We start from the raw sequence: 60,948 nt of genomic DNA, 5'->3' as shown, positions 1-60,948 counted from the left end.
GGCTGTGGAAAGAACTAGTTGTTATTCAAAGTGAAAGGATGTTGCAGAAGAGTCCCGGTTTTGGAGCAGCTCTGGTGGGAGTCCCATCACAGCTCTTACAAACCCAGGAGAGATCCAAGGAGACGCTAACAGCACTTCACACTGAACAGGATGGGACAGAATAAAGAGTTTGCAGTACAGCACTGACTGCTTTATTACTATAAGAAGTTCTCAGTTCTGGGGGGCGGGGGGAAGGATGTTGTGCTGGCCATGCTTGATGAACTGCGTGTCGGTCACATCACAGCTCTCCTGCCAGGCTGTGCTGGGGGTAAAGCCGGCCTCTGCCTACTCAAGGCTCTGGAAGTAGTCCGAGTCGCCTAGCTGCACGCCGAAAATCATCTCAATGGACAGGGATCCCTCTCCATTGTGTAGCTGGAGCCTGCAGGAGCGTGTAGCAGGCAGCACCGTCAGCTGCCAGCGGCGGGACCGAGGCATAAGCTTCCATGCGTCTTTCACCAGCGTCTGGAACCAGCAGGCGGTTTTCTCGATGTCTAAGTACGAGTTGGTGCAAAGGGTGTTGAGGAGGCTGGGGCCCTGACGTTTCAGCTCATCCTCGCTGTGGTGGAGGAAGCATAGTACGTCCTGCACCAGTAGCTCCCACATGCACATGCACTGTAGGTGCACGTGGAGGCCGGAGGTGCTGGTCAGCATGTCCTTGGTGGTGCCCAGCTCCAAGCAGAAGGTGTGTCCGGGGGGAGGCTGCAGGGGCACGAGCAGTTGGTAGAGGACATTGCCCTCCTGGGTACTCCACCCTTCGTAGACACAGCCCACCCCAATGGCTGGCTGCAGCCTTGGCTTGAAGCTATTGCCGGGAAGTCTTTGGCAGGCACTAAGAAGCTCGTCTACCAGCTCCTCCACCAACGTGCACGTGTCGGCCATGTATGGCACTGGCCACTGGATGCAAAGGCCCACACACCTGCCCAGATCCCACATGTCCCCAGAGTCGTCGTCATCGTCGTCGTCTTCTACCTTTTCCTCGTCCTCCTCGTCCTCCTCGTCGTCTTCTACCTTTTCGTCATCCACCTCGTCCTCCTCGTTGTGAATTCCGGGGCTGCCCCGCTGGCAGCTGCTTCCCATCTTACGGCTCCTTCTTCTGGTCCTGCAGCAGAGCCACAGGAGCAGGAGCAGGAGCAGGGCTCCTGCCCCAAGAGCAGTGGCCCAGAACCACCATTGCTGGAAGGCGGCCAGGAGCAGGATTTTCACAGCCGCCCCGTTCTGATTCCGGATCCGCTCTAGATCCTGCAGCAGCTGAGTCGTCTTCCAGCTCAGCTGCTGTGCGAGGTGCTGCACGAGCCTGTGCATGGCTGCATGCAGCTCTTCACCCGTCTGCATCGCGTTCTGGACAATGCCCAGCGCAACTCAGGCGAGGGAGACAAAGACAGCCGAGACCTGCAGGAGAGGGAAGAGAAGGGCTCTCAGTGGGGCCTGGCCAGAGGGAGCTGGCGGCAGTTGGGGGGGCTGTGGGTGGGAGCTGCAGGGACCTGGGGCCAGGTAGGAGGGGGGACCAGGGAGCTGGGAGTTCCCCCACCCCAGCGGTGGCAGGGTGCCCTGCCCAAGGTGCTCCCCGGAGCGTCTGGACCCTCACTGCAGGGTGAGACGCCCCCCAGGGTCCGGCGTTCCTTCCCCGGCCCCCGTCCAGCTCAGCCTCCCCCCCGGGCGTGTGCACTCACCGATGGCTCGAGCTGCACTGCCGCAGCCGTGCCCTCTGCTGCCTGATGAAGGCCCAGGCATTGTGACCCGCCCCTGTGATGTCACAGGCAGCAGAGCCGCATCACCGTTGTTGGGTGAGCCACCGAGCGAAGGGGCCCCACTGGGCGTGTCGTTTGCGCACAGCGAAGGACTGTTGGGTGACATGATGGCTGGAGGCCATCTTGGGCCTAGCGATCGTGAAATGAGAGTGTTTTTGATTCTTGGAGAATTAAGGCTTGTTGTTACCAGAATCGCTGCTGCCTTGGACGTTACCGCAGGGCTGACCTTGGCCTGTTTAGGGGCCTGGTTGACAGAGTCCCTTGGGAGGCAGTCCTGAAGGGCCAAGGAGCCCTGGAAGGCTGGGCGTTCCAGGGCCCAGAAATCTTCAACGGCAGGCCATCCCTACGTGCAACAAGATGAGCCGGCAGGGAAGAAGGCCGGCCTGGCTGAACAGAGAGCTTTTGCTGGCGCTCAGGAAAAACCAGAGAGATTATGACCTTTGGAAGAGGGGGGAAGCCTGTCAGGAGGACTACAAAGATGATGTGAAGTTGTGCAGGGAGGGCATTAGAAGGGCCAAAGCCCAGCTAGAACTTAATTTGGCTGCTGCGGTAAAAGACGATACAGAATGTCTCTATAAACACATTAACAACAAAAGGAGGGCGAAGGGGACTCTCCATCCCGTATTGGATGCGGGGGGAAACAGAGCGACAAAGGCTGAGGAAAAGGCTGAGGTACTTAATGCTTTCTTTGCCTCGGTCTTTAGCGGTAAGACCGACTGCCCTCGGGGTACCCAGCCCCCTGAGCTGGAAGATGGGGACAGGGAGCAGAAGGAAGCCCCATAACCCAAGGGGAAATGGTTAGCGACCTGCTACACCACGTACATGCACACGAGTGTTTGGGGCTGGCTGCCATCCACCCAAGCGTACTGAGGGAACTGGCGGGAGTGCTCCCCAAGCCACGTTGCACCATTTCTCAGCAGTCCTGGCAAACCAGGGAGGTCCCGGTTGGCTGGAGGTGAGCAAATGTGACACCCGTCTACAAGAAGTGCTGGAAGGAGGATCCGGGGAACTTCGGGCCTGTCAGTCTGCCCTTCATGCCAGGGAAGGTAATGGAGCAGATCATCCTGAGTGTCACCACGCGGCACATAGAGGGCAACCACGTGATCAGGCCCAGTCGGCATGGGCTTATGAAAGGCAGGTCTTGCTTGACCGACCTGATCTCCTTCTACGACAAAGTGACCCTCTTAGTGGATGAGGCAAAGGCTCTGGATGTTGTTTACCTGGACTTTAGAGAAGCCTTTGACGTTGTTTGCTGGGTAAAAAGCCTTCTGGATGGCTGGGCCCCAGGAGTTGTGTTGAATGGAGTTAAATCCGGTTGGTGGCCGGTCACAAGGGGTGTTTCCCAGGGCCTGGTACTGGGGCCAGTTCTGTTTAATATCTTTAGCAATCATCTGGATGTGGGCATTGAGTGCACCCCGCAGTAATGAACTCCACAGGGAAAAATAGGATCGAAATGCAGAAATCCACAGGTGTTTTATATCCTCTGATACAAAGGTGTCATTAATTACTCAGCAACTGTGACAGTTGAATAGCCGGAGCTATCGCATGCACTTAAGCATGGATCTAGGTTCAATCGTAGAGCTGATTTCTTCACTAACAGCTGTTTTTTTTTTTTTTTTTTCCTTCAGGCCTTCCGTCTTCTAACAATCGGGCACTTAATCAGAAAGGTGAACTGTTGGGAGAGAGTGGGAAAGGCCAGGAAGGCGACTGCTGTGGGACTGAGAGGGCTATAGAGCAGGTCATACTCTGGTGTGGCCAGAGAGCGCGGCCGAGGAGGCTTGGGCAGGGCCAGGAGCAAGGTCAGGAGATAGAAGGGTGGCTCAACAGCCACGAGCAGTCACTCGCTGAGGCGACCGGCTCCGTACGGGCACGTTCTGCAGCAGAGGGGAGGATGGCAGGGTACTGGTGGGGTTTCCTAGACCACCGTGAAGGCTATGGCTGTGAAGAGAGTCACCAGGGCCGGCAGGTGCGTCAGAGCAGCTGAGGAGGCTTGGAAGGGGCCCGGAGCAATGGGGGGAGATTTAAAGGTGGTGCAACTGCCACCAGCGGCTGTGGAAAGAACGAGTTGTTATTGAAAGTGAAACGATGTTGCAGAAGAGTCCCGGTTTTGGAGCAGCTCTGGTGCGAGTCCCATCACAGCTCTTACAAACCCAGGAGAGATCCAAGGAGACGCTAACAGCACTTCACACTGAACAGGATGGGACAGAATAAAGAGTTTGCAGTACAGCACTGACTGCTTTATTACTCTAAGAAGTTCTCAGTTCTGGGGGGCGGGGGGAAGGATGTTGTGCTGGCCATGCTTGATGAACTGCGTGTCGGTCACATCACAGCTCTCCTGCCAGGCTGTGCTGGGGGTAAAGCCGGCCTCTGCCTACTCAAGGCTCTGGAAGTAGTCCGAGTCGCCTAGCTGCACGCCGAAAATCATCTCAATGGACAGGGATCCCTCTCCATTGTGTAGCTGGAGCCTGCAGGAGCGTGTAGCAGGCAGCACCGTCAGCTGCCAGCGGCGGGACCGAGGCATAAGCTTCCATGCGTCTTTCACCAGCGTCTGGAACCAGCAGGCGGTTTTCTCGATGTCTAAGTACGAGTTGGTGCAAAGGGTGTTGAGGAGGCTGGGGCCCTGACGTTTCAGCTCATCCTCGCTGTGGTGGAGGAAGCATAGTACGTCCTGCACCAGTAGCTCCCACATGCACATGCACTGTAGGTGCACGTGGAGGCCGGAGGTGCTGGTCAGCATGTCCTTGGTGGTGCCCAGCTCCAAGCAGAAGGTGTGTCCGGGGGGAGGCTGCAGGGGCACGAGCAGTTGGTAGAGGACATTGCCCTCCTGGGTACTCCACCCTTCGTAGACACAGCCCACCCCAATGGCTGGCTGCAGCCTTGGCTTGAAGCTATTGCCGGGAAGTCTTTGGCAGGCACTAAGAAGCTCGTCTACCAGCTCCTCCACCAACGTGCACGTGTCGGCCATGTATGGCACTGGCCACTGGATGCAAAGGCCCACACACCTGCCCAGATCCCACATGTCCCCAGAGTCGTCGTCATCGTCGTCGTCTTCTACCTTTTCCTCGTCCTCCTCGTCCTCCTCGTCGTCTTCTACCTTTTCGTCATCCACCTCGTCCTCCTCGTTGTGAATTCCGGGGCTGCCCCGCTGGCAGCTGCTTCCCATCTTACGGCTCCTTCTTCTGGTCCTGCAGCAGAGCCACAGGAGCAGGAGCAGGAGCAGGGCTCCTGCCCCAAGAGCAGTGGCCCAGAACCACCATTGCTGGAAGGCGGCCAGGAGCAGGATTTTCACAGCCGCCCCGTTCTGATTCCGGATCCGCTCTAGATCCTGCAGCACCTGAGTCGTCTTCCAGCTCAGCTGCTGTGCGAGGTGCTGCACGAGCCTGTGCATGGCTGCATGCAGCTCTTCACCCGTCTGCATCGCGTTCTGGACAATGCCCAGCGCAACTCAGGCGAGGGAGACAAAGACAGCCGAGACCTGCAGGAGAGGGAAGAGAAGGGCTCTCAGTGGGGCCTGGCCAGAGGGAGCTGGCGGCAGTTGGGGGGGCTGTGGGTGGGAGCTGCAGGGACCTGGGGCCAGGTAGGAGAGGGGGCCAGGGAGCTGGGAGTTCCCCCACCCCAGCGGTGGCAGGGTGCCCTGCCCAAGGTGCTCCCCGGAGCGTCTGGACCCTCACTGCAGGGTGAGACGCCCCCCAGGGTCCGGCGTTCCTTCCCCGGCCCCCGTCCAGCTCAGCCTCCCCCCCGGGCGTGTGCACTCACCGATGGCTCGAGCTGCACTGCCGCAGCCGTGCCCTCTGCTGCCTGATGAAGGCCCAGGCATTGTGACCCGCCCCTGTGATGTCACAGGCAGCAGAGCCGCATCACCGTTGTTGGGTGAGCCACCGAGCGAAGGGGCCCCACTGGGCGTGTCGTTTGTGCACAGCGAAGGACTGTTGGGTGACATGATGGCTGGAGGCCATCTTGGGCCTAGCGATCGTGAAATGAGAGTGTTTTTGATTCTTGGAGAATTAAGGCTTGTTGTTACCAGAATCGCTGCTGCCTTGGACGTTACCGCAGGGCTGACCTTGGCCTGTTTAGGGGCCTGGTTGACAGAGTCCCTTGGGAGGCAGTCCTGAAGGGCCAAGGAGCCCTGGAAGGCTGGGCGTTCCAGGGCCCAGAAATCTTCAACGGCAGGCCATCCCTACGTGCAACAAGATGAGCCGGCAGGGAAGAAGGCCGGCCTGGCTGAACAGAGAGCTTTTGCTGGCGCTCAGGAAAAACCAGAGAGATTATGACCTTTGGAAGAGGGGGGAAGCCTGTCAGGAGGACTACAAAGATGATGTGAAGTTGTGCAGGGAGGGCATTAGAAGGGCCAAAGCCCAGCTAGAACTTAATTTGGCTGCTGCGGTAAAAGACGATACAGAATGTCTCTATAAACACATTAACAACAAAAGGAGGGCGAAGGGGACTCTCCATCCCGTATTGGATGCGGGGGGAAACAGAGCGACAAAGGCTGAGGAAAAGGCTGAGGTACTTAATGCTTTCTTTGCCTCGGTCTTTAGCGGTAAGACCGACTGCCCTCGGGGTACCCAGCCCCCTGAGCTGGAAGATGGGGACAGGGAGCAGAAGGAAGCCCCATAACCCAAGGGGAAATGGTTAGCGACCTGCTACACCACGTACATGCACACGAGTGTTTGGGGCTGGCTGCCATCCACCCAAGCGTACTGAGGGAACTGGCGGGAGTGCTCCCCAAGCCACGTTGCACCATTTCTCAGCAGTCCTGGCAAACCAGGGAGGTCCCGGTTGGCTGGAGGTGAGCAAATGTGACACCCGTCTACAAGAAGTGCTGGAAGGAGGATCCGGGGAACTTCGGGCCTGTCAGTCTGCCCTTCATGCCAGGGAAGGTAATGGAGCAGATCATCCTGAGTGTCACCACGCGGCACATAGAGGGCAACCACGTGATCAGGCCCAGTCGGCATGGGCTTATGAAAGGCAGGTCTTGCTTGACCGACCTGATCTCCTTCTACGACAAAGTGACCCTCTTAGTGGATGAGGCAAAGGCTCTGGATGTTGTTTACCTGGACTTTAGAGAAGCCTTTGACGTTGTTTGCTGGGTAAAAAGCCTTCTGGATGGCTGGGCCCCAGGAGTTGTGTTGAATGGAGTTAAATCCGGTTGGTGGCCGGTCACAAGGGGTGTTTCCCAGGGCCTGGTACTGGGGCCAGTTCTGTTTAATATCTTTAGCAATCATCTGGATGTGGGCATTGAGTGCACCCCGCAGTAATGAACTCCACAGGGAAAAATAGGATCGAAATGCAGAAATCCACAGGTGTTTTATATCCTCTGATACAAAGGTGTCATTAATTACTCAGCAACTGTGACAGTTGAATAGCCGGAGCTATCGCATGCACTTAAGCATGGATCTAGGTTCAATCGTAGAGCTGATTTCTTCACTAACAGCTGTTTTTTTTTTTTTTTTTTTCCTTCAGGCCTTCCGTCTTCTAACAATCGGGCACTTAATCAGAAAGGTGAACTGTTGGGAGAGAGTGGGAAAGGCCAGGAAGGCGACTGCTGTGGGACTGAGAGGGCTATAGAGCAGGTCATACTCTGGTGTGGCCAGAGAGCGCGGCCGAGGAGGCTTGGGCAGGGCCAGGAGCAAGGTCAGGAGATAGAAGGGTGGCTCAACAGCCACGAGCAGTCACTCGCTGAGGCGACCGGCTCCGTACGGGCACGTTCTGCAGCAGAGGGGAGGATGGCAGGGTACTGGTGGGGTTTCCTAGACCACCGTGAAGGCTATGGCTGTGAAGAGAGTCACCAGGGCCGGCAGGTGCGTCAGAGCAGCTGAGGAGGCTTGGAAGGGGCCCGGAGCAATGGGGGGAGATTTAAAGGTGGTGCAACTGCCACCAGCGGCTGTGGAAAGAACGAGTTGTTATTGAAAGTGAAACGATGTTGCAGAAGAGTCCCGGTTTTGGAGCAGCTCTGGTGCGAGTCCCATCACAGCTCTTACAAACCCAGGAGAGATCCAAGGAGACGCTAACAGCACTTCACACTGAACAGGATGGGACAGAATAAAGAGTTTGCAGTACAGCACTGACTGCTTTATTACTATAAGAAGTTCTCAGTTCTGGGGGGCGGGGGGAAGGATGTTGTGCTGGCCATGCTTGATGAACTGCGTGTCGGTCACATCACAGCTCTCCTGCCAGGCTGTGCTGGGGGTAAAGCCGGCCTCTGCCTACTCAAGGCTCTGGAAGTAGTCCGAGTCGCCTAGCTGCACGCCGAAAATCATCTCAATGGACAGGGATCCCTCTCCATTGTGTAGCTGGAGCCTGCAGGAGCGTGTAGCAGGCAGCACCGTCAGCTGCCAGCGGCGGGACCGAGGCATAAGCTTCCATGCGTCTTTCACCAGCGTCTGGAACCAGCAGGCGGTTTTCTCGATGTCTAAGTACGAGTTGGTGCAAAGGGTGTTGAGGAGGCTGGGGCCCTGACGTTTCAGCTCATCCTCGCTGTGGTGGAGGAAGCATAGTACGTCCTGCACCAGTAGCTCCCACATGCACATGCACTGTAGGTGCACGTGGAGGCCGGAGGTGCTGGTCAGCATGTCCTTGGTGGTGCCCAGCTCCAAGCAGAAGGTGTGTCCGGGGGGAGGCTGCAGGGGCACGAGCAGTTGGTAGAGGACATTGCCCTCCTGGGTACTCCACCCTTCGTAGACACAGCCCACCCCAATGGCTGGCTGCAGCCTTGGCTTGAAGCTATTGCCGGGAAGTCTTTGGCAGGCACTAAGAAGCTCGTCTACCAGCTCCTCCACCAACGTGCACGTGTCGGCCATGTATGGCACTGGCCACTGGATGCAAAGGCCCACACACCTGCCCAGATCCCACATGTCCCCAGAGTCGTCGTCATCGTCGTCGTCTTCTACCTTTTCCTCGTCCTCCTCGTCCTCCTCGTCGTCTTCTACCTTTTCGTCATCCACCTCGTCCTCCTCGTTGTGAATTCCGGGGCTGCCCCGCTGGCAGCTGCTTCCCATCTTACGGCTCCTTCTTCTGGTCCTGCAGCAGAGCCACAGGAGCAGGAGCAGGAGCAGGGCTCCTGCCCCAAGAGCAGTGGCCCAGAACCACCATTGCTGGAAGGCGGCCAGGAGCAGGATTTTCACAGCCGCCCCGTTCTGATTCCGGATCCGCTCTAGATCCTGCAGCAGCTGAGTCGTCTTCCAGCTCAGCTGCTGTGCGAGGTGCTGCACGAGCCTGTGCATGGCTGCATGCAGCTCTTCACCCGTCTGCATCGCGTTCTGGACAATGCCCAGCGCAACTCAGGCGAGGGAGACAAAGACAGCCGAGACCTGCAGGAGAGGGAAGAGAAGGGCTCTCAGTGGGGCCTGGCCAGAGGGAGCTGGCGGCAGTTGGGGGGGCTGTGGGTGGGAGCTGCAGGGACCTGGGGCCAGGTAGGAGGGGGGGCCAGGGAGCTGGGAGGCCCCCCACCCCAGCGGTGGCAGGGTGCCCTGCCCAAGGTGCTCCCCGGAGCGTCTGGACCCTCACTGCAGGGTGAGACGCCCCCCAGGGTCCGGCGTTCCTTCCCCGGCCCCCGTCCAGCTCAGCCTCCCCCCCGGGCGTGTGCACTCACCGATGGCTCGAGCTGCACTGCCGCAGCCGTGCCCTCTGCTGCCTGATGAAGGCCCAGGCATTGTGACCCGCCCCTGTGACGTCACAGGCAGCAGAGCCGCATCACCGTTGTTGGGTGAGCCACCGAGCGAAGGGGCCCCACTGGGCGTGTCGTTTGTGCACAGCGAAGGACTGTTGGGTGACATGATGGCTGGAGGCCATCTTGGGCCTAGCGATCGTGAAATGAGAGTGTTTTTGATTCTTGGAGAATTAAGGCTTGTTGTTACCAGAATCGCTGCTGCCTTGGACGTTACCGCAGGGCTGACCTTGGCCTGTTTAGGGGCCTGGTTGACAGAGTCCCTTGGGAGGCAGTCCTGAAGGGCCAAGGAGCCCTGGAAGGCTGGGCGTTCCAGGGCCCAGAAATCTTCAACGGCAGGCCATCCCTACGTGCAACAAGATGAGCCGGCAGGGAAGAAGGCCGGCCTGGCTGAACAGAGAGCTTTTGCTGGCGCTCAGGAAAAACCAGAGAGATTATGACCTTTGGAAGAGGGGGGAAGCCTGTCAGGAGGACTACAAAGATGATGTGAAGTTGTGCAGGGAGGGCATTAGAAGGGCCAAAGCCCAGCTAGAACTTAATTTGGCTGCTGCGGTAAAAGACGATACAGAATGTCTCTATAAACACATTAACAACAAAAGGAGGGCGAAGGGGACTCTCCATCCCGTATTGGATGCGGGGGGAAACAGAGCGACAAAGGCTGAGGAAAAGGCTGAGGTACTTAATGCTTTCTTTGCCTCGGTCTTTAGCGGTAAGACCGACTGCCCTCGGGGTACCCAGCCCCCTGAGCTGGAAGATGGGGACAGGGAGCAGAAGGAAGCCCCATAACCCAAGGGGAAATGGTTAGCGACCTGCTACACCACGTACATGCACACGAGTGTTTGGGGCTGGCTGCCATCCACCCAAGCGTACTGAGGGAACTGGCGGGAGTGCTCCCCAAGCCACGTTGCACCATTTCTCAGCAGTCCTGGCAAACCAGGGAGGTCCCGGTTGGCTGGAGGTGAGCAAATGTGACACCCGTCTACAAGAAGTGCTGGAAGGAGGATCCGGGGAACTTCGGGCCTGTCAGTCTGCCCTTCATGCCAGGGAAGGTAATGGAGCAGATCATCCTGAGTGTCACCACGCGGCACATAGAGGGCAACCACGTGATCAGGCCCAGTCGGCATGGGCTTATGAAAGGCAGGTCTTGCTTGACCGACCTGATCTCCTTCTACGACAAAGTGACCCTCTTAGTGGATGAGGCAAAGGCTCTGGATGTTGTTTACCTGGACTTTAGAGAAGCCTTTGACGTTGTTTGCTGGGTAAAAAGCCTTCTGGATGGCTGGGCCCCAGGAGTTGTGTTGAATGGAGTTAAATCCGGTTGGTGGCCGGTCACAAGGGGTGTTTCCCAGGGCCTGGTACTGGGGCCAGTTCTGTTTAATATCTTTAGCAATCATCTGGATGTGGGCATTGAGTGCACCCCGCAGTAATGAACTCCACAGGGAAAAATAGGATCGAAATGCAGAAATCCACAGGTGTTTTATATCCTCTGATACAAAGGTGTCATTAATTACTCAGCAACTGTGACAGTTGAATAGCCGGAGCTATCGCATGCACTTAAGCATGGATCTAGGTTCAATCGTAGAGCTGATTTCTCCACTAACAGCTGTTTTTTGTGGTTGTATTTTTTTTTTTTTCCTTCAGGCCTTCCGCCTTCTAACAATCGGGCACTTAATCAGAAAGGTGAACTGTTGGGAGAGAGTGGGAAAGGCCAGGAAGGCGACTGCTGTGGGACTGAGAGGGCTAGAGAGCAGGTCATACCCTGGTGTGGCCAGAGAGCGCGGCTGAGGAGGCTTGGGCAGGGCCAGGAGCAAGGTCAGGAGATAGAAGGGTGGCTCAACAGCCACGAGCGGTCACTCGCTGAGGCGACCGGCTCCGTACGGGCACGTTCTGCAGCAGAGGGGAGGATGGCAGGGTACTGGTGGGGTTTCCTAGACCAGGTGAAGGCTATGGCCGTGAAGAGAGTCACCAGGGCCGGCAGGTGCGTCAGAGCAGCTGAGGAGGCTTGGAAGGGGCCCGGAGCAATGGGGGGAGATTTAAAGGTGGTGCAACTGCCACCAGCGGCTGTGGAAAGAACTAGTTGTTATTCAAAGTGAAAGGATGTTGCAGAAGAGTCCCGGTTTTGGAGCAGCTCTGGTGGGAGTCCCATCACAGCTCTTACAAACCCAGGAGAGATCCAAGGAGACGCTAACAGCACTTCACACTGAACAGGATGGGACAGAATAAAGAGTTTGCAGTACAGCACTGACTGCTTTATTACTCTAAGAAGTTCTCAGTTCTGGGGGGCGGGGGGAAGGATGTTGTGCTGGCCATGCTTGATGAACTGCGTGTCGGTCACATCACAGCTCTCCTGCCAGGCTGTGCTGGGGGTAAAGCCGGCCTCTGCCTACTCAAGGCTCTGGAAGTAGTCCGAGTCGCCTAGCTGCACGCCGAAAATCATCTCAATGGACAGGGATCCCTCTCCATTGTGTAGCTGGAGCCTGCAAGAGCGTGTAGCAGGCAGCACCGTCAGCTGCCAGCGGCGGGACCGAGGCATAAGCTTCCATGCGTCTTTCACCAGCGTCTGGAACCAGCAGGCGGTTTTCTCGATGTCTAAGTACGAGTTGGTGCAAAGGGTGTTGAGGAGGCTGGGGCCCTGACGTTTCAGCTCATCCTCGCTGTGGTGGAGGAAGCATAGTACGTCCTGCACCAGTAGCTCCCACATGCACATGCACTGTAGGTGCACGTGGAGGCCGGAGGTGCTGGTCAGTATGTCCTTGGTGGTGCCCAGCTCCAAGCAGAAGGTGTGTCCGGGGGGAGGCTGCAGGGGCACGAGCAGTTGGTAGAGGACATTGCCCTCCTGGGTACTCCACCCTTCGTAGACACAGCCCACCCCAATGGCTGGCTGCAGCCTTGGCTTGAAGCTATTGCCGGGAAGTCTTTGGCAGGCACTAAGAAGCTCGTCTACCAGCTCCTCCACCAACGTGCACGTGTCGGCCATGTATGGCACTGGCCACTGGATGCAAAGGCCCACACACCTGCCCAGATCCCACATGTCCCCGGAGTCGTCGTCATCGTCGTCGTCTTCTACCTTTTCGTCGTCCTCCTCGTCCTCCTCGTCTTCTTCTACCTTTTCGTCATCCACCTCGTCCTCCTCGTTGTGAATTCCGGGGCTGCCCTGCTGGCAGCTGCTTCCCGTCTTACGGCTCCTTCTTCTGGTCCTGCAGCAGAGCCACAGGAGCAGGAGCAGGAGCAGGGCTCCTGCCCCAAGAGCAGTGGCCCAGAACCACCATTGCTGGAAGGCGGCCAGGAGCAGGATTTTCACAGCCGCCCCGTTCTGATTCCGGATCCGCTCTAGATCCTGCAGCAGCTGAGTCGTCTTCCAGCTCAGCTGCTGTGCGAGGTGCTGCACGAGCCTGTGCATGGCTGCATGCAGCTCTTCACCCGTCTGCATCGCGTTCTGGACAATGCCCAGCGCAACTCAGGCGAGGGAGACAAAGACAGCCGAGACCTGCAGGAGAGGGAAGAGAAGGGCTCTCAGTGGGGCCTGGCCAGAGGGAGCTGGCGGCAGTTGGGGGGGCTGTGGGTGGGAGCTGCAGGGACCTGGGGCCAGGTAGGAGAGGGGGCCAGGGAGCTGGGAGTTCCCCCACCCCAGCGGTGGCAGGGTGCCCTGCCCAAGGTGCTCCCCGGAGCGTCTGGACCCTCACTGCAGGGTGAGACGCCCCCCAGGGTCCGGCGTTCCTTCCCCGGCCCCCGTCCAGCTCAGCCTCCCCCCCGGGCGTGTGCACTCACCGATGGCTCGAGCTGCACTGCCGCAGCCGTGCCCTCTGCTGCCTGATGAAGGCCCAGGCATTGTGACCCGCCCCTGTGACGTCACAGGCAGCAGAGCCGCATCACCGTTGTTGGGTGAGCCACCGAGCGAAGGGGCCCCACTGGGCGTGTCGTTTGCGCACAGCGAAGGACTGTTGGGTGACATGATGGCTGGAGGCCATCTTGGGCCTAGCGATCGTGAAATGAGAGTGTTTTTGATTCTTGGAGAATTAAGGCTTGTTGTTACCAGAATCGCTGCTGCCTTGGACGTTACCGCAGGGCTGACCTTGGCCTGTTTAGGGGCCTGGTTGACAGAGTCCCTTGGGAGGCAGTCCTGAAGGGCCAAGGAGCCCTGGAAGGCTGGGCGTTCCAGGGCCCAGAAATCTTCAACGGCAGGCCATCCCTACGTGCAACAAGATGAGCCGGCAGGGAAGAAGGCCGGCCTGGCTGAACAGAGAGCTTTTGCTGGCGCTCAGGAAAAACCAGAGAGATTATGACCTTTGGAAGAGGGGGGAAGCCTGTCAGGAGGACTACAAAGATGATGTGAAGTTGTGCAGGGAGGGCATTAGAAGGGCCAAAGCCCAGCTAGAACTTAATTTGGCTGCTGCGGTAAAAGACGATACAGAATGTCTCTATAAACACATTAACAACAAAAGGAGGGCGAAGGGGACTCTCCATCCCGTATTGGATGCGGGGGGAAACAGAGCGACAAAGGCTGAGGAAAAGGCTGAGGTACTTAATGCTTTCTTTGCCTCGGTCTTTAGCGGTAAGACCGACTGCCCTCGGGGTACCCAGCCCCCTGAGCTGGAAGATGGGGACAGGGAGCAGAAGGAAGCCCCATAACCCAAGGGGAAATGGTTAGCGACCTGCTACACCACGTACATGCACACGAGTGTTTGGGGCTGGCTGCCATCCACCCAAGCGTACTGAGGGAACTGGCGGGAGTGCTCCCCAAGCCACGTTGCACCATTTCTCAGCAGTCCTGGCAAACCAGGGAGGTCCCGGTTGGCTGGAGGTGAGCAAATGTGACACCCGTCTACAAGAAGTGCTGGAAGGAGGATCCGGGGAACTTCGGGCCTGTCAGTCTGCCCTTCATGCCAGGGAAGGTAATGGAGCAGATCATCCTGAGTGTCACCACGCGGCACATAGAGGGCAACCACGTGATCAGGCCCAGTCGGCATGGGCTTATGAAAGGCAGGTCTTGCTTGACCGACCTGATCTCCTTCTACGACAAAGTGACCCTCTTAGTGGATGAGGCAAAGGCTCTGGATGTTGTTTACCTGGACTTTAGAGAAGCCTTTGACGTTGTTTGCTGGGTAAAAAGCCTTCTGGATGGCTGGGCCCCAGGAGTTGTGTTGAATGGAGTTAAATCCGGTTGGTGGCCGGTCACAAGGGGTGTTTCCCAGGGCCTGGTACTGGGGCCAGTTCTGTTTAATATCTTTAGCAATCATCTGGATGTGGGCATTGAGTGCACCCCGCAGTAATGAACTCCACAGGGAAAAATAGGATCGAAATGCAGAAATCCACAGGTGTTTTATATCCTCTGATACAAAGGTGTCATTAATTACTCAGCAACTGTGACAGTTGAATAGCCGGAGCTATCGCATGGATCTAGGTTCAATCGTAGAGCTGATTTCTCCACTAACAGCTGTTTTTTGTGGTTGTATTTTTTTTTTTTTTCCTTCAGGCCTTCCGCCTTCTAACAATCGGGCACTTAATCAGAAAGGTGAACTGTTGGGAGAGAGTGGGAAAGGCCAGGAAGGCGACTGCTGTGGGACTGAGAGGGCTAGAGAGCAGGTCATACCCTGGTGTGGCCAGAGAGCGCGGCTGAGGAGGCTTGGGCAGGGCCAGGAGCAAGGTCAGGAGATAGAAGGGTGGCTCAACAGCCACGAGCGGTCACTCGCTGAGGCGACCGGCTCCGTACGGGCACGTTCTGCAGCAGAGGGGAGGATGGCAGGGTACTGGTGGGGTTTCCTAGACCAGGTGAAGGCTATGGCCGTGAAGAGAGTCACCAGGGCCGGCAGGTGCGTCAGAGCAGCTGAGGAGGCTTGGAAGGGGCCCGGAGCAATGGGGGGAGATTTAAAGGTGGTGCAACTGCCACCAGCGGCTGTGGAAAGAACTAGTTGTTATTCAAAGTGAAAGGATGTTGCAGAAGAGTCCCGGTTTTGGAGCAGCTCTGGTGGGAGTCCCATCACAGCTCTTACAAACCCAGGAGAGATCCAAGGAGACGCTAACAGCACTTCACACTGAACAGGATGGGACAGAATAAAGAGTTTGCAGTACAGCACTGACTGCTTTATTACTCTAAGAAGTTCTCAGTTCTGGGGGGCGGGGGGAAGGATGTTGTGCTGGCCATGCTTGATGAACTGCGTGTCGGTCACATCACAGCTCTCCTGCCAGGCTGTGCTGGGGGTAAAGCCGGCCTCTGCCTACTCAAGGCTCTGGAAGTAGTCCGAGTCGCCTAGCTGCACGCCGAAAATCATCTCAATGGACAGGGATCCCTCTCCATTGTGTAGCTGGAGCCTGCAGGAGCGTGTAGCAGGCAGCACCGTCAGCTGCCAGCGGCGGGACCGAGGCATAAGCTTCCATGCGTCTTTCACCAGCGTCTGGAACCAGCAGGCGGTTTTCTCGATGTCTAAGTACGAGTTGGTGCAAAGGGTGTTGAGGAGGCTGGGGCCCTGACGTTTCAGCTCATCCTCGCTGTGGTGGAGGAAGCATAGTACGTCCTGCCCCAGTAGCTCCCACATGCACATGCACTGTAGGTGCACGTGGAGGCCGGAGGTGCTGGTCAGCATGTCCTTGGTGGTGCCCAGCTCCAAGCAGAAGGTGTGTCCGGGGGGAGGCTGCAGGGGCACGAGCAGTTGGTAGAGGACATTGCCCTCCTGGGTACTCCACCCTTCGTAGACACAGCCCACCCCAATGGCTGGCTGCAGCCTTGGCTTGAAGCTATTGCCGGGAAGTCTTTGGCAGGCACTAAGAAGCTCGTCTACCAGCTCCTCCACCAACGTGCACGTGTCGGCCATGTATGGCACTGGCCACTGGATGCAAAGGCCCACACACCTGCCCAGATCCCACATGTCCCCGGAGTCGTCGTCATCGTCGTCGTCTTCTACCTTTTCGTCGTCCTCCTCGTCCTCCTCGTCTTCTTCTACCTTTTCGTCATCCACCTCGTCCTCCTCGTTGTGAATTCCGGGGCTGCCCTGCTGGCAGCTGCTTCCCGTCTTACGGCTCCTTCTTCTGGTCCTGCAGCAGAGCCACAGGAGCAGGAGCAGGAGCAGGGCTACTGCCCCAAGAGCAGTGGCCCAGAACCACCATTGCTGGAAGGCGGCCAGGAGCAGGATTTTCACAGCCGCCCCGTTCTGATTCCGGATCCGCTCTAGATCCTGCAGCAGCTGAGTCGTCTTCCAGCTCAGCTGCTGTGCGAGGTGCTGCACGAGCCTGTGCATGGCTGCATGCAGCTCTTCACCCGTCTGCATCGCGTTCTGGACAATGCCCAGCGCAACTCAGGCGAGGGAGACAAAGACAGCCGAGACCTGCAGGAGAGGGAAGAGAAGGGCTCTCAGTGGGGCCTGGCCAGAGGGAGCTGGCGGCAGTTGGGGGGGCTGTGGGTGGGAGCTGCAGGGACCTGGGGCCAGGTAGGAGAGGGGGCCAGGGAGCTGGGAGTTCCCCCACCCCAGCGGTGGCAGGGTGCCCTGCCCAAGGTGCTCCCCGGAGCGTCTGGACCCTCACTGCAGGGTGAGACGCCCCCCAGGGTCCGGCGTTCCTTCCCCGGCCCCCGTCCAGCTCAGCCTCCCCCCCGGGCGTGTGCACTCACCGATGGCTCGAGCTGCACTGCCGCAGCCGTGCCCTCTGCTGCCTGATGAAGGCCCAGGCATTGTGACCCGCCCCTGTGACGTCACAGGCAGCAGAGCCGCATCACCGTTGTTGGGTGAGCCACCGAGCGAAGGGGCCCCACTGGGCGTGTCGTTTGCGCACAGCGAAGGACTGTTGGGTGACATGATGGCTGGAGGCCATCTTGGGCCTAGCGATCGTGAAATGAGAGTGTTTTTGATTCTTGGAGAATTAAGGCTTGTTGTTACCAGAATCGCTGCTGCCTTGGACGTTACCGCAGGGCTGACCTTGGCCTGTTTAGGGGCCTGGTTGACAGAGTCCCTTGGGAGGCAGTCCTGAAGGGCCAAGGAGCCCTGGAAGGCTGGGCGTTCCAGGGCCCAGAAATCTTCAACGGCAGGCCATCCCTACGTGCAACAAGATGAGCCGGCAGGGAAGAAGGCCGGCCTGGCTGAACAGAGAGCTTTTGCTGGCGCTCAGGAAAAACCAGAGAGATTATGACCTTTGGAAGAGGGGGGAAGCCTGTCAGGAGGACTACAAAGATGATGTGAAGTTGTGCAGGGAGGGCATTAGAAGGGCCAAAGCCCAGCTAGAACTTAATTTGGCTGCTGCGGTAAAAGACGATACAGAATGTCTCTATAAACACATTAACAACAAAAGGAGGGCGAAGGGGACTCTCCATCCCGTATTGGATGCGGGGGGAAACAGAGCGACAAAGGCTGAGGAAAAGGCTGAGGTACTTAATGCTTTCTTTGCCTCGGTCTTTAGCGGTAAGACCGACTGCCCTCGGGGTACCCAGCCCCCTGAGCTGGAAGATGGGGACAGGGAGCAGAAGGAAGCCCCATAACCCAAGGGGAAATGGTTAGCGACCTGCTACACCACGTACATGCACACGAGTGTTTGGGGCTGGCTGCCATCCACCCAAGCGTACTGAGGGAACTGGCGGGAGTGCTCCCCAAGCCACGTTGCACCATTTCTCAGCAGTCCTGGCAAACCAGGGAGGTCCCGGTTGGCTGGAGGTGAGCAAATGTGACACCCGTCTACAAGAAGTGCTGGAAGGAGGATCCGGGGAACTTCGGGCCTGTCAGTCTGCCCTTCATGCCAGGGAAGGTAATGGAGCAGATCATCCTGAGTGTCACCACGCGGCACATAGAGGGCAACCACGTGATCAGGCCCAGTCGGCATGGGCTTATGAAAGGCAGGTCTTGCTTGACCGACCTGATCTCCTTCTACGACAAAGTGACCCTCTTAGTGGATGAGGCAAAGGCTCTGGATGTTGTTTACCTGGACTTTAGAGAAGCCTTTGACGTTGTTTGCTGGGTAAAAAGCCTTCTGGATGGCTGGGCCCCAGGAGTTGTGTTGAATGGAGTTAAATCCGGTTGGTGGCCGGTCACAAGGGGTGTTTCCCAGGGCCTGGTACTGGGGCCAGTTCTGTTTAATATCTTTAGCAATCATCTGGATGTGGGCATTGAGTGCACCCCGCAGTAATGAACTCCACAGGGAAAAATAGGATCGAAATGCAGAAATCCACAGGTGTTTTATATCCTCTGATACAAAGGTGTCATTAATTACTCAGCAACTGTGACAGTTGAATAGCCGGAGCTATCGCATGCACTTAAGCATGGATCTAGGTTCAATCGTAGAGCTGATTTCTCCACTAACAGCTGTTTTTTGTGGTTGTATTTTTTTTTTTTTCCTTCAGGCCTTCCGCCTTCTAACAATCGGGCACTTAATCAGAAAGGTGAACTGTTGGGAGAGAGTGGGAAAGGCCAGGAAGGCGACTGCTGTGGGACTGAGAGGGCTAGAGAGCAGGTCATACCCTGGTGTGGCCAGAGAGCGCGGCTGAGGAGGCTTGGGCAGGGCCAGGAGCAAGGTCAGGAGATAGAAGGGTGGCTCAACAGCCACGAGCGGTCACTCGCTGAGGCGACCGGCTCCGTACGGGCACGTTCTGCAGCAGAGGGGAGGATGGCAGGGTACTGGTGGGGTTTCCTAGACCAGGTGAAGGCTATGGCCGTGAAGAGAGTCACCAGGGCCGGCAGGTGCGTCAGAGCAGCTGAGGAGGCTTGGAAGGGGCCCGGAGCAATGGGGGGAGATTTAAAGGTGGTGCAACTGCCACCAGCGGCTGTGGAAAGAACTAGTTGTTATTCAAAGTGAAAGGATGTTGCAGAAGAGTCCCGGTTTTGGAGCAGCTCTGGTGGGAGTCCCATCACAGCTCTTACAAACCCAGGAGAGATCCAAGGAGACGCTAACAGCACTTCACACTGAACAGGATGGGACAGAATAAAGAGTTTGCAGTACAGCACTGACTGCTTTATTACTCTAAGAAGTTCTCAGTTCTGGGGGGCGGGGGGAAGGATGTTGTGCTGGCCATGCTTGATGAACTGCGTGTCGGTCACATCACAGCTCTCCTGCCAGGCTGTGCTGGGGGTAAAGCCGGCCTCTGCCTACTCAAGGCTCTGGAAGTAGTCCGAGTCGCCTAGCTGCACGCCGAAAATCATCTCAATGGACAGGGATCCCTCTCCATTGTGTAGCTGGAGCCTGCAAGAGCGTGTAGCAGGCAGCACCGTCAGCTGCCAGCGGCGGGACCGAGGCATAAGCTTCCATGCGTCTTTCACCAGCGTCTGGAACCAGCAGGCGGTTTTCTCGATGTCTAAGTACGAGTTGGTGCAAAGGGTGTTGAGGAGGCTGGGGCCCTGACGTTTCAGCTCATCCTCGCTGTGGTGGAGGAAGCATAGTACGTCCTGCACCAGTAGCTCCCACATGCACATGCACTGTAGGTGCACGTGGAGGCCGGAGGTGCTGGTCAGTATGTCCTTGGTGGTGCCCAGCTCCAAGCAGAAGGTGTGTCCGGGGGGAGGCTGCAGGGGCACGAGCAGTTGGTAGAGGACATTGCCCTCCTGGGTACTCCACCCTTCGTAGACACAGCCCACCCCAATGGCTGGCTGCAGCCTTGGCTTGAAGCTATTGCCGGGAAGTCTTTGGCAGGCACTAAGAAGCTCGTCTACCAGCTCCTCCACCAACGTGCACGTGTCGGCCATGTATGGCACTGGCCACTGGATGCAAAGGCCCACACACCTGCCCAGATCCCACATGTCCCCGGAGTCGTCGTCATCGTCGTCGTCTTCTACCTTTTCGTCGTCCTCCTCGTCCTCCTCGTCTTCTTCTACCTTTTCGTCATCCACCTCGTCCTCCTCGTTGTGAATTCCGGGGCTGCCCTGCTGGCAGCTGCTTCCCGTCTTACGGCTCCTTCTTCTGGTCCTGCAGCAGAGCCACAGGAGCAGGAGCAGGAGCAGGGCTCCTGCCCCAAGAGCAGTGGCCCAGAACCACCATTGCTGGAAGGCGGCCAGGAGCAGGATTTTCACAGCCGCCCCGTTCTGATTCCGGATCCGCTCTAGATCCTGCAGCAGCTGAGTCGTCTTCCAGCTCAGCTGCTGTGCGAGGTGCTGCACGAGCCTGTGCATGGCTGCATGCAGCTCTTCACCCGTCTGCATCGCGTTCTGGACAATGCCCAGCGCAACTCAGGCGAGGGAGACAAAGACAGCCGAGACCTGCAGGAGAGGGAAGAGAAGGGCTCTCAGTGGGGCCTGGCCAGAGGGAGCTGGCGGCAGTTGGGGGGGCTGTGGGTGGGAGCTGCAGGGACCTGGGGCCAGGTAGGAGAGGGGGCCAGGGAGCTGGGAGTTCCCCCACCCCAGCGGTGGCAGGGTGCCCTGCCCAAGGTGCTCCCCGGAGCGTCTGGACCCTCACTGCAGGGTGAGACGCCCCCCAGGGTCCGGCGTTCCTTCCCCGGCCCCCGTCCAGCTCAGCCTCCCCCCCGGGCGTGTGCACTCACCGATGGCTCGAGCTGCACTGCCGCAGCCGTGCCCTCTGCTGCCTGATGAAGGCCCAGGCATTGTGACCCGCCCCTGTGACGTCACAGGCAGCAGAGCCGCATCACCGTTGTTGGGTGAGCCACCGAGCGAAGGGGCCCCACTGGGCGTGTCGTTTGCGCACAGCGAAGGACTGTTGGGTGACATGATGGCTGGAGGCCATCTTGGGCCTAGCGATCGTGAAATGAGAGTGTTTTTGATTCTTGGAGAATTAAGGCTTGTTGTTACCAGAATCGCTGCTGCCTTGGACGTTACCGCAGGGCTGACCTTGGCCTGTTTAGGGGCCTGGTTGACAGAGTCCCTTGGGAGGCAGTCCTGAAGGGCCAAGGAGCCCTGGAAGGCTGGGCGTTCCAGGGCCCAGAAATCTTCAACGGCAGGCCATCCCTACGTGCAACAAGATGAGCCGGCAGGGAAGAAGGCCGGCCTGGCTGAACAGAGAGCTTTTGCTGGCGCTCAGGAAAAACCAGAGAGATTATGACCTTTGGAAGAGGGGGGAAGCCTGTCAGGAGGACTACAAAGATGATGTGAAGTTGTGCAGGGAGGGCATTAGAAGGGCCAAAGCCCAGCTAGAACTTAATTTGGCTGCTGCGGTAAAAGACGATACAGAATGTCTCTATAAACACATTAACAACAAAAGGAGGGCGAAGGGGACTCTCCATCCCGTATTGGATGCGGGGGGAAACAGAGCGACAAAGGCTGAGGAAAAGGCTGAGGTACTTAATGCTTTCTTTGCCTCGGTCTTTAGCGGTAAGACCGACTGCCCTCGGGGTACCCAGCCCCCTGAGCTGGAAGATGGGGACAGGGAGCAGAAGGAAGCCCCATAACCCAAGGGGAAATGGTTAGCGACCTGCTACACCACGTACATGCACACGAGTGTTTGGGGCTGGCTGCCATCCACCCAAGCGTACTGAGGGAACTGGCGGGAGTGCTCCCCAAGCCACGTTGCACCATTTCTCAGCAGTCCTGGCAAACCAGGGAGGTCCCGGTTGGCTGGAGGTGAGCAAATGTGACACCCGTCTACAAGAAGTGCTGGAAGGAGGATCCGGGGAACTTCGGGCCTGTCAGTCTGCCCTTCATGCCAGGGAAGGTAATGGAGCAGATCATCCTGAGTGTCACCACGCGGCACATAGAGGGCAACCACGTGATCAGGCCCAGTCGGCATGGGCTTATGAAAGGCAGGTCTTGCTTGACCGACCTGATCTCCTTCTACGACAAAGTGACCCTCTTAGTGGATGAGGCAAAGGCTCTGGATGTTGTTTACCTGGACTTTAGAGAAGCCTTTGACGTTGTTTGCTGGGTAAAAAGCCTTCTGGATGGCTGGGCCCCAGGAGTTGTGTTGAATGGAGTTAAATCCGGTTGGTGGCCGGTCACAAGGGGTGTTTCCCAGGGCCTGGTACTGGGGCCAGTTCTGTTTAATATCTTTAGCAATCATCTGGATGTGGGCATTGAGTGCACCCCGCAGTAATGAACTCCACAGGGAAAAATAGGATCGAAATGCAGAAATCCACAGGTGTTTTATATCCTCTGATACAAAGGTGTCATTAATTACTCAGCAACTGTGACAGTTGAATAGCCGGAGCTATCGCATGGATCTAGGTTCAATCGTAGAGCTGATTTCTCCACTAACAGCTGTTTTTTGTGGTTGTATTTTTTTTTTTTTCCTTCAGGCCTTCCGCCTTCTAACAATCGGGCACTTAATCAGAAAGGTGAACTGTTGGGAGAGAGTGGGAAAGGCCAGGAAGGCGACTGCTGTGGGACTGAGAGGGCTAGAGAGCAGGTCATACCCTGGTGTGGCCAGAGAGCGCGGCTGAGGAGGCTTGGGCAGGGCCAGGAGCAAGGTCAGGAGATAGAAGGGTGGCTCAACAGCCACGAGCGGTCACTCGCTGAGGCGACCGGCTCCGTACGGGCACGTTCTGCAGCAGAGGGGAGGATGGCAGGGTACTGGTGGGGTTTCCTAGACCAGGTGAAGGCTATGGCCGTGAAGAGAGTCACCAGGGCCGGCAGGTGCGTCAGAGCAGCTGAGGAGGCTTGGAAGGGGCCCGGAGCAATGGGGGGAGATTTAAAGGTGGTGCAACTGCCACCAGCGGCTGTGGAAAGAACTAGTTGTTATTCAAAGTGAAAGGATGTTGCAGAAGAGTCCCGGTTTTGGAGCAGCTCTGGTGGGAGTCCCATCACAGCTCTTACAAACCCAGGAGAGATCCAAGGAGACGCTAACAGCACTTCACACTGAACAGGATGGGACAGAATAAAGAGTTTGCAGTACAGCACTGACTGCTTTATTACTCTAAGAAGTTCTCAGTTCTGGGGGGCGGGGGGAAGGATGTTGTGCTGGCCATGCTTGATGAACTGCGTGTCGGTCACATCACAGCTCTCCTGCCAGGCTGTGCTGGGGGTAAAGCCGGCCTCTGCCTACTCAAGGCTCTGGAAGTAGTCCGAGTCGCCTAGCTGCACGCCGAAAATCATCTCAATGGACAGGGATCCCTCTCCATTGTGTAGCTGGAGCCTGCAGGAGCGTGTAGCAGGCAGCACCGTCAGCTGCCAGCGGCGGGACCGAGGCATAAGCTTCCATGCGTCTTTCACCAGCGTCTGGAACCAGCAGGCGGTTTTCTCGATGTCTAAGTACGAGTTGGTGCAAAGGGTGTTGAGGAGGCTGGGGCCCTGACGTTTCAGCTCATCCTCGCTGTGGTGGAGGAAGCATAGTACGTCCTGCCCCAGTAGCTCCCACATGCACATGCACTGTAGGTGCACGTGGAGGCCGGAGGTGCTGGTCAGCATGTCCTTGGTGGTGCCCAGCTCCAAGCAGAAGGTGTGTCCGGGGGGAGGCTGCAGGGGCACGAGCAGTTGGTAGAGGACATTGCCCTCCTGGGTACTCCACCCTTCGTAGACACAGCCCACCCCAATGGCTGGCTGCAGCCTTGGCTTGAAGCTATTGCCGGGAAGTCTTTGGCAGGCACTAAGAAGCTCGTCTACCAGCTCCTCCACCAACGTGCACGTGTCGGCCATGTATGGCACTGGCCACTGGATGCAAAGGCCCACACACCTGCCCAGATCCCACATGTCCCCGGAGTCGTCGTCATCGTCGTCGTCTTCTACCTTTTCGTCGTCCTCCTCGTCTTCTTCTACCTTTTCGTCATCCACCTCGTCCTCCTCGTTGTGAATTCCGGGGCTGCCCTGCTGGCAGCTGCTTCCCGTCTTACGGCTCCTTCTTCTGGTCCTGCAGCAGAGCCACAGGAGCAGGAGCAGGAGCAGGGCTACTGCCCCAAGAGCAGTGGCCCAGAACCACCATTGCTGGAAGGCGGCCAGGAGCAGGATTTTCACAGCCGCCCCGTTCTGATTCCGGATCCGCTCTAGATCCTGCAGCAGCTGAGTCGTCTTCCAGCTCAGCTGCTGTGCGAGGTGCTGCACGAGCCTGTGCATGGCTGCATGCAGCTCTTCACCCGTCTGCATCGCGTTCTGGACAATGCCCAGCGCAACTCAGGCGAGGGAGACAAAGACAGCCGAGACCTGCAGGAGAGGGAAGAGAAGGGCTCTCAGTGGGGCCTGGCCAGAGGGAGCTGGCGGCAGTTGGGGGGGCTGTGGGTGGGAGCTGCAGGGACCTGGGGCCAGGTAGGAGAGGGGGCCAGGGAGCTGGGAGTTCCCCCACCCCAGCGGTGGCAGGGTGCCCTGCCCAAGGTGCTCCCCGGAGCGTCTGGACCCTCACTGCAGGGTGAGACGCCCCCCAGGGTCCGGCGTTCCTTCCCCGGCCCCCGTCCAGCTCAGCCTCCCCCCCGGGCGTGTGCACTCACCGATGGCTCGAGCTGCACTGCCGCAGCCGTGCCCTCTGCTGCCTGATGAAGGCCCAGGCATTGTGACCCGCCCCTGTGACGTCACAGGCAGCAGAGCCGCATCACCGTTGTTGGGTGAGCCACCGAGCGAAGGGGCCCCACTGGGCGTGTCGTTTGCGCACAGCGAAGGACTGTTGGGTGACATGATGGCTGGAGGCCATCTTGGGCCTAGCGATCGTGAAATGAGAGTGTTTTTGATTCTTGGAGAATTAAGGCTTGTTGTTACCAGAATCGCTGCTGCCTTGGACGTTACCGCAGGGCTGACCTTGGCCTGTTTAGGGGCCTGGTTGACAGAGTCCCTTGGGAGGCAGTCCTGAAGGGCCAAGGAGCCCTGGAAGGCTGGGCGTTCCAGGGCCCAGAAATCTTCAACGGCAGGCCATCCCTACGTGCAACAAGATGAGCCGGCAGGGAAGAAGGCCGGCCTGGCTGAACAGAGAGCTTTTGCTGGCGCTCAGGAAAAACCAGAGAGATTATGACCTTTGGAAGAGGGGGGAAGCCTGTCAGGAGGACTACAAAGATGATGTGAAGTTGTGCAGGGAGGGCATTAGAAGGGCCAAAGCCCAGCTAGAACTTAATTTGGCTGCTGCGGTAAAAGACGATACAGAATGTCTCTATAAACACATTAACAACAAAAGGAGGGCGAAGGGGACTCTCCATCCCGTATTGGATGCGGGGGGAAACAGAGCGACAAAGGCTGAGGAAAAGGCTGAGGTACTTAATGCTTTCTTTGCCTCGGTCTTTAGCGGTAAGACCGACTGCCCTCGGGGTACCCAGCCCCCTGAGCTGGAAGATGGGGACAGGGAGCAGAAGGAAGCCCCATAACCCAAGGGGAAATGGTTAGCGACCTGCTACACCACGTACATGCACACGAGTGTTTGGGGCTGGCTGCCATCCACCCAAGCGTACTGAGGGAACTGGCGGGAGTGCTCCCCAAGCCACGTTGCACCATTTCTCAGCAGTCCTGGCAAACCAGGGAGGTCCCGGTTGGCTGGAGGTGAGCAAATGTGACACCCGTCTACAAGAAGTGCTGGAAGGAGGATCCGGGGAACTTCGGGCCTGTCAGTCTGCCCTTCATGCCAGGGAAGGTAATGGAGCAGATCATCCTGAGTGTCACCACGCGGCACATAGAGGGCAACCACGTGATCAGGCCCAGTCGGCATGGGCTTATGAAAGGCAGGTCTTGCTTGACCGACCTGATCTCCTTCTACGACAAAGTGACCCTCTTAGTGGATGAGGCAAAGGCTCTGGATGTTGTTTACCTGGACTTTAGAGAAGCCTTTGACGTTGTTTGCTGGGTAAAAAGCCTTCTGGATGGCTGGGCCCCAGGAGTTGTGTTGAATGGAGTTAAATCCGGTTGGTGGCCGGTCACAAGGGGTGTTTCCCAGGGCCTGGTACTGGGGCCAGTTCTGTTTAATATCTTTAGCAATCATCTGGATGTGGGCATTGAGTGCACCCCGCAGTAATGAACTCCACAGGGAAAAATAGGATCGAAATGCAGAAATCCACAGGTGTTTTATATCCTCTGATACAAAGGTGTCATTAATTACTCAGCAACTGTGACAGTTGAATAGCCGGAGCTATCGCATGCACTTAAGCATGGATCTAGGTTCAATCGTAGAGCTGATTTCTTCACTAACAGCTGTTTTTTGTGGTTGTATTTTTTTTTTTTTCCTTCAGGCCTTCCGCCTTCTAACAATCGGGCACTTAATCAGAAAGGTGAACTGTTGGGAGAGAGTGGGAAAGGCCAGGAAGGCGACTGCTGTGGGACTGAGAGGGCTAGAGAGCAGGTCATACCCTGGTGTGGCCAGAGAGCGCGGCTGAGGAGGCTTGGGCAGGGCCAGGAGCAAGGTCAGGAGATAGAAGGGTGGCTCAACAGCCATGAGCGGTCACTCGCTGAGGCGACCGGCTCCGTACGGGCACGTTCTGCAGCAGAGGGGAGGATGGCAGGGTACTGGTGGGGTTTCCTAGACCAGGTGAAGGCTATGGCCGTGAAGAGAGTCACCAGGGCCGGCAGGTGCGTCAGAGCAGCTGAGGAGGCTTGGAAGGGGCCCGGAGCAATGGGGGGAGATTTAAAGGTGGTGCAACTGCCACCAGCGGCTGTGGAAAGAACTAGTTGTTATTCAAAGTGAAAGGATGTTGCAGAAGAGTCCCGGTTTTGGAGCAGCTCTGGTGGGAGTCCCATCACAGCTCTTACAAACCCAGGAGAGATCCAAGGAGACGCTAACAGCACTTCACACTGAACAGGATGGGACAGAATAAAGAGTTTGCAGTACAGCACTGACTGCTTTATTACTATAAGAAGTTCTCAGTTCTGGGGGGCGGGGGGAAGGATGTTGTGCTGGCCATGCTTGATGAACTGCGTGTCGGTCACATCACAGCTCTCCTGCCAGGCTGTGCTGGGGGTAAAGCCGGCCTCTGCCTACTCAAGGCTCTGGAAGTAGTCCGAGTCGCCTAGCTGCACGCCGAAAATCATCTCAATGGACAGGGATCCCTCTCCATTGTGTAGCTGGAGCCTGCAGGAGCGTGTAGCAGGCAGCACCGTCAGCTGCCAGCGGCGGGACCGAGGCATAAGCTTCCATGCGTCTTTCACCAGCGTCTGGAACCAGCAGGCGGTTTTCTCGATGTCTAAGTACGAGTTGGTGCAAAGGGTGTTGAGGAGGCTGGGGCCCTGACGTTTCAGCTCATCCTCGCTGTGGTGGAGGAAGCATAGTACGTCCTGCACCAGTAGCTCCCACATGCACATGCACTGTAGGTGCACGTGGAGGCCGGAGGTGCTGGTCAGTATGTCCTTGGTGGTGCCCAGCTCCAAGCAGAAGGTGTGTCCGGGGGGAGGCTGCAGGGGCACGAGCAGTTGGTAGAGGACATTGCCCTCCTGGGTACTCCACCCTTCGTAGACACAGCCCACCCCAATGGCTGGCTGCAGCCTTGGCTTGAAGCTATTGCCGGGAAGTCTTTGGCAGGCACTAAGAAGCTCGTCTACCAGCTCCTCCACCAACGTGCACGTGTCGGCCATGTATGGCACTGGCCACTGGATGCAAAGGCCCACACACCTGCCCAGATCCCACATGTCCCCGGAGTCGTCGTCATCGTCGTCGTCTTCTACCTTTTCGTCGTCCTCCTCGTCCTCCTCGTCTTCTTCTACCTTTTCGTCATCCACCTCGTCCTCCTCGTTGTGAATTCCGGGGCTGCCCTGCTGGCAGCTGCTTCCCGTCTTACGGCTCCTTCTTCTGGTCCTGCAGCAGAGCCACAGGAGCAGGAGCAGGAGCAGGGCTACTGCCCCAAGAGCAGTGGCCCAGAACCACCATTGCTGGAAGGCGGCCAGGAGCAGGATTTTCACAGCCGCCCCGTTCTGATTCCGGATCCGCTCTAGATCCTGCAGCAGCTGAGTCGTCTTCCAGCTCAGCTGCTGTGCGAGGTGCTGCACGAGCCTGTGCATGGCTGCATGCAGCTCTTCACCCGTCTGCATCGCGTTCTGGACAATGCCCAGCGCAACTCAGGCGAGGGAGACAAAGACAGCCGAGACCTGCAGGAGAGGGAAGAGAAGGGCTCTCAGTGGGGCCTGGCCAGAGGGAGCTGGCGGCAGTTGGGGGGGCTGTGGGTGGGAGCTGCAGGGACCTGGGGCCAGGTAGGAGAGGGGGCCAGGGAGCTGGGAGTTCCCCCACCCCAGCGGTGGCAGGGTGCCCTGCCCAAGGTGCTCCCCGGAGCGTCTGGACCCTCACTGCAGGGTGAGACGCCCCCCAGGGTCCGGCGTTCCTTCCCCGGCCCCCGTCCAGCTCAGCCTCCCCCCCGGGCGTGTGCACTCACCGATGGCTCGAGCTGCACTGCCGCAGCCGTGCCCTCTGCTGCCTGATGAAGGCCCAGGCATTGTGACCCGCCCCTGTGACGTCACAGGCAGCAGAGCCGCATCACCGTTGTTGGGTGAGCCACCGAGCGAAGGGGCCCCACTGGGCGTGTCGTTTGCGCACAGCGAAGGACTGTTGGGTGACATGATGGCTGGAGGCCATCTTGGGCCTAGCGATCGTGAAATGAGAGTGTTTTTGATTCTTGGAGAATTAAGGCTTGTTGTTACCAGAATCGCTGCTGCCTTGGACGTTACCGCAGGGCTGACCTTGGCCTGTTTAGGGGCCTGGTTGACAGAGTCCCTTGGGAGGCAGTCCTGAAGGGCCAAGGAGCCCTGGAAGGCTGGGCGTTCCAGGGCCCAGAAATCTTCAACGGCAGGCCATCCCTACGTGCAACAAGATGAGCCGGCAGGGAAGAAGGCCGGCCTGGCTGAACAGAGAGCTTTTGCTGGCGCTCAGGAAAAACCAGAGAGATTATGACCTTTGGAAGAGGGGGGAAGCCTGTCAGGAGGACTACAAAGATGATGTGAAGTTGTGCAGGGAGGGCATTAGAAGGGCCAAAGCCCAGCTAGAACTTAATTTGGCTGCTGCGGTAAAAGACGATACAGAATGTCTCTATAAACACATTAACAACAAAAGGAGGGCGAAGGGGACTCTCCATCCCGTATTGGATGCGGGGGGAAACAGAGCGACAAAGGCTGAGGAAAAGGCTGAGGTACTTAATGCTTTCTTTGCCTCGGTCTTTAGCGGTAAGACCGACTGCCCTCGGGGTACCCAGCCCCCTGAGCTGGAAGATGGGGACAGGGAGCAGAAGGAAGCCCCATAACCCAAGGGGAAATGGTTAGCGACCTGCTACACCACGTACATGCACACGAGTGTTTGGGGCTGGCTGCCATCCACCCAAGCGTACTGAGGGAACTGGCGGGAGTGCTCCCCAAGCCACGTTGCACCATTTCTCAGCAGTCCTGGCAAACCAGGGAGGTCCCGGTTGGCTGGAGGTGAGCAAATGTGACACCCGTCTACAAGAAGTGCTGGAAGGAGGATCCGGGGAACTTCGGGCCTGTCAGTCTGCCCTTCATGCCAGGGAAGGTAATGGAGCAGATCATCCTGAGTGTCACCACGCGGCACATAGAGGGCAACCACGTGATCAGGCCCAGTCGGCATGGGCTTATGAAAGGCAGGTCTTGCTTGACCGACCTGATCTCCTTCTACGACAAAGTGACCCTCTTAGTGGATGAGGCAAAGGCTCTGGATGTTGTTTACCTGGACTTTAGAGAAGCCTTTGACGTTGTTTGCTGGGTAAAAAGCCTTCTGGATGGCTGGGCCCCAGGAGTTGTGTTGAATGGAGTTAAATCCGGTTGGTGGCCGGTCACAAGGGGTGTTTCCCAGGGCCTGGTACTGGGGCCAGTTCTGTTTAATATCTTTAGCAATCATCTGGATGTGGGCATTGAGTGCACCCCGCAGTAATGAACTCCACAGGGAAAAATAGGATCGAAATGCAGAAATCCACAGGTGTTTTATATCCTCTGATACAAAGGTGTCATTAATTACTCAGCAACTGTGACAGTTGAATAGCCGGAGCTATCGCATGCACTTAAGCATGGATCTAGGTTCAATCGTAGAGCTGATTTCTTCACTAACAGCTGTTTTTTGTGGTTGTATTTTTTTTTTTTTCCTTCAGGCCTTCCGCCTTCTAACAATCGGGCACTTAATCAGAAAGGTGAACTGTTGGGAGAGAGTGGGAAAGGCCAGGAAGGCGACTGCTGTGGGACTGAGAGGGCTAGAGAGCAGGTCATACCCTGGTGTGGCCAGAGAGCGCGGCTGAGGAGGCTTGGGCAGGGCCAGGAGCAAGGTCAGGAGATAGAAGGGTGGCTCAACAGCCATGAGCGGTCACTCGCTGAGGCGACCGGCTCTGTACGGGCACGTTCTGCAGCAGAGGGGAGGATGGCAGCGTACTGGTGGGGTTTCCTAGACCAGGTGAAGGCTATGGCCGTGAAGAGAGTCACCAGGGCCGGCAGGTGCGTCAGAGCAGCTGAGGAGGCTTGGAAGGGGCCCGGAGCAATGGGGGGAGATTTAAAGGTGGTGCAACTGCCACCAGCGGCTGTGGAAAGAACTAGTTGTTATTCAAAGTGAAAGGATGTTGCAGAAGAGTCCCGGTTTTGGAGCAGCTCTGGTGGGAGTCCCATCACAGCTCTTACAAACCCAGGAGAGATCCAAGGAGACGCTAACAGCACTTCACACTGAACAGGATGGGACAGAATAAAGAGTTTGCAGTACAGCACTGACTGCTTTATTACTATAAGAAGTTCTCAGTTCTGGGGGGCGGGGGGAAGGATGTTGTGCTGGCCATGCTTGATGAACTGCGTGTCGGTCACATCACAGCTCTCCTGCCAGGCTGTGCTGGGGGTAAAGCCGGCCTCTGCCTACTCAAGGCTCTGGAAGTAGTCCGAGTCGCCTAGCTGCACGCCGAAAATCATCTCAATGGACAGGGATCCCTCTCCATTGTGTAGCTGGAGCCTGCAGGAGCGTGTAGCAGGCAGCACCGTCAGCTGCCAGCGGCGGGACCGAGGCATAAGCTTCCATGCGTCTTTCACCAGCGTCTGGAACCAGCAGGCGGTTTTCTCGATGTCTAAGTACGAGTTGGTGCAAAGGGTGTTGAGGAGGCTGGGGCCCTGACGTTTCAGCTCATCCTCGCTGTGGTGGAGGAAGCATAGTACGTCCTGCCCCAGTAGCTCCCACATGCACATGCACTGTAGGTGCACGTGGAGGCCGGAGGTGCTGGTCAGTATGTCCTTGGTGGTGCCCAGCTCCAAGCAGAAGGTGTGTCCGGGGGGAGGCTGCAGGGGCACGAGCAGTTGGTAGAGGACATTGCCCTCCTGGGTACTCCACCCTTCGTAGACACAGCCCACCCCAATGGCTGGCTGCAGCCTTGGCTTGAAGCTATTGCCGGGAAGTCTTTGGCAGGCACTAAGAAGCTCGTCTACCAGCTCCTCCACCAACGTGCACGTGTCGGCCATGTATGGCACTGGCCACTGGATGCAAAGGCCCACACACCTGCCCAGATCCCACATGTCCCCGGAGTCGTCGTCATCGTCGTCGTCTTCTACCTTTTCGTCGTCCTCCTCGTCCTCCTCGTCTTCTTCTACCTTTTCGTCATCCACCTCGTCCTCCTCGTTGTGAATTCCGGGGCTGCCCTGCTGGCAGCTGCTTCCCGTCTTACGGCTCCTTCTTCTGGTCCTGCAGCAGAGCCACAGGAGCAGGAGCAGGAGCAGGGCTACTGCCCCAAGAGCAGTGGCCCAGAACCACCATTGCTGGAAGGCGGCCAGGAGCAGGATTTTCACAGCCGCCCCGTTCTGATTCCGGATCCGCTCTAGATCCTGCAGCAGCTGAGTCGTCTTCCAGCTCAGCTGCTGTGCGAGGTGCTGCACGAGCCTGTGCATGGCTGCATGCAGCTCTTCACCCGTCTGCATCGCGTTCTGGACAATGCCCAGCGCAACTCAGGCGAGGGAGACAAAGACAGCCGAGACCTGCAGGAGAGGGAAGAGAAGGGCTCTCAGTGGGGCCTGGCCAGAGGGAGCTGGCGGCAGTTGGGGGGGCTGTGGGTGGGAGCTGCAGGGACCTGGGGCCAGGTAGGAGAGGGGGCCAGGGAGCTGGGAGTTCCCCCACCCCAGCGGTGGCAGGGTGCCCTGCCCAAGGTGCTCCCCGGAGCGTCTGGACCCTCACTGCAGGGTGAGACGCCCCCCAGGGTCCGGCGTTCCTTCCCCGGCCCCCGTCCAGCTCAGCCTCCCCCCCGGGCGTGTGCACTCACCGATGGCTCGAGCTGCACTGCCGCAGCCGTGCCCTCTGCTGCCTGATGAAGGCCCAGGCATTGTGACCCGCCCCTGTGACGTCACAGGCAGCAGAGCCGCATCACCGTTGTTGGGTGAGCCACCGAGCGAAGGGGCCCCACTGGGCGTGTCGTTTGCGCACAGCGAAGGACTGTTGGGTGACATGATGGCTGGAGGCCATCTTGGGCCTAGCGATCGTGAAATGAGAGTGTTTTTGATTCTTGGAGAATTAAGGCTTGTTGTTACCAGAATCGCTGCTGCCTTGGACGTTACCGCAGGGCTGACCTTGGCCTGTTTAGGGGCCTGGTTGACAGAGTCCCTTGGGAGGCAGTCCTGAAGGGCCAAGGAGCCCTGGAAGGCTGGGCGTTCCAGGGCCCAGAAATCTTCAACGGCAGGCCATCCCTACGTGCAACAAGATGAGCCGGCAGGGAAGAAGGCCGGCCTGGCTGAACAGAGAGCTTTTGCTGGCGCTCAGGAAAAACCAGAGAGATTATGACCTTTGGAAGAGGGGGGAAGCCTGTCAGGAGGACTACAAAGATGATGTGAAGTTGTGCAGGGAGGGCATTAGAAGGGCCAAAGCCCAGCTAGAACTTAATTTGGCTGCTGCGGTAAAAGACGATACAGAATGTCTCTATAAACACATTAACAACAAAAGGAGGGCGAAGGGGACTCTCCATCCCGTATTGGATGCGGGGGGAAACAGAGCGACAAAGGCTGAGGAAAAGGCTGAGGTACTTAATGCTTTCTTTGCCTCGGTCTTTAGCGGTAAGACCGACTGCCCTCGGGGTACCCAGCCCCCTGAGCTGGAAGATGGGGACAGGGAGCAGAAGGAAGCCCCATAACCCAAGGGGAAATGGTTAGCGACCTGCTACACCACGTACATGCACACGAGTGTTTGGGGCTGGCTGCCATCCACCCAAGCGTACTGAGGGAACTGGCGGGAGTGCTCCCCAAGCCACGTTGCACCATTTCTCAGCAGTCCTGGCAAACCAGGGAGGTCCCGGTTGGCTGGAGGTGAGCAAATGTGACACCCGTCTACAAGAAGTGCTGGAAGGAGGATCCGGGGAACTTCGGGCCTGTCAGTCTGCCCTTCATGCCAGGGAAGGTAATGGAGCAGATCATCCTGAGTGTCACCACGCGGCACATAGAGGGCAACCACGTGATCAGGCCCAGTCGGCATGGGCTTATGAAAGGCAGGTCTTGCTTGACCGACCTGATCTCCTTCTACGACAAAGTGACCCTCTTAGTGGATGAGGCAAAGGCTCTGGATGTTGTTTACCTGGACTTTAGAGAAGCCTTTGACGTTGTTTGCTGGGTAAAAAGCCTTCTGGATGGCTGGGCCCCAGGAGTTGTGTTGAATGGAGTTAAATCCGGTTGGTGGCCGGTCACAAGGGGTGTTTCCCAGGGCCTGGTACTGGGGCCAGTTCTGTTTAATATCTTTAGCAATCATCTGGATGTGGGCATTGAGTGCACCCCGCAGTAATGAACTCCACAGGGAAAAATAGGATCGAAATGCAGAAATCCACAGGTGTTTTATATCCTCTGATACAAAGGTGTCATTAATTACTCAGCAACTGTGACAGTTGAATAGCCGGAGCTATCGCATGCACTTAAGCATGGATCTAGGTTCAATCGTAGAGCTGATTTCTTCACTAACAGCTGTTTTTTGTGGTTGTATTTTTTTTTTTTTCCTTCAGGCCTTCCGCCTTCTAACAATCGGGCACTTAATCAGAAAGGTGAACTGTTGGGAGAGAGTGGGAAAGGCCAGGAAGGCGACTGCTGTGGGACTGAGAGGGCTAGAGAGCAGGTCATACCCTGGTGTGGCCAGAGAGCGCGGCTGAGGAGGCTTGGGCAGGGCCAGGAGCAAGGTCAGGAGATAGAAGGGTGGCTCAACAGCCATGAGCGGTCACTCGCTGAGGCGACCGGCTCCGTACGGGCACGTTCTGCAGCAGAGGGGAGGATGGCAGGGTACTGGTGGGGTTTCCTAGACCAGGTGAAGGCTATGGCCGTGAAGAGAGTCACCAGGGCCGGCAGGTGCGTCAGAGCAGCTGAGGAGGCTTGGAAGGGGCCCGGAGCAATGGGGGGAGATTTAAAGGTGGTGCAACTGCCACCAGCGGCTGTGGAAAGAACTAGTTGTTATTCAAAGTGAAAGGATGTTGCAGAAGAGTCCCGGTTTTGGAGCAGCTCTGGTGGGAGTCCCATCACAGCTCTTACAAACCCAGGAGAGATCCAAGGAGACGCTAACAGCACTTCACACTGAACAGGATGGGACAGAATAAAGAGTTTGCAGTACAGCACTGACTGCTTTATTACTATAAGAAGTTCTCAGTTCTGGGGGGCGGGGGGAAGGATGTTGTGCTGGCCATGCTTGATGAACTGCGTGTCGGTCACATCACAGCTCTCCTGCCAGGCTGTGCTGGGGGTAAAGCCGGCCTCTGCCTACTCAAGGCTCTGGAAGTAGTCCGAGTCGCCTAGCTGCACGCCGAAAATCATCTCAATGGACAGGGATCCCTCTCCATTGTGTAGCTGGAGCCTGCAGGAGCGTGTAGCAGGCAGCACCGTCAGCTGCCAGCGGCGGGACCGAGGCATAAGCTTCCATGCGTCTTTCACCAGCGTCTGGAACCAGCAGGCGGTTTTCTCGATGTCTAAGTACGAGTTGGTGCAAAGGGTGTTGAGGAGGCTGGGGCCCTGACGTTTCAGCTCATCCTCGCTGTGGTGGAGGAAGCATAGTACGTCCTGCCCCAGTAGCTCCCACATGCACATGCACTGTAGGTGCACGTGGAGGCCGGAGGTGCTGGTCAGTATGTCCTTGGTGGTGCCCAGCTCCAAGCAGAAGGTGTGTCCGGGGGGAGGCTGCAGGGGCACGAGCAGTTGGTAGAGGACATTGCCCTCCTGGGTACTCCACCCTTCGTAGACACAGCCCACCCCAATGGCTGGCTGCAGCCTTGGCTTGAAGCTATTGCCGGGAAGTCTTTGGCAGGCACTAAGAAGCTCGTCTACCAGCTCCTCCACCAACGTGCACGTGTCGGCCATGTATGGCACTGGCCACTGGATGCAAAGGCCCACACACCTGCCCAGATCCCACATGTCCCCGGAGTCGTCGTCATCGTCGTCGTCTTCTACCTTTTCGTCGTCCTCCTCGTCCTCCTCGTCTTCTTCTACCTTTTCGTCATCCACCTCGTCCTCCTCGTTGTGAATTCCGGGGCTGCCCTGCTGGCAGCTGCTTCCCGTCTTACGGCTCCTTCTTCTGGTCCTGCAGCAGAGCCACAGGAGCAGGAGCAGGAGCAGGGCTCCTGCCCCAAGAGCAGTGGCCCAGAACCACCATTGCTGGAAGGCGGCCAGGAGCAGGATTTTCACAGCCGCCCCGTTCTGATTCCGGATCCGCTCTAGATCCTGCAGCAGCTGAGTCGTCTTCCAGCTCAGCTGCTGTGCGAGGTGCTGCACGAGCCTGTGCATGGCTGCATGCAGCTCTTCACCCGTCTGCATCGCGTTCTGGACAATGCCCAGCGCAACTCAGGCGAGGGAGACAAAGACAGCCGAGACCTGCAGGAGAGGGAAGAGAAGGGCTCTCAGTGGGGCCTGGCCAGAGGGAGCTGGCGGCAGTTGGGGGGGCTGTGGGTGGGAGCTGCAGGGACCTGGGGCCAGGTAGGAGAGGGGGCCAGGGAGCTGGGAGTTCCCCCACCCCAGCGGTGGCAGGGTGCCCTGCCCAAGGTGCTCCCCGGAGCGTCTGGACCCTCACTGCAGGGTGAGACGCCCCCCAGGGTCCGGCGTTCCTTCCCCGGCCCCCGTCCAGCTCAGCCTCCCCCCCGGGCGTGTGCACTCACCGATGGCTCGAGCTGCACTGCCGCAGCCGTGCCCTCTGCTGCCTGATGAAGGCCCAGGCATTGTGACCCGCCCCTGTGACGTCACAGGCAGCAGAGCCGCATCACCGTTGTTGGGTGAGCCACCGAGCGAAGGGGCCCCACTGGGCGTGTCGTTTGCGCACAGCGAAGGACTGTTGGGTGACATGATGGCTGGAGGCCATCTTGGGCCTAGCGATCGTGAAATGAGAGTGTTTTTGATTCTTGGAGAATTAAGGCTTGTTGTTACCAGAATCGCTGCTGCCTTGGACGTTACCGCAGGGCTGACCTTGGCCTGTTTAGGGGCCTGGTTGACAGAGTCCCTTGGGAGGCAGTCCTGAAGGGCCAAGGAGCCCTGGAAGGCTGGGCGTTCCAGGGCCCAGAAATCTTCAACGGCAGGCCATCCCTACGTGCAACAAGATGAGCCGGCAGGGAAGAAGGCCGGCCTGGCTGAACAGAGAGCTTTTGCTGGCGCTCAGGAAAAACCAGAGAGATTATGACCTTTGGAAGAGGGGGGAAGCCTGTCAGGAGGACTACAAAGATGATGTGAAGTTGTGCAGGGAGGGCATTAGAAGGGCCAAAGCCCAGCTAGAACTTAATTTGGCTGCTGCGGTAAAAGACGATACAGAATGTCTCTATAAACACATTAACAACAAAAGGAGGGCGAAGGGGACTCTCCATCCCGTATTGGATGCGGGGGGAAACAGAGCGACAAAGGCTGAGGAAAAGGCTGAGGTACTTAATGCTTTCTTTGCCTCGGTCTTTAGCGGTAAGACCGACTGCCCTCGGGGTACCCAGCCCCCTGAGCTGGAAGATGGGGACAGGGAGCAGAAGGAAGCCCCGTAACCCAAGGGGAAATGGTTAGCGACCTGCTACACCACGTACATGCACACGAGTGTTTGGGGCTGGCTGCCATCCACCCAAGCGTACTGAGGGAACTGGCGGGAGTGCTCCCCAAGCCACGTTGCACCATTTCTCAGCAGTCCTGGCAAACCAGGGAGGTCCCGGTTGGCTGGAGGTGAGCAAATGTGACACCCGTCTACAAGAAGTGCTGGAAGGAGGATCCGGGGAACTTCGGGCCTGTCAGTCTGCCCTTCATGCCAGGGAAGGTAATGGAGCAGATCATCCTGAGTGTCACCACGCGGCACATAGAGGGCAACCACGTGATCAGGCCCAGTCGGCATGGGCTTATGAAAGGCAGGTCTTGCTTGACCGACCTGATCTCCTTCTACGACAAAGTGACCCTCTTAGTGGATGAGGCAAAGGCTCTGGATGTTGTTTACCTGGACTTTAGAGAAGCCTTTGACGTTGTTTGCTGGGTAAAAAGCCTTCTGGATGGCTGGGCCCCAGGAGTTGTGTTGAATGGAGTTAAATCCGGTTGGTGGCCGGTCACAAGGGGTGTTTCCCAGGGCCTGGTACTGGGGCCAGTTCTGTTTAATATCTTTAGCAATCATCTGGATGTGGGCATTGAGTGCACCCCGCAGTAATGAACTCCACAGGGAAAAATAGGATCGAAATGCAGAAATCCACAGGTGTTTTATATCCTCTGATACAAAGGTGTCATTAATTACTCAGCAACTGTGACAGTTGAATAGCCGGAGCTATCGCATGCACTTAAGCATGGATCTAGGTTCAATCGTAGAGCTGATTTCTTCACTAACAGCTGTTTTTTGTGGTTGTATTTTTTTTTTTTTCCTTCAGGCCTTCCGCCTTCTAACAATCGGGCACTTAATCAGAAAGGTGAACTGTTGGGAGAGAGTGGGAAAGGCCAGGAAGGCGACTGCTGTGGGACTGAGAGGGCTAGAGAGCAGGTCATACCCTGGTGTGGCCAGAGAGCGCGGCTGAGGAGGCTTGGGCAGGGCCAGGAGCAAGGTCAGGAGATAGAAGGGTGGCTCAACAGCCACGAGCGGTCACTCGCTGAGGCGACCGGCTCCGTACGGGCACGTTCTGCAGCAGAGGGGAGGATGGCAGGGTACTGGTGGGGTTTCCTAGACCAGGTGAAGGCTATGGCCGTGAAGAGAGTCACCAGGGCCGGCAGGTGCGTCAGAGCAGCTGAGGAGGCTTGGAAGGGGCCCGGAGCAATGGGGGGAGATTTAAAGGTGGTGCAACTGCCACCAGCGGCTGTGGAAAGAACTAGTTGTTATTCAAAGTGAAAGGATGTTGCAGAAGAGTCCCGGTTTTGGAGCAGCTCTGGTGGGAGTCCCATCACAGCTCTTACAAACCCAGGAGAGATCCAAGGAGACGCTAACAGCACTTCACACTGAACAGGATGGGACAGAATAAAGAGTTTGCAGTACAGCACTGACTGCTTTATTACTATAAGAAGTTCTCAGTTCTGGGGGGCGGGGGGAAGGATGTTGTGCTGGCCATGCTTGATGAACTGCGTGTCGGTCACATCACAGCTCTCCTGCCAGGCTGTGCTGGGGGTAAAGCCGGCCTCTGCCTACTCAAGGCTCTGGAAGTAGTCCGAGTCGCCTAGCTGCACGCCGAAAATCATCTCAATGGACAGGGATCCCTCTCCATTGTGTAGCTGGAGCCTGCAGGAGCGTGTAGCAGGCAGCACCGTCAGCTGCCAGCGGCGGGACCGAGGCATAAGCTTCCATGCGTCTTTCACCAGCGTCTGGAACCAGCAGGCGGTTTTCTCGATGTCTAAGTACGAGTTGGTGCAAAGGGTGTTGAGGAGGCTGGGGCCCTGACGTTTCAGCTCATCCTCGCTGTGGTGGAGGAAGCATAGTACGTCCTGCACCAGTAGCTCCCACATGCACATGCACTGTAGGTGCACGTGGAGGCCGGAGGTGCTGGTCAGTATGTCCTTGGTGGTGCCCAGCTCCAAGCAGAAGGTGTGTCCGGGGGGAGGCTGCAGGGGCACGAGCAGTTGGTAGAGGACATTGCCCTCCTGGGTACTCCACCCTTCGTAGACACAGCCCACCCCAATGGCTGGCTGCAGCCTTGGCTTGAAGCTATTGCCGGGAAGTCTTTGGCAGGCACTAAGAAGCTCGTCTACCAGCTCCTCCACCAACGTGCACGTGTCGGCCATGTATGGCACTGGCCACTGGATGCAAAGGCCCACACACCTGCCCAGATCCCACATGTCCCCGGAGTCGTCGTCATCGTCGTCGTCTTCTACCTTTTCGTCGTCCTCCTCGTCCTCCTCGTCTTCTTCTACCTTTTCGTCATCCACCTCGTCCTCCTCGTTGTGAATTCCGGGGCTGCCCTGCTGGCAGCTGCTTCCCGTCTTACGGCTCCTTCTTCTGGTCCTGCAGCAGAGCCACAGGAGCAGGAGCAGGAGCAGGGCTCCTGCCCCAAGAGCAGTGGCCCAGAACCACCATTGCTGGAAGGCGGCCAGGAGCAGGATTTTCACAGCCGCCCCGTTCTGATTCCGGATCCGCTCTAGATCCTGCAGCAGCTGAGTCGTCTTCCAGCTCAGCTGCTGTGCGAGGTGCTGCACGAGCCTGTGCATGGCTGCATGCAGCTCTTCACCCGTCTGCATCGCGTTCTGGACAATGCCCAGCGCAACTCAGGCGAGGGAGACAAAGACAGCCGAGACCTGCAGGAGAGGGAAGAGAAGGGCTCTCAGTGGGGCCTGGCCAGAGGGAGCTGGCGGCAGTTGGGGGGGCTGTGGGTGGGAGCTGCAGGGACCTGGGGCCAGGTAGGAGAGGGGGCCAGGGAGCTGGGAGTTCCCCCACCCCAGCGGTGGCAGGGTGCCCTGCCCAAGGTGCTCCCCGGAGCGTCTGGACCCTCACTGCAGGGTGAGACGCCCCCCAGGGTCCGGCGTTCCTTCCCCGGCCCCCGTCCAGCTCAGCCTCCCCCCCGGGCGTGTGCACTCACCGATGGCTCGAGCTGCACTGCCGCAGCCGTGCCCTCTGCTGCCTGATGAAGGCCCAGGCATTGTGACCCGCCCCTGTGACGTCACAGGCAGCAGAGCCGCATCACCGTTGTTGGGTGAGCCACCGAGCGAAGGGGCCCCACTGGGCGTGTCGTTTGCGCACAGCGAAGGACTGTTGGGTGACATGATGGCTGGAGGCCATCTTGGGCCTAGCGATCGTGAAATGAGAGTGTTTTTGATTCTTGGAGAATTAAGGCTTGTTGTTACCAGAATCGCTGCTGCCTTGGACGTTACCGCAGGGCTGACCTTGGCCTGTTTAGGGGCCTGGTTGACAGAGTCCCTTGGGAGGCAGTCCTGAAGGGCCAAGGAGCCCTGGAAGGCTGGGCGTTCCAGGGCCCAGAAATCTTCAACGGCAGGCCATCCCTACGTGCAACAAGATGAGCCGGCAGGGAAGAAGGCCGGCCTGGCTGAACAGAGAGCTTTTGCTGGCGCTCAGGAAAAACCAGAGAGATTATGACCTTTGGAAGAGGGGGGAAGCCTGTCAGGAGGACTACAAAGATGATGTGAAGTTGTGCAGGGAGGGCATTAGAAGGGCCAAAGCCCAGCTAGAACTTAATTTGGCTGCTGCGGTAAAAGACGATACAGAATGTCTCTATAAACACATTAACAACAAAAGGAGGGCGAAGGGGACTCTCCATCCCGTATTGGATGCGGGGGGAAACAGAGCGACAAAGGCTGAGGAAAAGGCTGAGGTACTTAATGCTTTCTTTGCCTCGGTCTTTAGCGGTAAGACCGACTGCCCTCGGGGTACCCAGCCCCCTGAGCTGGAAGATGGGGACAGGGAGCAGAAGGAAGCCCCATAACCCAAGGGGAAATGGTTAGCGACCTGCTACACCACGTACATGCACACGAGTGTTTGGGGCTGGCTGCCATCCACCCAAGCGTACTGAGGGAACTGGCGGGAGTGCTCCCCAAGCCACGTTGCACCATTTCTCAGCAGTCCTGGCAAACCAGGGAGGTCCCGGTTGGCTGGAGGTGAGCAAATGTGACACCCGTCTACAAGAAGTGCTGGAAGGAGGATCCGGGGAACTTCGGGCCTGTCAGTCTGCCCTTCATGCCAGGGAAGGTAATGGAGCAGATCATCCTGAGTGTCACCACGCGGCACATAGAGGGCAACCACGTGATCAGGCCCAGTCGGCATGGGCTTATGAAAGGCAGGTCTTGCTTGACCGACCTGATCTCCTTCTACGACAAAGTGACCCTCTTAGTGGATGAGGCAAAGGCTCTGGATGTTGTTTACCTGGACTTTAGAGAAGCCTTTGACGTTGTTTGCTGGGTAAAAAGCCTTCTGGATGGCTGGGCCCCAGGAGTTGTGTTGAATGGAGTTAAATCCGGTTGGTGGCCGGTCACAAGGGGTGTTTCCCAGGGCCTGGTACTGGGGCCAGTTCTGTTTAATATCTTTAGCAATCATCTGGATGTGGGCATTGAGTGCACCCCGCAGTAATGAACTCCACAGGGAAAAATAGGATCGAAATGCAGAAATCCACAGGTGTTTTATATCCTCTGATACAAAGGTGTCATTAATTACTCAGCAACTGTGACAGTTGAATAGCCGGAGCTATCGCATGCACTTAAGCATGGATCTAGGTTCAATCGTAGAGCTGATTTCTTCACTAACAGCTGTTTTTTGTGGTTGTATTTTTTTTTTTTTCCTTCAGGCCTTCCGCCTTCTAACAATCGGGCACTTAATCAGAAAGGTGAACTGTTGGGAGAGAGTGGGAAAGGCCAGGAAGGCGACTGCTGTGGGACTGAGAGGGCTAGAGAGCAGGTCATACCCTGGTGTGGCCAGAGAGCGCGGCTGAGGAGGCTTGGGCAGGGCCAGGAGCAAGGTCAGGAGATAGAAGGGTGGCTCAACAGCCACGAGCGGTCACTCGCTGAGGCGACCGGCTCCGTACGGGCACGTTCTGCAGCAGAGGGGAGGATGGCAGGGTACTGGTGGGGTTTCCTAGACCAGGTGAAGGCTATGGCCGTGAAGAGAGTCACCAGGGCCGGCAGGTGCGTCAGAGCAGCTGAGGAGGCTTGGAAGGGGCCCGGAGCAATGGGGGGAGATTTAAAGGTGGTGCAACTGCCACCAGCGGCTGTGGAAAGAACTAGTTGTTATTCAAAGTGAAAGGATGTTGCAGAAGAGTCCCGGTTTTGGAGCAGCTCTGGTGGGAGTCCCATCACAGCTCTTACAAACCCAGGAGAGATCCAAGGAGACGCTAACAGCACTTCACACTGAACAGGATGGGACAGAATAAAGAGTTTGCAGTACAGCACTGACTGCTTTATTACTATAAGAAGTTCTCAGTTCTGGGGGGCGGGGGGAAGGATGTTGTGCTGGCCATGCTTGATGAACTGCGTGTCGGTCACATCACAGCTCTCCTGCCAGGCTGTGCTGGGGGTAAAGCCGGCCTCTGCCTACTCAAGGCTCTGGAAGTAGTCCGAGTCGCCTAGCTGCACGCCGAAAATCATCTCAATGGACAGGGATCCCTCTCCATTGTGTAGCTGGAGCCTGCAGGAGCGTGTAGCAGGCAGCACCGTCAGCTGCCAGCGGCGGGACCGAGGCATAAGCTTCCATGCGTCTTTCACCAGCGTCTGGAACCAGCAGGCGGTTTTCTCGATGTCTAAGTACGAGTTGGTGCAAAGGGTGTTGAGGAGGCTGGGGCCCTGACGTTTCAGCTCATCCTCGCTGTGGTGGAGGAAGCATAGTACGTCCTGCCCCAGTAGCTCCCACATGCACATGCACTGTAGGTGCACGTGGAGGCCGGAGGTGCTGGTCAGTATGTCCTTGGTGGTGCCCAGCTCCAAGCAGAAGGTGTGTCCGGGGGGAGGCTGCAGGGGCACGAGCAGTTGGTAGAGGACATTGCCCTCCTGGGTACTCCACCCTTCGTAGACACAGCCCACCCCAATGGCTGGCTGCAGCCTTGGCTTGAAGCTATTGCCGGGAAGTCTTTGGCAGGCACTAAGAAGCTCGTCTACCAGCTCCTCCACCAACGTGCACGTGTCGGCCATGTATGGCACTGGCCACTGGATGCAAAGGCCCACACACCTGCCCAGATCCCACATGTCCCCGGAGTCGTCGTCATCGTCGTCGTCTTCTACCTTTTCGTCGTCCTCCTCGTCCTCCTCGTCTTCTTCTACCTTTTCGTCATCCACCTCGTCCTCCTCGTTGTGAATTCCGGGGCTGCCCTGCTGGCAGCTGCTTCCCGTCTTACGGCTCCTTCTTCTGGTCCTGCAGCAGAGCCACAGGAGCAGGAGCAGGAGCAGGGCTCCTGCCCCAAGAGCAGTGGCCCAGAACCACCATTGCTGGAAGGCGGCCAGGAGCAGGATTTTCACAGCCGCCCCGTTCTGATTCCGGATCCGCTCTAGATCCTGCAGCAGCTGAGTCGTCTTCCAGCTCAGCTGCTGTGCGAGGTGCTGCACGAGCCTGTGCATGGCTGCATGCAGCTCTTCACCCGTCTGCATCGCGTTCTGGACAATGCCCAGCGCAACTCAGGCGAGGGAGACAAAGACAGCCGAGACCTGCAGGAGAGGGAAGAGAAGGGCTCTCAGTGGGGCCTGGCCAGAGGGAGCTGGCGGCAGTTGGGGGGGCTGTGGGTGGGAGCTGCAGGGACCTGGGGCCAGGTAGGAGAGGGGGCCAGGGAGCTGGGAGTTCCCCCACCCCAGCGGTGGCAGGGTGCCCTGCCCAAGGTGCTCCCCGGAGCGTCTGGACCCTCACTGCAGGGTGAGACGCCCCCCAGGGTCCGGCGTTCCTTCCCCGGCCCCCGTCCAGCTCAGCCTCCCCCCCGGGCGTGTGCACTCACCGATGGCTCGAGCTGCACTGCCGCAGCCGTGCCCTCTGCTGCCTGATGAAGGCCCAGGCATTGTGACCCGCCCCTGTGACGTCACAGGCAGCAGAGCCGCATCACCGTTGTTGGGTGAGCCACCGAGCGAAGGGGCCCCACTGGGCGTGTCGTTTGCGCACAGCGAAGGACTGTTGGGTGACATGATGGCTGGAGGCCATCTTGGGCCTAGCGATCGTGAAATGAGAGTGTTTTTGATTCTTGGAGAATTAAGGCTTGTTGTTACCAGAATCGCTGCTGCCTTGGACGTTACCGCAGGGCTGACCTTGGCCTGTTTAGGGGCCTGGTTGACAGAGTCCCTTGGGAGGCAGTCCTGAAGGGCCAAGGAGCCCTGGAAGGCTGGGCGTTCCAGGGCCCAGAAATCTTCAACGGCAGGCCATCCCTACGTGCAACAAGATGAGCCGGCAGGGAAGAAGGCCGGCCTGGCTGAACAGAGAGCTTTTGCTGGCGCTCAGGAAAAACCAGAGAGATTATGACCTTTGGAAGAGGGGGGAAGCCTGTCAGGAGGACTACAAAGATGATGTGAAGTTGTGCAGGGAGGGCATTAGAAGGGCCAAAGCCCAGCTAGAACTTAATTTGGCTGCTGCGGTAAAAGACGATACAGAATGTCTCTATAAACACATTAACAACAAAAGGAGGGCGAAGGGGACTCTCCATCCCGTATTGGATGCGGGGGGAAACAGAGCGACAAAGGCTGAGGAAAAGGCTGAGGTACTTAATGCTTTCTTTGCCTCGGTCTTTAGCGGTAAGACCGACTGCCCTCGGGGTACCCAGCCCCCTGAGCTGGAAGATGGGGACAGGGAGCAGAAGGAAGCCCCATAACCCAAGGGGAAATGGTTAGCGACCTGCTACACCACGTACATGCACACGAGTGTTTGGGGCTGCCATCCACCCAAGCGTACTGAGGGAACTGGCGGGAGTGCTCCCCAAGCCACGTTGCACCATTTCTCAGCAGTCCTGGCAAACCAGGGAGGTCCCGGTTGGCTGGAGGTGAGCAAATGTGACACCCGTCTACAAGAAGTGCTGGAAGGAGGATCCGGGGAACTTCGGGCCTGTCAGTCTGCCCTTCATGCCAGGGAAGGTAATGGAGCAGATCATCCTGAGTGTCACCACGCGGCACATAGAGGGCAACCACGTGATCAGGCCCAGTCGGCATGGGCTTATGAAAGGCAGGTCTTGCTTGACCGACCTGATCTCCTTCTACGACAAAGTGACCCTCTTAGTGGATGAGGCAAAGGCTCTGGATGTTGTTTACCTGGACTTTAGAGAAGCCTTTGACGTTGTTTGCTGGGTAAAAAGCCTTCTGGATGGCTGGGCCCCAGGAGTTGTGTTGAATGGAGTTAAATCCGGTTGGTGGCCGGTCACAAGGGGTGTTTCCCAGGGCCTGGTACTGGGGCCAGTTCTGTTTAATATCTTTAGCAATCATCTGGATGTGGGCATTGAGTGCACCCCGCAGTAATGAACTCCACAGGGAAAAATAGGATCGAAATGCAGAAATCCACAGGTGTTTTATATCCTCTGATACAAAGGTGTCATTAATTACTCTGCTGCTCCTGTGACATCCCCACTTGGCGGTCCTGGCCCTTGGAGAGTGTTGCCAGGTTTGACAGCTGTGTGAGAGTGTCCGAATGAGCTGGGACGGCCCATGAGCAACCTCAGCTAACCCCCGTGCTTATAAAGATGTCCTAGAGCAGAACGCGTGATGTTTTCTTTTGTGTGTCAAATGGAGGCAGCCGTCTGGTGAAACAAAATGATGTCCACCCACTGCCACTTCACAGCTGTGGCTGAAATACGGAAGTGATATAACCTCCCTTTTTGGACACTTACACCCACAGAGTCCTCCCAAGAACTGAACAAGTTGTTTGGTCCCAAAGCTGTGTGGAAATCCTGAACTTGGAAGTCCCATAGGGCCCGAAGGCAGATGTGGGTGTCATGGGTGTAACTGTGTACAGCTGGAGGATCTTTTCAAGCGAGTAGCTGTGTTCCAAGAGGAGCTTAGCAGTCAGCACAGCATTGGGTATCTGAGGAAGAGATTTGTCTGTGATATTGTGCACATTCACAAACTGAGCGACAGCCCTGCCTTCAGGCTTTGCAAAGGGAAGGTAAGGTTGCTTCCAACCCTGAGCTGACAGGCTCAGCTCACTCACAAGATAATGGAGACTGGACTCTTGTTTCTGCTCAGGGCAGGAGGGGAAATCTTCCCTTTCCCCCATCAGCCACGCTGTCGGCACATCTGTAGAAATGTGTTTAAGAAAGGGAAAACGCTGCATAGCAGTGAGAATTGACGAAAAAAACGCGAGAAAGAGCCCTGCAGACATCCAGGCTAGACAAGTGCGGGATGTGCTCTGAGGCCTGGGGCAGGTATTCCCCTGCAGCCCATGGAGAGGACCATGGTGAAGGAGCTATTTACCTGCAGTCCATAGGAGAGATCACGGTAAAGCAGCTATGTCCCTGCAGCCCATGAAGAGAACCCCAGTGGAGCTAATTTTCTAAATGAAAAAAATTCCCATTTTGGAACAAATTTTAAAATTTTGCTTAGAAAATCTCCCGGGGGAAGTTTTATTTTATATAAAACTAATTGCTTATCTTGACCTTTATTCATGAAAAAATTTCACAAAGAATCACAGAAGGGTAGGGATTGTCAGGGAGCTTCAGAGATCATCTTGTCCAACCCCCCTGCCAGACCAGGTTCACCTAGAGCAGGTTGGACAGGAATGCATCCAGGCAATTTTTTAATATCTCCAGAGGAGACTCCACCACCTCTCTGGGCAGCCTGTTCCAGTGCTCTGTCACCCTCAAAGTAAAGTTTTTCCTCATGTTCATATGGAATTTCCTGTGTTCTTTCCCCTAGAACCTAGTTATCTGTCTTGTTGACCGTTTTTCATAACAATTGCCATATTCTTTTACCAATATTTCAAAAACTATAGCAATTTGGCAGTTTATACTCTGAACTGGAATGGAAACTTTATGGAGAAAGTGAATCAAGTCATTGGGAGATAAGGGCAATTTTGTTGTCTAACATCTCTCTCTAGGTGATGATGAATCATTAAGGCCTTCACCTCTTGAATGATACCAGAGAGATTGTGAGAAATAGTGAATATAAAAGAAATCACAGATCAGTAAACAGCAAAAGAAAAACATGCTGTAAAATCAAAGTCTCTGACTTTGATGCTTGCAAAGGAGACCGGGCTTCAAACTGAACTTACACAACTGTAGGGCAATGTTACTTAGGAAGAATTCAACAGCTGAATTCCTACTGATGTTCTCAGTGATTTTTGGGTAATTGCTTTGGACTGGGTTTAGACATGAAGACTGATTAGCTTTCTTCCAAAGTTCATCTTCTCAGGAAACCCAAATCTGCAGTATATGCTGTTTTGGGTCCAAATTGTCCTCCAGAAGATAACTGAGTTCAACCTTTTACTTAGCGGACAAGGCCACATTTCAAGCAGTTTCACTCCTTGATACTATGGTCTTGGATTTATCATTCTGTTTTTCATAGATTAGGATATGAGTCTAACAGCTCAGGACAGAGGCCAGAAAAATCCCATGCCAGGATCACTTCCTATTGAGTTGAATACATTGATTCCACTTTAGTCCAGCATGGGTGAATACTGCTCTGTGTGTTTCATCATGAGGGGAGATGACTCCTTTATTCACTTGGAGTTCCTGTCTTCTTGATATGTGGATGCAAAACTCGTCATGCAGATCCACTAAAAATGAGGTCCTCCATGTCGGAAAACCACATTTTGGGAGATGAACAGCCAGTTAAGCAGCTTGTGTATTGGCTTTAAGTGTTACCAACAAAGAACAACCATCAGCACAAAGAAATAAAAGGCATTTTTCTTCTTAAAAAAGCTGACTGCACAAGAGAAATTTGTTGCAAATAACAAAACCAGGTTTTGTTTGTGTACACAAATTTTTGTACAATACATTTCAACCTTCAGACACAGTTAAGTGATAGGGCAGCTCTGTCCTTATTTTTCACACTCTGTATAATATCTTGTCCTACAGAGATCTGCCCATGAACCTTCTATCTGATTTATAGCAACCCCAGATTGCTCCATTTCCTGAACTGAAGCACGTGCATTTATAGCATAAAGCTATAATGGTACTGAGGTGTACTTACAGCAAAGGTAGAGACCCAAATGAAGACTGAAGAGGAATATGAGAAACACTCCATGAGCAAATTTTGAATAAATAGTCTTTTTATGTACACGCTGGAACTCCTTGATGCTCAGACTGCTGTATATCGAGAGCAGCTCCGCTGACAACAGTGCAACAACTACTGCAAGAAGAGCTTAACTGGGAGAAAAACAACGTGTTTATGCGTTTCTATTCCTGGTAGTTTTTACTGTAAAATGTGATTGAAACAAGGAGGAATCACTGCTTTCTACTGTCTGTTCTTCCTGAAAACAGTGTAGCACAACATATAACAGGAGTAAGATAAAATGACTCAGTCAAAACAACTAATGTCCATTTGAAAAGGGAATAGCATTTGCTGTGTTTTATATCCCAGCTAAGATGAAGATAGCAGACTGCAGAAATATACCCTGTATAATATAAAAGAACCAAGAGATTAAAGGCTGACTGTGATCTTGTTTGCCTAAGATTTAAATTGATGTCTCTCATAGATATCAGTGGGTTTAAACTGCATTTTCACTGGCAGGGAGGAATATTCGGTCATAAAATCTGAGGTCTGACATTGTGTTAAAGAGAAAAACTAAAAGCCCTTCAATGTTCTGCAACATGATAGACTTTCCATTTGTTTTTGACAAGTTATTCAATTACTTGATGCCTCAATTTTCCCAGTAGTAAACTGGAGATAAGACTTTTGTGAGTGTCATGGTGCCACCGAGAAACTCAATACTCGTGAAATGATTTGAGTGAAATGATAGGCACTAAAAATAGATTTTTGTGTTGACATTCTCTGCATGCAACATCAAGATACCAAAGTTTTCCCTCCACATGCTAGTTAAGTAGAAATATTTAAAAATCTTTTCCCACTTAAGATAAGCTCATTTATTGCTCCCTGAAGGGCCCCACTATCTCCAGTGACCAACTGAAATTACATGGAGTTGCTCACTGGCATTTCCAGTCTAACTATTGAAAATCAATTGTTGAATTTAGGTACAATATGGTCAGTAAATAGACATTCTGATCCAATTTCAAGGTCAGTGCACATCAAGCTTAATTAAAATGGCGTGGTGTGTTACCCATTGTTATTGAACTGTCTAAAATATTCAAGAGGACTCTGAGGACTCCAGTGTGCACTGGAACTATAGAAAAACAGAAAGAAACTTCTCTTTTATACTTTCAAGTATATGAGGAAGACTAAGAGGACGTAGAGAGCCCTTATTACTGCTTCTATTATTCATAAATTATTAGAAGGAATTTATCCAGGGAGTTTCTTGAGTAGATTAAACTGGCTAAAACCAGCACTGTCACTGAAGGAAGGGTCCACTTTTCTCCAGCACTTGGCCTGCTGTGCCCTCCAACGTGTTGCCTCCTGCAAGTGTGAGACTTGTGCTGAACCTTACGGGAAACTTGGCCTAAGCTAAAACAAAATGAGAACATAATTCCTACACTTTGACTTCGTGTTGCGTGTATAATTGCTTGACTTTTCTTCAAAATATCAAATTAATTTTCATCCCTTGCACATTTTTAAGCCATGCAAAATCATTAAATTTTGTAAAAACTGCTTATTTTCATTTGTAGAGGAGAGCCCAGCAGCTGCAGCCACTGTGTAATTGAATTATAGGAGAACTAAGAATTTTTTTTAGATATTCTATAAAATGACCTCCTGAAGCACATAAAAAAGAAAGTACCAGGAAGGTATAAATTAAGGTGAAAGACACAGTGGGAGTCAATTCTCTTCTCCCGCCTCCCTAGTTACACCCACTGAATGCAATACTAATATGAGTCTCACTGCTTTCCCCTTGCTCCCACTGCCTTCAGTGAGATCTGAGTTTGGCCTATTATCTGACTCACTTGTATGGATGTGATATGACATCATTTCAGTAATTGTTTGGCCCAATGGGACTCACTTTTTCCACCCACTGGCTTTGTACGCAAGGGCAGAATTAAATGCACTGCGTTGACTTTCCCCTGTATCAGCATGTCAAAAAACATTCAGAGGGACACTTTATTCCTTCTCTTAATTAATAAGAATATGAGCAACTCTTCCTTTGTGAGATCATCATCGACAATTTGCTTATAAATATTCATAAGTGTTAACAAATAAATTTTATCCTTGCGTACAACAGTGACACTTAAGGAAATGAGAATACACACACACGCACACACACAGAGCTATGTTGTATTACAAACTACTGCTATTATGACATGCTCCAAATAAGATTTATTTCAGAAGTCTTGAACACAAATCATGCCAGTAAGATGTCTCCTTGAGACACATCAATGGTTGTTTATGGCATAATAGCACTACCATGCTTTAATAATTGAACTGCTCCCAGCGTAAGCCCTTGAACTATGTTTATTTCCTCAGTGTTTTATGCAGTGATGTATCACACATTCTTAACAACAGACAAAATGCTTGTAATGACATTCCTAATGCTGGAAATCAGAGCATTTATGCCTGTTGTAGATTCAAAATTGTCTCCATTTTGCACAGTATCTTAGTACTATAACAGACTTTCACTGGAAAAAAAGTTTTTATTTTAAATGGTAGCTGCATGAGATGCTAGCTGCAACTATGAATAGTTCAGATTATTTTCCTTGCTCTCTTACCTAAAATAGAGCTAACTAGATGATGACAGTTCATTCAGAGGCTCTCTCTCAGCTGGTTTCTGGGCTGGCTGTTCATCACACCCAGCTTCAGTTTGCTTCCCTGCATTTGGGGGATTTGCTCGGGTCCCTGGTTTAGCCAGCGGCTCCACTGCCTCTCCTGGGTCAGACTCAGACATTGTCCTCTTTCTACCTTTGTATGTCTTCAAATGGTTCCTAACATGACCCTGGGGTGGGTTATTCCTTTGACAACATAAGTCTATGTTTCACAAAGCTGGATGGTTCATCAGCCCCGAATTCCTGGTGGCCAGCACAGGAGGTGGGGAGTCCTCTTCTCCCAGTGCTCTTTCTGCTTGTGCCACTCTGTCAGGGTATTAAAGCAAGGACGAGCTCCTTGCGCCCCAGCTTCTCTATCTTGAAATTGGATATATAACCTTTTGTATCTCATCAGATGAGTCATCTGAGATTTCAAAGGATACACAAAGGTGTCAGATACCCACATGCTGCTGATGCTTGCAGGGGGCTGGGTGCTGTGAATCAGTCCTGGTCCTTACAGACATCCTTCAGATGAGGGCTGTTACAGGTGCCCTTGCTTTTTCCTCTTTCCATTTCCAGAACTTTCCCTAAAGTGCTTTTCAGATGCAGAAGCCAGAGAAATTGAGGGATTAAAATGACTACATTTGAAAAAGAGCGGAGAAATGTGGTCCCAAGCCTGCCTAAGTGAGAGGTTGTTGTCCTGCTCTTCACCTCAAGAGGCCAAATCTGGGATTCTGTGTAACCCTTCCGTTTACAAAATCACCTTCTCTCCAGTGCTGTGGAGAAGGTACAGGACAAAGAACCTGCAGCCCCCAGTTAATGAGAGTTTTTTCTACTAGCGGGAGACTTGATGGGGATGCAAAGTCTGATTTCTGAGGGGAAGCGGGTCTACAGTTGTCCAGTGAAGCATTAACTCAATGTGACGAACAAGGCAGAAAGGGAAAGGCAAGCTGAAGAGAAGCACGGATCACTCACTGGCTGTTTTGAAAGGAATGTATTCACAGGAGAGTAATTAATCTTATTTAGTTAGGATTTTCACAGAAAGCTCATAGGAGGGCTGTGAGCAGAGGAAACGGGAAGGAGCTGTTCAGAGAGACTTTGTACATTGGCTGGGTTTATATTCACCATCCAGCTTTACCAGGGAGCAAGAAGAAATGTCTGGATTTTAACCTGATATTCTACGAGCTACTGTTAAGAGGCACACCAAAGGTGGTCAGGCATCCAGATGAGCGGTCCTGATGGCAACCATGTGTAAGGAAGCAATCACCAATGTAAAAGCTTTGCTTCAGGGTTTTATTATCTCAGCAGATTCATTTCTAGTGTCTGATAAATCAAATAAAGCTGTGGCAACTGTCTACTCTAGCAGGCAGTTATTTCCCACACCTTTGGCTTGCTGACATCCACTGTAGGGTCATTTCTGCGCTACAGAGGTATGCCACCTTTGCTGACACCATTGCTGCAAGCACTGTGCACCAGATTCACAGTTGCAAATCAGCATGGCAAAGGATTTCCCACTACAAAAAGTCTGAAATTACCACCTGCAGAGTCTTTCTCAGAAGATCAGCCACAAAAGGCAAGGAATCACCATCAAGTGAATTTCTCTAGAGGGGAGCCATATACGTAGCTATAACTGAGATCTTCACTGTGATTTGTAAGTCCTAATCTAGGCTCAGTGAACAAGAGTGATGAAGATGCTCAGACTGGTTGATATGCAAGCTAAGCGTGGCCAAAATATATCACAGATATGAAATGACACCAAATTCACAGCGTGGTATAATGAAGACTGGAATTCATCACAGTGTATTGTGGGATGGGGCCATGCTCTATGCTGGCTTTTCTTTCTGCTTACTTAGCATTTCTCCCCGCTCCTCGTGTCCTCATGCACACCCTGCGAGACAGCAGACATAAAGCAGCTTGTTTGCTGCAGTACTGCATCAATTCTTTGAGTTCAGCTGAGAATTTCCTCGCCAAAAGAGATGACTGAAGGGCTGGAAACATGTCCTTATAGATATTTTCTGCACAATCACGTGCATGCCCCAACTCCTCTCGAGCACTGGTGGTTGCAGTTGAGAACAGTTGAGAGCAACAGATGTATGAGCTGTAGGGAAGCAAAGAGACAAGGATAAGAATTAGGTTCTGTTGGTAGGAGGAAATAATCACATTACAAGGGGAAGAAAAAAAGAAGAGAAGGAGAGGCAATAAAAATTGCAGCCTGACTTGTCTCTTGTTCAGTGTCCTTACCTTTACTCGGGCGCTGGTTTTGAGCTCTTGGATGGGACAGTACCTCTCTCAGTTCACTCACACACCAAACTGCACCAGGCAGAGAGCATAAAATAAAACCCTGAAAGATCTTTGAAGTCATTGGCGGTTTACCACAGTCCTTGAATAAATTGCTCTGAAACCTTCAGGCTCTGCCCCTCTATGTTTTCTTTCCTCAGGTTCATGGTTAGAGGTTGCAGAGGTCATTGTGTGCCTGTGTGGACTCTTCACTATCCAGACCTGAAGACAGAAGATGCTGAAGACAGGAGGATGGTTCTGGTGCTATTCACAAAATCTATACATGCCATCACTGCTTCTTCAGCCACCACCAGAAAAGCAGGTGGTCTGGCTTTTAACCAGCTGCACAGGCACAGCCTGGAAGTGGGTTAGTTTCTAGGGAAGGGTGAGTAGGCAGCCATAGGTCTGTGGTTCAAAGCTGCAGAGGGCTCTGTACCAAGATTTGTGCCATGGTGCCAGATAGTTGACCTGGAAGCATCAATCCATGTGGTGGGAGGACATGACTTTTCCCAGACTGCCATGGAGATGTATATAATAAGTCCCACACTGTAATTCTTGTTTTGAAGGCCAGCAGCCCTGTGTAAATGTTCATGAGCTAAAAGAAATAAGGCAGATATCACCAAACGGTGAAACCTCACTTTAAAGAGAGCTGTTGAGTCAATAAACCCATTTCCCTCACCCCCCTGCTTTCCATGTACTTAGCCAACACCAGCTGTGGCCCAATTAAATTCAACTGCTTACAGAAATGGATCTATTACAAACAAGTACACAATGGATTATGATTGTAATCACTTAAGAGGTCACAGCAGCTCAGTGCCTGTGTTTCCTGATTTCTGTGTGAGACATAGGACCGAAGTCCTGACCCACTTTTGAGTAGCTACAGACCCTCCAGTCCCTTGTTTGTTAGGATGGAAAGATAAAACTCGCTTGCGGTGTCAGCGACCAACCTGGCACTCTTCCCCCACATACTGGCTGTCTTAAATTAGTGCAAAAGTTAGATAATGCCATCAGATTAAGGAAGAGTGCATGAGAGAAACAGACAATGAGATTCCTACTTGCAGTATCAACATGGTCCTAACACCAGGCTACTAACACAAGTGAACCAGCACCCCAGTGCTGGTGCAGATGGGAAAAGAACCTGCAAACCCAAATATCATGCAAGATAAAACGCTCATAATGGTTTTCCATGCGCAGCTTAAATCAGTGTCTCCCACAGCGAGGTCAGAAGTATGCCTCTGCTGTTCTGCTGTGACCAGCACCCCGCGGTGACTGTGCTGCCTTCTCCATAGGGACACCACTCACTCTTTAAAATGGCTCAGGGACTTCAGGCTTTATGCCTGGGGTAATAACTCTCCTGGTGTGTAAGGCATTTTACAGTGGCGTTTAATATTTTGCTGTTTGAGACTTGTAATCGTTTTCTGTCATGACTCTATCAATCCTGCAAGATAAGAAAGATGATTACAGACACCGGGTGCAGCCCTTTTTCTTCTTTTGAGTTCTTTTCTGAAGATCTTTCTTTATTGGGCCTCCCTGAAGGCATTAGCCTATAATCTATAATGCCATCTGCTTTGCTGGGCTGTAAGCCAGGTCACTTTATTAAATCAGCATGGAGTAATTTACCGCATTGTTTTTCCTGAGTGACAGAACTGTATCGGGGAAGCAGAGACAGAGATGCTTTTGTGCTAGAGTAGAATAGCACATGCTTTTCAGTTCTCATGTATTTCAGCAACAAAAGAGGGGAAAAAAGGGTTTCCCTTCTCTTGGAGTATTTTTCCTTCCTTGTTTGATTTCTGAATGATACGGTGATCTTCAGAATTGCTGATGAATGAGAAAAGCTGTGGCAAGGCTAGATTTTGGAAGCGAAGAGACCACTGGCATTTTTAGGACATAGGGCTGAGGCTGAGGATGTGAGAAGCTGCAGCACAAAAGAGCAGGAGAAGTTCATTAAATGTAAGAACCAGATAAAATCTCTGTTTTATTAGAAACATATTCCAAGCAGAAATCTGCCTCTCCTCTGCTCCTGGTCCTTTTAGCTAAGCTTCGGGCTGCTGCTACTTTGTCTGGAAAACAAAATCTGAAGTGACTGCTAGAGAGCCACAATTTGTATAAGACAGCTATACTTGAAGCTGTCTTGCTCAGCTGTCCGAAAGGCTGTAAGAAAATAGCTACATGATGTAGCAATCCCAGTTCTTGCTTTACATACATATAAAGGAAAAAAATAAATGTTATCTTTTAGTTGGAACAGCAGCTAACACCATCACTATAAAGAAAAACACTTGAAAGAGTTGAAAATTTCTTCGAGAGTCTTGTATACGTTTAATTAAATCTTTTGTTGTTTTCCACCCTCTGGTCTCTATTTTACTCATTTTCACATTGGACAAAGTTTGGGGTTTTAATTTTTTTTAATTTATTATTAAATTAATCTCAATCAGTATTTACTAGGACTCTGGGCATAAAAAGGCTAGAATATATAGTTGTACTCATTAGCTGTGTGAATATTGAGCATTACACAGAAAGTGAGTGATGTTAAAAGAAGTGATACGTGATAAAAGATAATCCATCAAAGGAAAACAACACTACTACTACACTAATACTACTGCTGCTACTGCTACTACTAGCAAATAGGATGCCCGCATGCTGTCACAGTTTTTGTATCTCAGAACAGAGTTGGAAAGGCACATAACAATTTTGCCAAATATTATTTAATATTAGTTTATATTATCCAGTATAATATACACTAAACTGTCTGGAACCCATTTAAGGAAAGTCCAGGTAACACTTCTCTGAATCTCTAGGACTTATAATGGGAATCAGATGAAAAAAATCCAACCAATAACAAACAGGACAGTGTTTACAACCAATGAACTTCTTGTAAGCAGCCCAGTGATTGCAAAGTATCTTTAACAACACTTTGTAAGAAACCGCAGGGTAACAGGCAGCTTTACAACATAAAGATAACAATAAAACACCTTTCATGCTTTTATAAGTGATGCAGGTCGTGAATGCATGTTACCCAGGTCATGAATGCACTAAGAGTAGTCAGGCACTGACCAAAATATACAGATTATTTCAGGGATTTTTAATCTTGCAAGAGTAGATTTCATCCTTTGATGAGATTTAAAAAATGAAAAACGCTACCAACAAAACAAAAAAGAAGTGTTGGAGAGCCACCCTTGGTATGAACTGATGTAATTCTATTGGAATTACAATCTAATGGAACATGTTTTTGCAATTTTTTTTGTAATTTGCCTTGGACTATTTAGGTTCATTGGCTTGGAAAACTCAGGAAAACTGTAATATTTTGGAAAATTCCAGCCTTACCTCTTCAAATTGACCAAAAATTATCTGAAAGAATCATTTGCCATTGCTTTTGAATAGGAAGTTGCAAGGATTCTGAGTCACAGCAATTTTCTATTTCTTTCATTCTTTTAATTTTTAAAGGATCTTGTTGGAACATTTTTAGTTTATGATGATGTAGGCTTGTGTTGTAACACATTCAGAGCCTCAGGACATCGGGACCTTTAGAATCACGGGTGAAGAGAGGCGTATCCAAAAGCTGGTTTTGTTTTCTCTGCATCCGAGACCTTGTGAAAACAACATTTCTCAACATAGCTTTACTCAAAATAATGTCAGTATTGTTAATTAAACTGTTCAAATATCCACCATAATTTTGTTAAAAGCTAACAAAACCAGCTTGGATAAATGTGTTGATAGCATTATACTTCAATCTGATCCCCTACTGTCATTAAGTATGAAAGCAATTCTTTAGCTTCAACTGAATCTACAGTCCATCTGAAAACTCTCTTACTGCATTTTTTAATATTCCCACCTTCCATCACTCTGGCTGGGCAACTTAAAGGCAAATAGTTGTATTAAGGGGAGCAATGAAAAATGAAAATGTCCTTGTTAACTTAAACACTGTTAAGTAAAGTTAAAGTAAACCTTTTAAATTTTCAGATCCTTTGACACTTGGGGTTTTCAGCATCTTCCAAGTAAGTGGTATCTGGAGACTTCAGTCTTGGAAGATTAAATTAACAGAAGAAAACAGATGAGAGACTGTCCTCAGAGTTTTGGATGCACAATCTAAGAGATTTCATTAAAGAGGGTAGAAAAGGAGAAAGGGTGGAAAGAACTCTTTTTCTAGTACAATGGAATAAAATATAATATAATAATTATTAAAAATATTAGAATAGTTTTTCTAAGTATATGCTTACAATGGAATCTGAGGTTTCAGGGCTACAGTAAGAGTTGTATTTTTCCCAGAGCAGAGTTCATTCTCTTTTAAACCCTATTAAAGTCATATGGATGCATCCATCAGCTATTACACTGAGAGAATGTGATGACAGGATACATCTTAAGAAAAGGAAAAGCCAAAGAATGGCAAAGAGAAGCAGGATTAGTATAGATTATGATACTCATTTGTCTGCATGAGGGACATCTGCTGAGTTGTAGGATTTTTAAATTAAATTGAACTTCAGATGATGTCCATGTCCGAGGCTCTGAATAATCCTTATCTTCAGGTGGTTTTACAAAAGGAGGAGGAGCAGTTTCCCAGGGTTAACTGTGAAAGTTACCCTGCACAACAAGCAGCTCCTCTGTCACTCATGGCAGTTGGCAGTGTTTTCCCAAGGCTTTTATTTCCAGTTCTTGAGTATCTGATTATTTTCCCAAAATTTTCCTCTGTAAGAATTTGAAACCTCAATGCTCAGGATTAAAACAGTGATAGATCAGAGTCTTTTCAGAGAAGGATGTTTCTGCCTGGTTCCTTGAACTGGAAATTCATATTTCTAAGGTTGTAATTGATAGGGTAGAGTAACTATCTGGCTAAAATACAGAGTAGAATCATTATCGCCCAAAGGAATGCATGCCGTGGGTTAAGGCCACTGACTCATTGCATTGAGATGCTTCTCGTAGCCTTCTCATGAAAGGCTGCAGACTTGCAAAAGCATAGCAGTCTATAATGGAAATGTGTGAAGAAATCAAAAAGCCAAGTCCTACCTAAGAATAGTGACAGGTAAGGTGTTTAGCCAAGCATGGTCAGGGCTGCTTTTAACTGTTGGTTGGACAGAAGAGTACAAACAGTAAAAGACTTTTTCCTATATATTTTACTAACAAAGTGTTAAACAAACAAACAAACAAGCAAATTGTACTTCTCATGCGATTTTACTGTAAGCTTGCATTTCAGTAAGAATGCCTTTTTGTCAGAAGCTATTTTTTAATTTGCATAGCACTGACAACACTGGCAAAACGCTCTGTAAAAATCAGCACCTTGAAAATAGATTTCCTGAAATTATGTTTAAAGGGAGGGAAGATAAAACCCACATTATTTGTCCATGAAAAAAGTCTCGCATCTTTAATAGCAGAAAAGCTAATTTTACTCAAAGAAAAACACTCATATATGAAACAAATCTATTCTGACCAGAGGAGAGATCAAGTAGCCTCTAAGACTTCCATAGCTTGAAGAGCTCTGTTCTTTCCAAGGGAAATGAACCCCAGGAAGATTGCAGCTGCGATGGGTATTTCACATTGTGCCCAAAACACTGGAATGTGCTTCTGAACAGTTTCCCTGGAAGGGTGATAGCTTGGCCTCTGCTGCTCAAAGCTACCGAGATTATGTGAGATGGCCTCTTGCACTAGTTTCTCCCTGTGGTGCTGAGGAGTGCTGCTCTGGAAGGAAAACCTCATTGCACCCCTCTTTGCCTGTGTACCTACGAATTGGTGACACCTTTGCGTCCAGGCAGATGCAACAATAGCCTCTGTTTGCTTCTGGCTTGTGGGAAAACTATACAAATAGGAAGCTGTGCTCAGATATAACGGGGTGGGAGTAACATTAGCTAACGATGCAGGTGGAATGGAAAGAGTCAACCTCCCTTGGTATTGTGGGAAAGGGGAAGACATGCCTTCATTAGAAGCTATTAAAGCACAGTAACAAAATTTAACAGTATATAGCCTCTTCTGGGGGGACAAAATTGAACCGCAGCATATTTGACATGAACAAGCCTCTGAACAAGCTGTGATGTTTTATCTGGGCAAAGCCTCATAGGAATGTTCTTCATTCACATGTTCTCTCTATGAAGGCTGTGGCCTTCAGCCCTTGTAACCTGCTGAGTTTCTTTAATGCTTTTTTTGCCTGGATAGGGGTGAGTGTGGGGGATGAGACAGTACAGCTTTATAGAGCTGTTTGGAGTAATTTGTGGTCTGGGTTTGTGGCTGAAAACATGAAAAAGTACAGAAGAGGGCTTAGAGGGAATATGCTGAGCTCTAGGAAATGCAAGGACAAAATCTACTCAGTTTTCCAGATGGAGACAAAAAAAAAGGAGTAGTTGAACGTACAACCCGTTTGGAAAAGATAATTCTCACAGTAAATAACACTTTAATCTAGCAGGAGAAGAACCAATAGTTGGATGTTTAAAATAATGTTTTGAAGTAATAAAGTATTGGAATAATGTAGACAGGGATACAGAGAGTTCCTCTTCATGTGAGACTCTTCTCATAAAACTATGCCTTAGATGAAGGCACAATGAAGGAAGTCATTGTGCAAAGCTGAAATTACCAGGGAAGATGTTTTACCTGTGCTGTGCAAAAAATCAGAGTAGATGGTCATAGTAGTGATTTCTAGTCTTAAAACCTGTATTCCTTCTTTTTTGGTTTTAAGTGAAAAAGAGTACCTGGCAAGGAAGACTTGGGTATTTTACCAGTGCATTTGGTTATCTAAAAATGATTGCAAGATCTGGACCTGAAAGACATGGCCGGATGCTGAATTCTAGATCAGCAAAGGAAAGCATAACTTTTTAAAATTTCTATACAGAACTCAGTCACAGCTAATTATTAATACAGTCGTTCTCTTTCTAATTGCTCTTCATGACTGCTGGAGAAGGTGCCTGAAAATAAAAGCACATTTAAAATAGCTTGTTTGAGCGCAGAATGATCTCGTGACTTGTGTCAGATCACACAGGAATTTATCTCAGCTTCTCCCAGTCTGGATTTAGTGCCTGAACCAGAAGTCCAAACTTGTGCTCTGCTTAGTGGTACCATGCATCCCTTTCTCTTTGCTGTTAAAGGAAATAGGGAGATGAACAATTTACTTAGTTTGAGGCCATTTAAGTTCAAATATCAAACACTGAGGGCCTGGATGGATACTTGGAACAAAAGGGAAAAGAAATCCACCTTGTGCAAAACACACAAGAATAAAGAGCATTTACCTTGCGGTGGGTTCAACAAATGATTAACAGCGGTGCTGCGATTTCACACAGTTCTATGGTGAACTGTGCATTAACAGTGACATTTCAAGGGGCGGAACACAAATTACACGATATGCACATCCTGGGGTTTTCCTGCAGCATTACCCCCAACGGTGCAATGATTCTCTGCAGCCAAGAGAGAGAATTCATTAGTGGCAGGAGAAGTTGTTCCTGCTGCAAATGAGGTAGTTAATAGACACCCAGCCATTTGTTGGTAGGATATTGAAGGATTTCTATGAAAGCTATGAAGCTCGATAGCTTTACATTGTCTGGGCTGCATTAGTGCAAGCAGTAATTTGCCCTCATCCTGTACATCTCCTGGGCTTGAGATTTCAAATTTTTGTAACCTGTGAAATGTCCTGTTACCACTCATGTGGAAAGGCTACATCATACTGAGCAGTCTGGAGCAGTAAACATACCTGATGCCCTCTGCCTTCTACAGACACAGCCAGAAACAGAGGGGAAGGGAAGAGACAGATGCTTGCAGCTCTTTGACAGCCAGTCCCTTGGACGATGCCTTGTTCTATATATAGTACCTGCATACAGTTTTCCGCTGCTCGCACCTTGCAGAAGCAAAGAGGAGGAGAAGCTTTGGATTCGGTTCAGCTGCAGCTCTCTGAGAAGTAAAAAGAGGAGGGAGTTTTGCTGCTGAAGAACAAAGTTCTCTCAAGCACCACT

The 60,948-nt window shown here is 53.3% G+C and overlaps 10 protein-coding genes across 10 annotated transcripts; all 10 read right to left on the bottom strand.

Moving 5' to 3' along the window:
* Nucleotides 1–324: 324 nt before the first annotated feature.
* LOC309677394 (inositol 1,4,5-trisphosphate receptor-interacting protein-like 1) lies at nt 325–1,371 on the bottom strand (the record flags this gene model as incomplete). The annotated part of the gene is made up of 1 exon (XM_082490191.1): nt 325–1,371. The coding sequence occupies one exon, from the start codon at nt 1,369–1,371 to the stop codon at nt 325–327; it is 1,047 nt and encodes a 348-aa protein (XP_082346317.1).
* A 2,787-nt stretch (nt 1,372–4,158) lies between these two features.
* On the bottom strand, nt 4,159–5,205 carry LOC309677393 (inositol 1,4,5-trisphosphate receptor-interacting protein-like 1; the record flags this gene model as incomplete). Its single annotated transcript, XM_082490190.1, has 1 exon — nt 4,159–5,205. The coding sequence occupies one exon, from the start codon at nt 5,203–5,205 to the stop codon at nt 4,159–4,161; it is 1,047 nt and encodes a 348-aa protein (XP_082346316.1).
* A 2,788-nt stretch (nt 5,206–7,993) lies between these two features.
* On the bottom strand, nt 7,994–9,040 carry LOC309677391 (inositol 1,4,5-trisphosphate receptor-interacting protein-like 1; the record flags this gene model as incomplete). Its single annotated transcript, XM_082490188.1, has 1 exon — nt 7,994–9,040. One exon carries the CDS (start codon nt 9,038–9,040, stop codon nt 7,994–7,996), a length of 1,047 nt encoding a protein of 348 aa, XP_082346314.1.
* A 6,628-nt stretch (nt 9,041–15,668) lies between these two features.
* LOC309677390 (inositol 1,4,5-trisphosphate receptor-interacting protein-like 1) lies at nt 15,669–16,715 on the bottom strand (the record flags this gene model as incomplete). Its single annotated transcript, XM_082490187.1, has 1 exon — nt 15,669–16,715. One exon carries the CDS (start codon nt 16,713–16,715, stop codon nt 15,669–15,671), a length of 1,047 nt encoding a protein of 348 aa, XP_082346313.1.
* A 6,627-nt stretch (nt 16,716–23,342) lies between these two features.
* Nucleotides 23,343–24,380, bottom strand: LOC309677389 (inositol 1,4,5-trisphosphate receptor-interacting protein-like 1; the record flags this gene model as incomplete). Its single annotated transcript, XM_082490186.1, has 1 exon — nt 23,343–24,380. The coding sequence occupies one exon, from the start codon at nt 24,378–24,380 to the stop codon at nt 23,343–23,345; it is 1,038 nt and encodes a 345-aa protein (XP_082346312.1).
* A 2,796-nt stretch (nt 24,381–27,176) lies between these two features.
* Nucleotides 27,177–28,223, bottom strand: LOC309677388 (inositol 1,4,5-trisphosphate receptor-interacting protein-like 1; the record flags this gene model as incomplete). Its single annotated transcript, XM_082490185.1, has 1 exon — nt 27,177–28,223. The coding sequence occupies one exon, from the start codon at nt 28,221–28,223 to the stop codon at nt 27,177–27,179; it is 1,047 nt and encodes a 348-aa protein (XP_082346311.1).
* A 2,796-nt stretch (nt 28,224–31,019) lies between these two features.
* Nucleotides 31,020–32,066, bottom strand: LOC309677387 (inositol 1,4,5-trisphosphate receptor-interacting protein-like 1; the record flags this gene model as incomplete). The annotated part of the gene is made up of 1 exon (XM_082490184.1): nt 31,020–32,066. The coding sequence occupies one exon, from the start codon at nt 32,064–32,066 to the stop codon at nt 31,020–31,022; it is 1,047 nt and encodes a 348-aa protein (XP_082346310.1).
* Nucleotides 32,067–34,862: 2,796 nt separating this feature from the next.
* Nucleotides 34,863–35,909, bottom strand: LOC309677386 (inositol 1,4,5-trisphosphate receptor-interacting protein-like 1; the record flags this gene model as incomplete). The annotated part of the gene is made up of 1 exon (XM_082490183.1): nt 34,863–35,909. The coding sequence occupies one exon, from the start codon at nt 35,907–35,909 to the stop codon at nt 34,863–34,865; it is 1,047 nt and encodes a 348-aa protein (XP_082346309.1).
* A 2,796-nt stretch (nt 35,910–38,705) lies between these two features.
* Nucleotides 38,706–39,752, bottom strand: LOC309677385 (inositol 1,4,5-trisphosphate receptor-interacting protein-like 1; the record flags this gene model as incomplete). Its single annotated transcript, XM_082490182.1, has 1 exon — nt 38,706–39,752. One exon carries the CDS (start codon nt 39,750–39,752, stop codon nt 38,706–38,708), a length of 1,047 nt encoding a protein of 348 aa, XP_082346308.1.
* A 2,796-nt stretch (nt 39,753–42,548) lies between these two features.
* LOC309677384 (inositol 1,4,5-trisphosphate receptor-interacting protein-like 1) lies at nt 42,549–43,595 on the bottom strand (the record flags this gene model as incomplete). The annotated part of the gene is made up of 1 exon (XM_082490181.1): nt 42,549–43,595. The coding sequence occupies one exon, from the start codon at nt 43,593–43,595 to the stop codon at nt 42,549–42,551; it is 1,047 nt and encodes a 348-aa protein (XP_082346307.1).
* Nucleotides 43,596–60,948: the final 17,353 nt, after the last annotated feature.

This window comes from Vanellus vanellus (assembly GCF_965231255.1).
Source record: "Vanellus vanellus genome assembly, chromosome: 13".
Taxonomy (NCBI): Eukaryota; Metazoa; Chordata; class Aves; order Charadriiformes; family Charadriidae; genus Vanellus; species Vanellus vanellus.
Note: the sequence above shows the minus strand (reverse complement) of the source record. Positions and strands in the feature narration are given on the sequence as shown.